Source organism: Lissotriton helveticus, chromosome 4_1, assembly GCF_964261635.1.
Source record: "Lissotriton helveticus chromosome 4_1, aLisHel1.1, whole genome shotgun sequence".
Classification (NCBI taxonomy): domain Eukaryota; kingdom Metazoa; phylum Chordata; class Amphibia; order Caudata; family Salamandridae; genus Lissotriton; species Lissotriton helveticus.
In genome coordinates this window covers 482,380,386-482,452,474 of record NC_136063.1, presented here as the reverse complement: position 1 = coordinate 482,452,474, position 72,089 = coordinate 482,380,386, and the positions used below count along the sequence as shown (strand labels likewise).

The 72,089-nt window shown below is 44.7% G+C and overlaps 1 pseudogene; it reads right to left on the bottom strand.

The window, feature by feature from the left end:
- Positions 1-26,183: 26,183 nt before the first annotated feature.
- Positions 26,184-67,972, bottom strand: LOC144828010 (endonuclease/exonuclease/phosphatase family domain-containing protein 1 pseudogene; annotated as a pseudogene).
- Between the last annotated feature and the right edge of the window lie 4,117 nt (positions 67,973-72,089).

Sequence of the window (72,089 nt, the reverse complement as noted above, 5' to 3'; positions counted from 1 at the left end):
ATTTTCAAATTGTACTTCACTGTTTTTACTGCTGTACATCTGTGATATCCCAGCGAGAAATACTGGGTCTGGCTGTGTTGCTGCCATTTCATAGTAATATTCTGAAGTAAATAGTTTATCTGAAATAACCCGACAGCTGCAGCATCTCTAGAGAAGGAACAGGCGGTTGCCTCGCCAGGTGGCGAGCAATGAGTTATGAAGATCATGTGACCGGCCTTCCAAAGTGCTGCATATCAAACCTGATTTCAACTCAAAAATAAAATTAATTTGCAATGCAATAAGTCTCGCATTTGCGAGGGTATCAGCTATTGGCATTGTAAATGACAATGCCTTTTTTATGTGTTCTTTGTTAAAACAGATCAATTAAAGGCATTGTCATTCACAATACCAATAGCTTTAACTCTTGCAAATGCAATACCGATAGTATTGCAAATGCTGGGTCTGCACCCCATGCAGCCTGTGTGTGACATTTTTAAAATTTCAGTGTAATTATAAGTGACATTTCAATGACTATGAGTGACACTTTCTCCCGATCAAAATCAAGCACTGAAGATGAGGGAAGCACATAAATATCAGAAATTACACCTAATTGATCAACAAGAAACTCCAGTCTTCTGGATCTGCTGCACAGCACTAGAAATGAAAGGGCACTAACATAGCATCCAGTAACTCACAGCTATCCTCATGAACAGTTTTGCGATTTGCATAGTAGAGTGACATTCTTTGCAGCAGAGATATTAACCTTCTGAGATAGAACTTGCCAAGTGAACTGCCAGTAGACAAATCTCCGACCTTCCAACAGGAACATTTAACTACAGCAGCCTTAGTTTTTGACTTACCAAAGTCTCTGAGTTACAAAAATCTTACTGCTGCTGATGTGTTGTTGCTGAAGTGTCTCTGTGAGTCTCGGTCACACTCACTGGCTGCAGACAGAGCTGCTGCAGTGTAGATGAGATTGAAGTCTGTATCACATGACGGATGGTGAGAAGAGCTGATTATAGAAGGAGTCAAGTCTGTGATGGCACCGCTGTTTTGAGAGCTGTGTTGTTAAAAGACATTCTACCAGCACCTGCTCTCTGGTAGATGTGCATGAGCAGTGGTGATTCCAGTCCGTGTTTTGCGAGGAGCTGTTGAACTGTTGAGTTGAGCTGAGCTGCTGAGCGAGCAAGGAGCAAGCGAGGAAGGCTGCGGCAGGCTGCAACAGCGGCGGAGAGGCTACAGAGGCGGGTAGCGTCAGCGTGCGGAGAGCGGAGAGCAGCCGGAGTTGCTGGAGTCGCTGGGTCACTGGAGTCACTGGAGCTTGTGTACTTTGTGTACTTCACCATCGACATCTCTCTCGACACACTTTCGGAGCCGCCAGGCCGCCGAGCCCACAGAGCCCACAGAGCACGCCACCACCCCCCCTCCATTCATCCGCCATCCGCAACCGCGGTCCCTCAGACGGTGAGCAGTGAGTGGGGGGGAGCAGGCAAGCAGGTCGGTTGGGGCTGCTTCTGTTCTGTTGCTCCATTGTCCCGTTGCCCATTGTCCGGTGCTCCTGGTTCCAGTGGACGGCGGCGGACGGCTGCAAGCCCCAGGGACCAGCGTGCGAGCGCGGGGGGCTGATAGCTTTTAGCCCTAACACTGACATACTATCCACACGTCCCCCCTCCGCACCCTAACTGCAGGTGCGGTACAGGGTACAGTGTACAGGAGAGGAGAGGAGGGGGACGGGGAAGGTGAGGGGGCCAAGCTCAGCCTACCGCTGCCTCCCATTTATCTACAAGAGCCCACGGAAGTCCCCTCCACAAAGGAAAGTAATAGGAGGAGGAGGATCAAACTTTGGGGGCCTGTACAGCACCCCACTCTTACATCGCTGCACTAAGGGGACAGGGGGATAAGGAGGCACAGGGAAGAGCACAAGGAGGCAACACCAGCACATTACCTTCACCAGAATTAGCACCAGCGGAGAAAGGAAACCGCAAGAGACCCCCGCTAACACATAGAGGGAATCAGCATTGCCTTAGGCCCGGAATAGCTTACGGACCCTCACAGGGGTGTCAGGAAACACCCAGGAGGCAAGAGGCAGAGGGAGTCAATAGGTAATAGGCAGCGGCAACGGCAGACTGCTAGTTGAAGCAATCATAGTCACCACATACACCTTGGCATCATTACGTCTACTTATTGACGCACCTCCGCCTCAGCATCCATACTCCTAACTCTTCTTCAACGCAACACTGACATGAGGTTTGGAAGAGTAAGAAGACCCCTCACAAGGCCTTCCCTTAAATCAAAAAAGAAGGCAGCCGATCAGCCACCTGACGGGAGAAAAGAAGCTTTAGAAACAGATGACCCCACTGGGCGAAACACCGAGGACAATGGTACCCTCAGTAAAGGCGATATCAAAGAAACAAATGTCAGTCTAAAGGCCGGCCCGACAGACAACCGAGCAAAGAATTCGCGACTTGTAATGGATTTAAGAGGTGGAAACCAGCTAAACGGAACCCCCCAAAAGAGTCAACGGAGCCAAAAGGAAAAAGCAGGACGAGATTGTGGAAATAAACACAGACATGGATGGACTGTCATCCAAAAAGCACAAGACTCTCTACCAGCCAAAAATATACACAAAATTTACTTTTCTCAAAAATCCTGGCAATGCAATCTACTCAAACAACGACATCATAACGGGCCTACAATCCTCACTGCGACCGGAGGTAGCGGAAAGCCAATTAGTAACAGAATGCCAGTCACTCCAAACAACTGGTACAACAATCGCTGAAATCCATATCCCCCAAACTGAAATGGAGATAACAGCCCACAGGGATACCAAAACGGGGGACGGAGTACAAGGGAGACAAAATAGTGACAGCGCAGATGCATCTGATGAGGATAGCGGCCAGTCCACTCCCCACACCAATTCCTCACCAATTGCAGGGTACCTGGCACAGAGTTTTGGGGAACTTACGTCTGTGAGAGATAATGACCTAGAGAATAAGTGGGCCATACAACCTAAAGACCTTCCTGGGAAACAGCAGGCCAATGACCTGTGAGAATACTCCCCTTCTTCTCCAAACTCTGAACCTCATCAGAATCCTCAGGGCAAATACGAAGGTGCATTTACAACAAGCCAAGAAAAATACAGCACCTCAAATAAACAACCAGCCACGCATCATGATAACTCTACAGCCGAGGAACAGCAAAGGAGCACCACTCCATTAACTCACCCTTCACAACTGCCACCTGTGGACCTAAGTAATCCAGACAGTGACATGACCTTTCTGGCAACACAAGAATGGGAGGAACTAGTAGCTTCATACAACGTAAGGCCTACCCATAACAGTTCCACAGAAGAGCTTGCCTCCCTGCCCATCGTAGGGAGCAACGGTCCCACTAACATATTTTGGGCAAACTTACTGAACACAATACAACTGTCAGCCACAGCATTTCAGTATCAATCAGATAAACTGGACTTGCAGCTAGCCCTCCTCCAGGCGCTAGCAGATGCCACAACAGGGATAGAAAACAAACTATCACATCTTAATGGCCTTATAAAAAGAGGGCAAGAAGCAGCAAAACATTCGCAAATAATAAGAACTGAATGCACCTGCTCCCCTATAATTGACAAACTATCAACATTACCAGCAACTCTGGGGAACCTCCTGGTGGACTTGAAAGAAAACATAACAATGCACCTAGCTACAGAGGTAAAGACCAGGAGCATAGGTCCCAGCCAAAAAGTACCAGGTGGCAACACCAACCATATCACCAGTAACCAAGGGGACCTATCCCCAAAATCCAAAAACACGAGAAATGACTCCTCCCTGAACACTTCCACAAACGGTAAGGACGGCGAAGAGACATTTACAAACGCACGCGCCCGCCGGAAACAAAAAAGGAAGGGTAGGAACAGAAAGACAATAGATGCTTGTTGCACCAATGAGATCAAGGTAATAACAACGGCAGAGGATAAAGAACAAAAACTCGAGAAACTCACGGAGGATAAAAATCCACTTCCCGCGGAAATCCAACCAACCGATATAACAACCCTGAAAATAGCAGAGTTCTCATTACTGAAACAAGTAAAAGAGGGAGCAGGCAAACAGACTGAGCAGGAAGTCACTTGATACACGGAGCACTGTAAGTAGAACGGAAGCTATAAAGTCAACAGCACCGTCACAACAAACGCAATGCGTAATCCATGACAAAGATCAGGCCCAAGGGACTTTGACCCAATTCAGTAAAGAAAAAGTAAACATCAATGAGACAACAAACAACGCTGATCTTCGCAAGGACACCACCACCTGGAATCAACATGGCACCATCACTACCTACAACGACATGCCACTTAGTGCCGAACCCCTAAACAAAGTCAACCAACACACGTTAACTACTTACCCGTGCAGACAGTCCTTAGGAATAATAGAGACAGAGATCATTCTGTTTATCCCCAAATTTAAATCAAGAGGAAGAGTGGACACCTTAAACAGGGGCAATATACTACGACTCATCCACTCAATTGAAAGCCTATCACACATTAATACAGCAGACCTGCTAGCAATCGATATTTCAATCCCTGTCTAACCAACGAGATAGTGAAACAACAAAGTCAGTATGGAAAACAAAAGAACTAGCAGGACAAATTTTAGGGGAAACGCTCAGATTCTCCAAATGGGGAATAAAATTGGAAACAGGAAAGAGACCCGCTTATCCCACCCCACTCCTAGAAGAAAGAAAAAAAGACAACCCAAAACAAGTCAACTCGATCCTAAAAGGAGCACGTAGTAACTCCCCAGGACCGAATGACGTCCCAACATCTGTGACAACTTATCAACTTAACCCAAGCTGGGCAAACTTACGTCGGACAATAACCGCAGGTGCCACAAAGTGACAAAGGTCACCAAGCCGCTCTTCAATTAAAGCCGATATCCCAAACATAAAAATATGCATCTGGAACATAAACGGTCTGACTAATAAACTAGATGACCCAGACACATTAAACCACCTAAAATCATTCGACCTGATTCTGCTCCAAGAAACCTGGGAGGAGGAAGTATTCTCTCTTCAAGGATACTCAACTCAAATTCATCCAGCCACAAAAAACTCGTCCTACGGTCACAGCTAAGGATATATAAAATGCTGGCGCAAAAATCAAAGGCACGGAACAAGGAACTCTGAACGCTCATCTATGGACAGAACTGTCAATACGATCAACCTCACCTGCTAAGAAATACCTTTTAAACTCTTTGGAATATCTGGACTTAACTAGCCTTTGGGAGTCATCAGCTGACAACAACAGTTTTAAAAAGGTGGTAACAAAAGTTACTAAACTAATATCATCTATAGAAGATAAAGAAACCCTGGCCAAGAGGGCACATGGATGGGCCGTGCTGAAAGATTACAATGCCCTGAAACCACATGAATATTTGAAAACGGCCCTCACGTGGAAGACAAAAGATAAATTCTTAAACCTGCGATTCGGAATTCTACCAGTACTACCTCACTTGGCACCATGGAAAAGGAGGCCAGACGAACATCTTTGCCGTCTTTGCAAATCAGGGAATGAGGATTTAATCCACATAATCTGTATCTGCCCTAACCTGTTAGATACAAGGCGTGCCCTATTTCGATCACTTTGGAATCAAAAAGGTGTAACAAGCTGCAGGCAAGCAGTGATGCTATGCTTCAAACCTGATGAGGTCCAGTTAAATTGCAGACTGACGAAGTTTTTTGACATTGTATCCACAAGACTTACCCAATCACAAAGTCCAATGACCAACAGCAAGTAACAACTTGCCAACCATGGAACAGTCTGGCGAGGTCCTGCCAAGTTAAAGTACGCAGAGTACATTAACTTAAACTCTCAATTTTATAAACAGGGTAGAGTCATTGTAATCGAGAATGATAATTTAATATGGTTTTAAACACCATTTTCCTTTAACAAAACCAGCGTTTTTAAGTTTATAATGATTTTAATGATGTACGTTTTATATTGTGAGTTTTAATTAACTGTACAATAAAGTAATAATAATACCTTAGCGCCTGGTCTCGGACTCATCATGACAGGACAGAACCCCACCCACCACCCCACGACAGGGCAGAAGAATTTGTTAAGGCCAGATAAGTGTTGTCCTAATGAAACTTCGGCTTGAGGCAGCAGCAACAATTCCTGGGAGCCTGGGTAGGCAGGAAATTGAAATCATCCTGCCACAACCTGCGCATTCATGGGCCTAGTCGGTCCTCCCTGGTATCATTGATGAATTGTTGACAGAGTGTAGAGAATATAGAAAAAACTGCACACAGAGCTGCTAAATGAAATAAACATTATTAATCAAGAAGAATATGTCAGCCATGAATAATACTCACAGACCGGAGAGCAGCCGATGAGTCTTGCAGCAGGGCACAGTGAGGCACCAAACTGACAGTACATGCAGTGGTGCGTAAAGAAACATAACTGCCACTCACCGCCTCACTCAGACAGTGACTACTTCCTGTACGATAATCGCATGGACCCCACTGTGTGATTATTGTTGCAGCCATCAGGTGATGCCACCTCAGCCTGCCTAGGCTTAATCTCACAGCAGTAGCTGTGATCAGGTAATGCACCCACAGTTGCAACCCAGGGGCCGACCTGTGAGCCTCAGGATGCTAAAGGAAAGATGTCACTGACTGGTGGTGGCACCAGTTCAAGTTGCCACAAAACAGCAACACTTGAGTGCCAACCCCAGATAACTGTGCCTTCTCATTTCCATGGTCTTCTGCAGGCTGGTTACATCACAGAGTCAGGCTTAAAGTCAAGGAGCTAGGTCAGCAGGGCCTCAGCTGCTGCTAATGCAGTCAGTTGAGCCACAACAAGAAGAGCCCGAGAGAGAATGCACTTCTACAATTAAGACGTTAGTTGTGAACATCTTAATTATATCATTGCATTATTATAGCTTTCTTTTCTCCTAACTTTCACAATGCCTTCAAATGCTAAACAAAAGCAGACTGCTGCCACATTTATGCTTGGACAGGGTGGAGAGATAATGAGCCCAGCATTGCAGCATGTCCGGAGCCCTCGGGCCATGCTGACTGCTGTTAAAATAAAAACTTAAGTAAAGCACTTAAACTTTAAGCATGAACAACATGGGCAGGATGGAGATGAGAGGCTGAGACTGGCAAGCACCATTAGTGAGTTTGTGTTAATTTCGGCAGCCGCGCATAACAAAAGAAATGAGCGGCTGCCAATCTCGAACCTAAAGGTGCCTCACACAGGAAAGCATGACGTGTCTGCAGTAGGACAAAATAATTAGAGAAAAGAGTGCTCACAGACTAAAGATACAGTGTAGGGGGGGGCGCTAGAGGGCGCACAGCGGAATGGCTGCTTCATAAGGCAGCTCCACCGGCCAGGTTGTACAAGCGGCAAAAAATAGCGTTTCCTGCGTACCAAAACGGCAACAAAGGCACTGCGCGATGATCGGAAGCTGACGGGAGCAGTCGGAGAATACTTTGGAGAGTTTTTATGCCCCAGAATAGGGAAAAAATATACTAGAACGATCCGTTACCCAAACGGTCCTGAGCAATCAAAGATGGCGGCGCCCAGTGGACGATGAAATCGGACGCGGGTGACTCATCATAATCGCCTGCAAATTGCCGGTAGAAAGTGCTTAGACCCGAGAACACTGGGGATGATCACTGGAGGCCGGTAAGATCATATGTACAGTGCGTTGAAGGAAAAGCGACCGTAAATGCGGACAGCTAGCAACTGAGCCGACTGCTGACAAATACAAATGGCGCCAATTTACAAATCACTAGCCTGAACGATTGACATAATATACCCCCGAACTCACATTATACTGCGATAACTACTCGGTATAGAAACCTGGTCCTGTGTTACTCATACCTGGCAAATTGGAACATAACATCAGATCACATACCCGGACTGGTGGCTGCAAATGATGATGAAGAGACGCCATTTGGGGATCTAAAATGGCGGCGTCGCGGACACTGTACCAGGGACTGCGAAATCATGAATGTTACGGGAGCTTACCATTACCTCCAGAGGCACTCTAGTATGTTGCCTTATAGCGGCGATCATAAACACTATTGAAATAAGCACAAAGTAATGCAGTGTCTGGATCAGTGACGGTGAGCAGCAAGGTCCTCATCATACAAGCGCAACACGGCGTAAAGCTGTCTGCCATATACGAAAGAGCACGGCATTGAACTACATGACAGCGAAGCCTGCCGCTTTCACTGCAATCGCACTTCTGTCGCTTGGCACGTGAAAAGAACTGAAGAACCCAGCAGGAAGTGAGTGTAGCAGGACAGATATCACGGTAAAGACGCCCTGCAAAGCATTGCATTTAAAAAAAAAAAAAAAAACGCCAAGCACTGCATATACTGACTAGGAGCTGTGAATGTGTGCTCTAACTGCTCGGAAGTGCACGCGAGGGACTACCCCACCTGAGCACACAGGGCAGACGCCTACTACCACTGATCGCGCGCGAGCGCCTAATCATATATTAACGATGGGCAAGCTAGAAAAAGTTCAAACCAAAATAGTGTTTGACGGGGCCAAAAAATCTACGAAAGGGTCCACTGCTCAAACGGACCATGACATGGGAGACGACGCAATGCAAACCACTGGCCTGGGGCTGGTGCTAAAGGATATACAAAAGAGTCTGCTGGATGTACATGGGAAATTGGACACTATCACGCTAAGAGTGGATAACATGGCAGCAAAGCTGGATAAGCATGGCGAATGACTTGTGGAGGCCGAAACGCGATTATCATCGGTGGAAGATGAATCCCATTCCCCCACGCAAAGATGCACTGAAATGGAAAAACTTCTTGAGGTCATCAAATCCAAGTCTGAGGATATGGAAGCGCAGTCCCGAAGAAACAACGTTCGCATAGCGGGACTAGCAGAGACCACCAACACTGGGAAAATGGAGACCTATGTAGAAGAACTAATCAGAAACATCTTCGGAATGGAGCACTTATCCTCGGTATTCATAGTCGAGCGAGCACACCGCTCTCTTGCCCCAAGCCAAAACCAGGGGCACCGCCACGACCCATAGTGGCCCGGCTATTGAACTACCGAGACAGAGATCTTATCTTGAAGATGGCGAGAGAGAAGAAAAACATTGAATACCAGGGTAATAAATTAGAATTCTGCCCGGATTTCACAATGAACGTGCAGCTGGCCCGTAGAGAATTCGCACCCATTAAACAAAAACTACGAGAGATGGGGCTGGAATATGCAAGGTTATACCCAGCACGACTGAAGATCGCGAAAGATGGCAAATCTACCATCTGCCACACCCCAGAGGAAGTCCAAGAATTCATCAAGCGGCTACATCAGCGAAGGCGGGAGCAGAAACGTGCCGAACAGCAACAAGACTCGAATGATTAGTACCAGCCTGGAGTCCAGACTTTGCGAGGATGTTGAGAGATGATGCTAAGACCACAAATTGTGAGATTAGGGGCCCTGCGCACACGGAACTGATCATGCAGCGGAGGCGCTCAGTAATGGATCTGATCCACTCACAAGGTAACAAAGATGGACGATATGAACGGTAAGGTGACGATGAATACGTCTGCATTTCGTGAGTGTAGGTAGGGTAGGTGATGTGCAATTTGTCATCCCGATTGCCGTCCCTGAACTCATAAACCTGCACGGCATATATAAGAAAGGCAGAGACCTGCTGCACAGCCGCAAAACTGACGACTGCTCTAGCCTGAGCTAGACTCACTAATGCTATGGCGTTATATTAGACACTAATATAGCACTAGCATGTTGAAATAGATCAGTAATGATAGTACTAGATCACGGACTAAATGCAAAGTATGTGCTAGCTGCCATAATAATATTGTTCATGCTTGAAATTAATCACAAATATGTACGTTTGGATATAATTGATAACCTGGCCACATCCACACATGTTGGATGCAGATGTGTGACCTAGATAGGATAGACCTCCCCAACAGGGTGTACCCCTACCAAAGTTACAAATTGTTATCTGTTGTAATCAGGGTATGTCTTTGGCATAATTGGGTTGCCAAAGTGGGAGGGGGGGATGGGAAGTTCTGAAGATCCTTGTTTTAATTCACTGCATTTGAGAAGCACTGCAGAACTTCAATATGGACGTTGTCACGACATGCTCACAGTTTCGTTATTCTACTCGGAAATAGGAGAAAACACAGGGTACCACATGAAACAAGGAAATAACCAGGTTGGTCGAGTGTGACCGATAGAACGATGACAGATAAGCTAACATTTATGACATGGAATGTACGGGGTCTTAAAAACCCGAAGAAAATCCGACAAGTATTGGCATACTTCACTAGACTCCATGTGGATATAGCATTCATACAGGAGACACACATAGATCCGCGCATGCCGCACCGTATAGGCCTCCGATGGGCGGAATGGAGCCATGGGGCTGCATACTCATCTTACTCACGTGGAGTGCTTATATTAATTCGGAAAGGGCTGAATTTTAAAGTGGAAAAAGTACAGGCAGACACAACAGGGCGTTTTGTGGCCATTGCAGGATCATTGAGGGGACAGAGACTTAACCTGCTCAACATCTATGCACCAAACACGGATGACCCTGAGTTCTTTCATACCCTCTGGCAAACCATAAATACATTACCAGATGCACCACTGATATGGGGAGGGGACTTTAATATTGCACTTAATGAAGAGATTGACAGGTCTGCCACATCCACTGAAACACACAGACGTGCACTAGCGCAACTGCACAGCATTATGCGAGAAAACTACTTATACGATCTTTGGAGACTACGACACCCTACCCAATTAGAAGCCACACATACCGCCGCAGCACATGGTAGTTGGTCCAGAATAGATTACTGGTTGGGCTCAGCTGAAATACCACTGTGGATAGAGGAGGTGTCACACCAGCCCCGTACCCTCTCGGACCATAACCCGGTGATCTTAAGCTCCCTCATTATGTACCCCCTCCATTTACTTGGAGATTCAACGGGAGAGCGCTCATGGATCCATTGTATGCGGACACCATAAGGAAAACTATAATGGAATACTTTGAAATAAACGCTCCTACCACAGATGATCCCGGGCTCTTATGGGAAGCATTTAAGGCAACCATTAGAGGTGTCTGTATTAGTACTCAAGTGGGTATTCTGAAAGACTTGCGCCACCAACTAGAGCGACGTGAGGGTAGGATCCGTGAATTGGAAAAAGAATACGCACAAACGCTAAACCCAGCCCTTTTAGGACAGATTAGAACCGAAATAACGGAATATCAAAAAAGTGCAGACGACGAACAGAAATATGTCACTAAATGTCATATAGCAAGAAGTTTTGGAGAGGGGGGACGACCAGGGGCAGTATTAGCAGCAATGATTTGTTCTAGAAGGCCGCCGCCGGTGATCCAAGTGGTCTGTGACAATGAGGGTGTCCCACCGCATACACCACAGGGCATTTTAAAAGCGTTTATGCACACATACGGTGCTCTGTATGCACAAGAGACCACGGCCACTGCTACCGAAATAGATCAATATTGCGACGATGTGGCTCTTGCCTAGCTCTCGGATGCACATAGAGCATATCTCTTATTACCTGTCACGGTTGAGGAGGTGACAGAGATTATGAAAGCACTCCCTAATGGTAAAGCACCCGGACCAGACGGATTCACTGGGGAATTTTATAAAACGTATGCGGATCTACTAGCCCCTCACATGGTGGCAATGCTTGGAGATGCACATGAGAAAATGCTATTGCCACAGACGTTGCGAGAAGCAACGATTCTGGCCCTACTGAAACCGGATAAAGCTCCGGAGAGCTGTGAATCATATAGACCGTTATGAATGTGGATACCAAAATTCTGTCATCAATATTGGCTACAAGACTTAAGTACCTGATGACAAAGTTGGTCCTTCCCGACCAATCAGGGTTTATACCCACACGCTCTACGTCCCACAACACAAGAACCCTATTTGCGCTAGCACATTACCTAACGCCCCAGACCAAAGCGGCTGCGGTAGTTCTAGATGCGGCTAAAGCCTTTGATACCATAGCTTGGACCTATCTACACACTATACTCAAACGAATGGGGTACCTGACGATATTCCTGCAATGGATACAACTACTTTACACGGCCCCCACTGCCCGTATACGGGTAAATAATTACATATCAGAACCTACACCCATAGCACGCGGCACCCGCCAGGGGTGCGCGCGTTGCCTTTGCTTTTTGCCTTAGCTCTCGAGCCACTGGCCTGTAAACTTCGACAGGGACATCACTATTCGGCATTACAATTTCCAAATCGCCCCCTTCACGTATCATTATATGCTGATGATATGTTACTATATGTTCGAGAACCGGCATTCAACTTGAATCCCCTACTGAGAGAATATGTTAAATTTGGAAGACAGTCAGGACTCCGGATTAATTGGGCCAAATCGGTGATACTACCATTAACAGATAATACACATTGCTTCCCCACTGACTTCCCACTAGTGTGGCAGACAGACCCTGAACGCTACTTAGGAGTTTGGTTTCATAGAGACCCTGAAATAGTCATTCGAACGATTTATGGCAGGGTGATATTGGCACTGGAGGACAAAATAGAACGGTGGATCCAGCTTCCTTTATCACTTGCAGACAGACTTGCTATTTTCAAAATGGTAGTACTACCAAAACTGCTCTACCTCTTTAACAATATCCCCATAACGCCACCGGCACCGCTGTTCCACAGACTAAACACTATGACATTAAAATTGATTTGGGCGGGCAAATCTGCTCGGATTGACTTGCACTCACTGACATTGCCTTACTCACGAGGGGGGTTCAAGGCTCCAGACCTATTCCTGTATTATCTATGTGCGCAAGCCCAATATGCACATTATTGGTACCATCCAATCCCATATCTTCCACATGTGGCAATAGAAGAGGGCGATGCATTGCCAGTTCCGCTAGATGCAGTTGTAACTCATAAACGAGCTCCATTGCATAAACAAGATATAAACACAATAGATACAACAGCTACAGCATGGCGACGAATAGGTCAAAAGACTAATAAACTCCCACTCTATTCACCAGAGTTGCCACTGCACTTCCATCCAGACATCTCGGTAATGCAAGAAAAGGTGGGAATGGAATTGCTCCAGCGAGTGGGGGTGGCCAAAATGGGAGACTTGTATCAGGATGGGATGTTCAAGACCTTGGGGGACCACGAATATGTTCAAAATCAAACACTGCTTTTTTAAGTTTACATACTATAGACTACAGAAGGCGATACAGGCACTATACCCGACCTACCCCGCCGAACTACCAATACTATTGACACTGCAAATGCTCCTTACATCACCTGAACCCAAGCACCTGGTCTCCAGAGTATACACATCATTGCAGGAAGAGATAGGGGCCACAACGGACAAAGCATTACAGAAATGGAACAAATGTCTAATTGATCCACTCACGGCAGATGAGTGGACTACAGCTGGGTCCATAACGGGTTCACTGTCACCAAATGGTAACCTGCGCTTGATACATGTCAAATATTTGCATCAAACCTATCACACACCGGCTAGATTGCACAGATTTGGGCTTCGCCAGCACTCTAGATGCCAAAGGTGTGGGACTGAGGGAGCAGATTTTATACCTCTTGCATGGTATTGTAGAAGGGTAGCAGAATATTGGGAGCAAGTGGTGCATAAGTTGGGAGAATTGGTAGGTTCCCGCATAGAATGTAATATACGTACTTGTTTATTGGGATTGTTGCCGGAAGTCTGTGCAATGAAGCGTACATTTTGCGTAATGGCATTGCTTGTGGCAAAGCGCAGAGTCTCAATGGGATGGAGAAGTAGACAGAGTCCTAAGGTGAAAGAATGGATAACAGACATGATTTATTGTAAAGACACTCTGATAACATATGAAGAAGAATTGCCTATAAGAACACGACCCAGGAACTACTGGAATTGGCTAATTGAATATCTCAATAACCCTGATGTGCAACTGTAATGTAATACATCTGTGAAGATACATGTAGTAATGTAATGAACTGTGTCTATGAATTGTGGAGATAGGAGAGCTGTAATGCAGGGACATTTTAAGATGTTGAGCCATCCTGTTATGGCAAAGTTTGTCCTGGTTCTAGTTTTGACGTCTGGGGATGACAGACATTACCCAAGGAGCACCCACTAAATAATAATAAGAACTTTTGAACAAATCCGATAATAACAGTGTTGTGCACTAATCTCAAATCCTGAGTTTCAAAGTTTGTCCTGCAACACTTTATGAAATGCCAATAAAAAGGAAAAAAAAGATACAGTGTAACCACACAAATATAAAGTCTAGTCCTCAAGGCAGTAACAGGAGCTACTTGAAAAGATGAGCATAGATTGGGCAGAGCTTCATGTCCATACCTGAGTATAGCATGCCTCGCAGAGCAGTGCATACGCTTCCCAGGCTCGGCCTAAAAAGAAGTACTACATCTCAGTAGCTTGTGTCTCTTAACAATCTGATTCATTAGACAGAACTATATCTCAAACAAATGTATTATTCTTACATGTTATGTATACACCCATGGTTTGTTCAGCTAAGTTGCATCAGGTGTCTGCAGTTCTCTCTAGTCTTAAAAGGAAACACTTAGAGGAACATATATGTCATCAGAAACATTCTGAATCTAAGAAAGCTTTATCTACGGTCTCTTATCTACGGAGATGGAGCATGCTTCGCTAAAACATTTCAAATGAAATCAAATAAATTCCGTGCAGTCAACATTTAAATAGTTACCAGAATCTAGCTTTGCCCAGCTCATGACATTTCCATTTGTAAGGAGATCTCGCCCAGAAAGAGCACAAGAAAGTTCTAATAAGACTGGTGAAAGCAGTCAGTGAAATAAGAGGTGTCACATGTGCATGTATCAAGGCTCACCTGAAGTTACCACAGGAACGAGATGCAAGAAGAGCCGGTCCCCCCGTTCCCTTACCACTGAGGATGCCCAACATGGCCAAAGCAAGACCAGTGTACACGGCGAAGAGGGGAAACAAGGGAATGAAAACTGAAGAGGATCCCTTGGAGTGACCAGTGTAGCAGGGAGTCGCCAATGGAATAATTGTGTGTGCCTGTAATAAAGATCAAGAGTGAGACCTTATAACGGCAAGAGTGTAGTATCAATGAGGTAAGTAACTATCTTCACTCCCTGTTTTACTCCCTTCTTCCACTATAACCCATAAGTATTCCCTCAGGAGTCAGAATAGTTCTATAGCCAAAAGAGGAGATGCACAGATAAAGATAAGATAGGGTATACGTTCCTCTATTCAATTAGGAATGTATGATAACATTCTTACCTTTTATGTAGGAAAAGGAAAAAAATATATATAGCCCTAAAATTAATCTATCATACATACAACCAGTAATCAGAACAACATATGTATATATTCAAATTTGTGTAAAATCAAAAAATGCAAAACAGATGCAGGCTAATATGTTGTCTCCTTGACTTCAGTAAATTAACCACCGACTGCAAGCATCACACACAGTCTTCTCATGGAGTAAAAAAGAATACAGATGCCCTCATGAACAAACGAGGGGAACTTCAGTCAGAAAAATAGGTATTATTTTACTTTCTAGTATATCAAGACACATAGCAGCGCAAGCGTGTTACGACAATTCTGGTCATGTGAGTCTTTAAATGTGTTTGACTTCAGTTGATTCTTTTCTCATAGGATTTACTGAAGCAGGAAAATCCATGACGCGTGGTTATGACATGAGCAGCTCCTCGGAAAATGCTTTTCCCGACACCAGAAATGTTCCAGGGGATTTAGGACATTGAGGCTGACAACCGCTGTGTGGACTATGCGGTTCCCGCAACTAAGAACGACTTCGGGACAACAAGATGAACCGGAAGTGGTGAGTTGACCTGGGCTGAAAGGGAGACGCCCGTGGACTAGAAAACAAACCTCTCCTTCCGTGTTTGTGGGTCATTTTGTCTCTGCGTTACTCCACCCTTACTGCAACCTGCTGTGGGTGCAGAACAACCTCAAGAGCATGGCTGTGACAGTGACCAAGATGGCTGCATGCTAGCGTAGCTCCAGCGGTCATGGCCAGCGAAACATGCAAGGTTCACCTCTTCTTGGCATCCACACATATTCATAGCCCAGGATTGTGCCCTCTTAAACTGCGGGGCACTGACAACTGTGGTTGTTGCTGCTTGGGAAGCCCCCATGCCTGATAATTACTATGGAGACCCACGCTGACCGGCACCACCTCAGAGACCCTGCGGTGACAGGGACCACGGGTGAGCCCAAGGTCAGGACTACTGAGTCCCATGTGGCCTCAGGTCCCAAACACCCTTGAGTTGAGGACCCTGGGCTGGCTTGTCCGGGGCACTTGACATCGCCTCCCGCGCCATTCCTGATTGGCGTCACGTCCCGCTTGTGCAAGTCTGCTGCCTGTAATGCCCAGTCAGTAAACAATACTCCTATTTGGGCTAGGCCATCAGTGGAAGCCTCACCTACGAGGTCCAGGCTCCTATCCCTATGCCTGCCCTCCAGTGTGGCCAGATTTTGAGACCCATCCCAAGCCCAAAGTGGCTGAAGTATAAGCCCAAATTTAGCCCAATGCAGACCAGTATCAGCCAAAAACCAGCCCAAAGTAGCAACTCTTAAATTATGCAGAAATAGTCATCAGAGACCACTGTAAGTGTATCAATTCTATTCAATATACAGATAGTGAGGGGGGTTAACTGGGCACCTGTCTTAATGCCACTGGTTAGAGTATATGTACTGATTAAAGAAAAACAACACATTTAATATTAGTAGTGACTTATCTCAATGCAAAAATCTATACATGAAAGAGTCAAAATATATGAAGTAAATACAAAATCAGATACTTTGTCCTTCCATACACCTTGATTTCTAGGAATAAAAGAAATTGTCAGAGCTTTCAGTCTACTAATCATAGCCTTGAACAATAATACACTACAAAGTCTGAAAGGTGATGTAAATTCATGTTGCCAGAAGTACTACTCAGGATAATGTACAGATAGATATTCGTTTCTTAATCAGCGTTTCAGACTATCTGTTACATTAGCAGATGTGCCAGTAAATGTCTAGGTCAGTTTCTATTTGTAAATTGACAGGACTCGGACTGAAACAACCATGCAGCCACTGGAAGATACCAACAAGGGCACAAGTCCGGGGTAGAGGCGGATACATTTTGTACACCCACTATTCTCACAGCATGAACGCCACCACCCTGCTAAGAAGGTTGGCCCCACAGAAATATGCTCAACTTGTCCAGGTGTCATTTTCAAACACCATGACACCTTCAGCAGTACCTGCACATTGTTTGCTTTTCATTCCAATCAGCAACGTGCAGACGGGTGGGAGCTTTGTTATTTTCACCTCCAGCTGGACCAGAGCTTAGGGCCAAGTTAGGGGGCCATCAGGCCTCGTTTCGATTGAGTATCCTAGCTGGATGTGGCCCGGAAACTCACACTTAAATGCAAATGCGACGGAGGGGAAACAAAGACACACAACTTGTTATCTTTTCACAGGTACTTAAGAGAGGCAAGCTTTTGACTTTGTTCAGTCACTTTATGTAACTGCATGCACAGTAAGAATGTGCGATGTGTCGGTCTGTCCCAGTATTTACAGACATTATTCAAATAGCACTGTTTTGTTTCTTTTATAGTGCCACTCATCCCAATGCAGGGTGTCAGAGTGCTTTACATAACATATAGATTGACAATAAATCATGGAAGCGTGTATGTCAATGCACAAGATGCATTGCTAGAGTCAGTGAGGGTTAAAATGTTTTGCAGGTCGCATAGCTCACTGTGCTATTTAGACGGCTTACAATTTTTGAACTGCAAGTAACAAAATGGTCTCTGTTTTCAAAGCGGTAACCCACTTACCTAGCTACATTAAAAAAAACTGTCATCTGCATATTACATGATGCGCTTTGCAGGAGGCACATTAAGCTTCAATACTACTTTGATTCATATCTGGGACTACACAAAACACACTACACTACACTACACAAATCCCTCTGCAAACAGCAGAGGGATTTTCTTTTTCTTGGGCCTTGGGAGGAGAGGAAGAGATTTCCCAACCTCCCAAGCCTTATTTCTTTATTTTCATTTTAATGACGATTGTGCACATGGAATTGAACCTTAATTTAATTTCAATGTTTCGGTACTTGTGGGGCTATCTCAACCCCCTGTGCACCGAAACACATGGAAGAAGTATAGTTGGAAATGGGAGTATCTCATCTTTCCAATGGTAACATTCTCTTGTAGATCCCAGCTTGGAGATCGCCCCAGGAGACTAATCTCCAAGCAGGGATTCACCCACTAGGCACTAGGGTGGGGGGCCCCTTTGCAAGGACCTTTGCTCCGCTGAAAAAAGGCATAATAAATCAGTGTTTCTGCCCCCCAGGGGGCAGAAAGCACCCTAGACACCAAATATATATATTTTATAGGCCAGGGGTGTGGCCTGCCCATGATGGGCATGCAAATAACCCCACCCTTTCCCCTAATAATGGCAAAAGTCTTTCTGCCCCCCAGGAGGCAGATGGGGACAATAGCCCCTGATATGCCCCCAGGGGGCCAGAAAGCACACTAGGCACCAGGATTTTGTTTTTGTACGTAGGGATAGGGGCTGCCCAGAATGGGCATGTCACTGCCTTCAACCCAAACTAATTTTCTACAGTCTTTCTTCCCCCTGGAGGCAGATGGGGGCAATAGTCGCTTATCTGTTCCCAAGGGGGTTGAAAGACCACTAGGCACCATGGAATATAATTTGTTCAAAGTTCATAGGTGGGAGCTGCCCAGAATGGGCATGCCATTTCCCCCATCCCTCAAAAATTGCAAAGTGTTTGTGCCCCCCCCAGGAGGCAGTAGCATCCTGATCTGCCCCACGGGTGGAAAGAAAACCCACTAGGCAGCAGGGATTCATATTTTTTTTTATACATAGGGCAGGTGTCTCCACAAAATGGGCATGCCAATGCACCCACTCCAAAAAATATAGCCTCAGTCTTTCTGCCCCTGCTGGGAGGCAGATGGGGTAATAGCCCCTTATCTGCCCCCGGGGGGGCTGTAAGCCCACTAGGCACAAGGGAATATTTATTTTCAATGTTCAGGGGTTGGGGCTGCCCAGAATGGGCATGCCATTGCCCGCACCCCCCTCAAAAAATTCCACAGAACGTCTTTTCCCCCCAGTAGGTAGTTGGGGGCAATATCCCCTAATCTGCCCCTGGGGGGGTTTAGAGCCCACTAGGCACCAGGTATTACGCTGGCTTTCTTGTACATAGTGGTGGGGGTTGCCCAGAACGGGCATGCCAATGCCTCAACCCCCTCAAAAAATTCCACAGAATGTCTGTCCCCCAGGAGGCAGTTGGGGACAATAGCCACTAATCTGCCCCCGGGGGGCAGAGAGCCCACTAGGCACCAGGGATTACGCTGGCTTTCTTGTACATAGGGGTGGGGGCTGCCCAGAATGGTCATGCCAATGCCATAAACCCCCTAAAAAAATCCCACAGAATGTCTGTCCCCTAGGAGGCAGTTGGGGGCATTAGCCCCTATTCTGCCTTGGGGGGAAGAGAGCCCACTAGGTACCAGGGATTATGCTGGCTTTTTTGTACATAGCGGTGGGGGCTGCCCAGAATAGGCATACTAATAAGCCCATCCCCCCCAAAATAAATAGCCATAGTCTTTCTGCACCCCTTGGGGGCATATCGGGACAATAGCCCCCGATCTGCCTCCCCCCAGGGTGGCGAAAAGCCCACTAGGCAGCAGGGATTCATATTTTTTTTATACATAGGGCTGGTGCTCCCACAAAATGGGCATGCCAATGCACCCACTCCAAAAAATATAGCCTCAGTCTTTCTGCCCCTGCTGGGAGGCAGATGGGGTAAAAGCCCCTTATCTGCCCCGGGGGGGTGGGGTGGGCTGTAAGCCCACTAGGCACCAGGGAATATTTATTTTCAATGTTCAGGGGTTAGGGCTGCCCAGAATGGGCATGCCATTGACCGCACCCCCCACAAAAAATTCCACAGAATGTCTGTCCAACCAGTAGGCTGTTGGGGGCAATAGCCCCTAATCTGCCCCCGGGGGTTTTAGAGCCCACAATGTACCAGGTATTACGCTGGTTTTCTTGTACATAGCGGTGGGGGTTGCCCAGAATGGGCATGACAATGCCCCCACCCCCTCAAAAAATTCCACAGAGTGTCTGTCCCCCAGGAGGCAGTTGGGGGCAATAGCCACTAATCTGCCCCCAGGGGTAGAGATTATGCTGTTTTTCTTGTAAATAGGGGTGGGGGCTGCCCAGAATAGTCATGCAAATGCCCCCAACCCCCTAAAAAAATCCCACAGAATGTCTTTCCCTTAGGAGGCAGTTGGGGGCAATACCCCCTAATCTGTCCTGGGGGGAAGAGATCCCACTAGGTACCAGGGATTATGCTGGCTTTTTTGTACATAGCGGTGGGGGCTGCCCAGAATAGGCATACTAATGAGCCCATCCCCCCAAAATAAATAGCCATAGTCTTTCTGCACCCCTTGGGGGCATATCAGGACAATAGCCCCCGATCTGCCTCCCCCCAGGGTGGCGAAAAGCCCACTAGGCAGCAGGGATTCATATTTTTTTATACATAGGGCTGGTGCCTCCACAAAATGGGCATGCCAATGCACCCACTCCAAAAAATATAGCCTCAGTCTTTCTGCCCCTGCTGGGAGGCAGATGGGGTAATAGCCCCTTATCTGCCCCCGGGGGGGGGGGCTGTAAGCCCACTAGGCACCCGGGAATATTTGTTTTCAATGTTCAGGGGTTGGGGCTGCCCAGAATGGGCATGCCAATGCCTGCACCCCTTCAAAAAATTCCACAGAATGTCTGTCCCCCCAGGAGGCAGTTGGGGGCAATTTCCCCTAATCTGCCCCCCGGGGGGGCTTAAAGCCCACTAGGCACCAGGTATTACGCTGGCTTTCTTGTACATAGGGGTGGGGGCTGCCCAGAATGGGCATGCCAATGCCCCTAACCCCCTAAAAAATCCCACAGAATGTCTGTCCCCCAGGAGGCAGTTGGGGGCAATAGCCCCTAATCTATCCCCGGGGGGGAAGAGAGCCCACTAGGTACCAGGGATTATGCTGGCTTTTTTGTACATAGCAGTGGGGGCTGCCCAGAATAGGCATGCCAATGCCCACAACCCCCTAAAAAATTCCACCGAATGTCTGTCCCACCAGGAGGCAGTTGGGGGCAATTGCCCCTAATCTGCCCCCCTGGGGGGCTTAAAGCCCACTAGGCACCAGGTTATATGCTGGCTTTCTTGTACATAGGGGTGGGGGCTGCCCAGAATGGGCATGCCAATGCCCCTAACCCCCTAAAAAATCCCACAGAATGTCTGTCCCCCATTAGGCAGTTGGGGGCAATACCCCCTAATCTGCCCCGGGGGAAAGAGAGCCCACTAGGTACCAGGGATTATGCTGGCTTTTCTGTACATAGCGGTGGGGGCTGCCCAGAATTGGCATACTTTTGACCACACCCCCCAAAATAAATAGCCATAGTCTTTCTGCACGCCTTGGGGGCATATCGGGACAATAGCCCCCGATCTGCCTCCCCCCAGGGTGGCAAAAAGCCCACTGGACACTGACATATTTTTTTGTGAGCCCCATAGCATCCAGCACCTTGAAAACATAGCAAACCTGTACATTTGTGAAAACTAAGTGAAATCCAGAATGGGATGACTTGTGTGCTTCTACCAGGTTTTATTATCCAGAATCCCTTGCAAACCTCAAACTCTCAAAAATAAACACATTTTCCTTACAATTCTGTGATGGAAAGTTCTGGAATCTGCATGGATCCACAAACTTCTACACACCCTGAATTCCTCAAAGTCTCCTGATGAAAATGGTACCACACTTGTGTTGGTGGGCATAGTCCCCGTGACAGGAAACAGGCCAAATCGCAACCTGGATACACCACATTTTTTCTGTGAAAATTGATCTTTTTTTAGCAAAGTGCCTAGCTGTGGATTGTGAACCCTTGGCAGGAAATAGCCCAAAACGCAAATTCGACACATCACATGTTTCCAGTGGAAATGACCCTTTTTTCCTAATGTGCCAAGCTGTGGATTGTGGAACTGAGCTCTGCTGGCTCCTAAGGAAACCTTTCAAACCTATACATTTTTAAAAGCAAGATAGCCAGGGAAATCCAGGATGGGGCGACTGGTGTGGCTCTCACCAGGTTCTGTTATCCTAAATCCCAAGCAAACCTCAAACTTTGTTAAAAAAACAAATTTTACTCATCGTTCTGTGATGGAAAGTTTTGGAATCTAAGGGAAGCAACAAACTTCCACCAACCCAGCATTCCCCCAAGCCTCCCAATAAAAATGGTACCTCACTTGTGTGGGTAGGCCTTTTGCCAGTGACAGGAAACAGCCCACAATATACTGTGGAGACTTCAAAATTCTCGATTACAAAAAGACCTTGTTTTGCAAGGGAGTCACATGCGTTTTTGATCTCGTGCTCGATGGCCATCCAGGGAGACCTATCAATCCCAGACATTTATGAAAACTAGACACCCGGGGGAGACTAGAGAGGTGTGACTTGCAAGGATTCCCCAACATTTTTCTACCCAAAATCCCATGCAAACCTTAAATTTACCAAAAGTTTCCAGGTGGTAAAGTGGTAGGCTCACCGGACTGACACAAATGTCCTACCACCCCAAGTACCCCCAGGTCTCCTAATAAAAATGGTACCTCACTTGTGTGGGTAGGCCAAGTACCTGGGACCAGTGGTGGCTGGTGACATTTGAAAGTGGGAGGGCATAAACTTTCTACAGGCCTGATTCACAGAACTAACTTAAGAGAAAATCCTAAACTTATTACCATTTTGATATTCACAGAAGGCACTTACTCATTTTGGTATTCACAGAAAACACTTACTCATCAATGAGTAAGTGCCTTCTGTGAATACCAAAATGAGTAAGTGCACTCACTCATTTTGGTATTCACAGAAGGCATTAACTCATCAATGAGTAAGTGCCTTCTGTGAATACCAACATAAGCAAGGGCCTTCTGTGAATACTAAAAGTAGTAAATGGTAGTAAGTTTAGGATTTTGTCTTAAGTTAGTTCTGTGAATCGGGCCCTATGTGAGTGCACCGTAGCGAGCGAGCGCAGGGAGTGAGCCCGATCATCTTATGGGGGTCTCCCCCAAGAAATCTTTGAAAAAAGAGAGGGTAAATGGTGCATTTTCAAGTAAATTTGAGAAGCAGGAAGGTTAAATAAAACAATTGTGAAAGTGTAGATATGACATCCATTTCGAGATTTCATATGATATTGACATAGGTAGCTGCTTATGCAATATAGCCAGAGAACTTCACAACCCCCAAATACACAACGCACGACTCACCTGTAAGCATTGTATTTTTATTTACTTTTGCCTTTTCAATATTTTGGCAAGCATGTACCTCCTTCACACACAGTTGCACAGAATCACGGTTGCATCTGGAATAAGTGACCATTGCACAGTATGTTCAGCAGAGAGGATAAGGATTAGATGACCAACTATTCTGAGAACCTTTTTGTCCCACTGACAGACACTGGGAGAAATTTGCCCTGCCTTCAGCCTCTAAAGCTCTCAATGGTCTCCCATTAAAAAGACCTGAAGGTGATTATGTTAAAAGTATGAACTGTACAGGAGAAATATGCTACACAAAAAAATGCACAACTACAACATCATGGAATTGGATGCTCATGTTATAACAATTCAGCAGTCAGTTGCTGTTTTATGTAGACTCTTTCAGATCAGGGCTCGGTTTCCTTTGAAAGAGCCTTTGATCCTGTAAAGTGCATTGCTCTGGAGGATATGACATTTAAACACAGCTTTATGGTGCGTACATCATGACACACTGAGCCCTAAATATTGCAGCTCACAGTATCATAAAATGGTTGATGCCTTTAGGCAGTTAAAGAGTAATCTTTTGACTCTAAGCCCCTCTCCTCTATCCTCTGCTCCCTGTGCTTAATTAGTAAATATAAATTGCCAGGGACATCAGGAGGCCACTGCAGCCTACACCACCCATTGCCTCTGATAACGCTACCAGTGACAGTACCAAACCAGCTGCTTACCATCTCACTCCTACAAGTGTGACAGTTCAGACTATTCCAGGTCCCCAGAGTTTAACAAGGGTGGCAGGTATTAGCAATTTTTACTGTGTAATACATCAGTAAACAACTGTTCTTTTGCTCACTCTAAATCAGGCAAACAACCCACTATGTAGCGGACTGTCATAAGTGCCTGTGCTGCGAATTAAGTGCTGGTGTGGAGCCGCAGAATCCATTGGCTCAAATTAAGCACTGTCTGCCTCTAAGCATTCAACCAGTCCAAAGATCACATGTCACTTGTTTCTGGAAACAGTCATTACTGTATCCAGCTTTGCAGTTCTGCACTCATTTGTCACTGCTGCAGCGGTTTCTGTGGTCTTGTACAATTTTATCACCATTATTAGGCAGTTTCACTTAGGTAAACTCTTCGCGTTCCACCAACCAAACCTTATTTTCAGAAACACATGAAGAACATCAAGGTCAGCCTCAGACTGTCTGGAACACAAAATACGCTCTAGCATGGGCACCAAAATAAAAGCAGACTCTAGACAGCTACAAACCGGCCCAAGTGATGACATTTGCAAATCAGGGCAAATTTGAACTTGTGAAGACATGGTGGTGGTGTATAGTTATCTTACAGTACCTTAGAAAGCATGCATTTGTGTTTTGGCTGTAGTGAATGTCTGCGCCAATATGATCAGTGAAAGCAACAGTAAACATGAACCCAGGTAGCAGCAAAACACAAAACAAGTCAAAATACAGCCCCAAAAACACAGGCCCACACACAGCTGTCAGACCAGCCCAACGAGCACTGGCAGATTGCCCTTTGTGTTAGGCTAGTCCGACCCTGCAGAAAGAACACCGAGCAGATCCAGTCTTACCCAGAAATCAAACTCACACACGCACACACTCTAAGACATCTGAGCACTTCGACATCTGGACAGGCCCAGTCTCACCCAGAAATCAAATTCACACATACACTCTGAAACATCTAAGCACCTTGATGCCTCGTCAGGGCTAATACGTGCTATATAAATAAAACTACAATTACAATCTAAACTGTTGCTGTGCCTCACCTCCGCTCCCTTAAAAGAGTTTGGCGAGCATCTTCTAACATGCATTGCCATCGAAAAACTATATGTAACCTGGAATCATTTCCTGCAGCAGCAAAGCACTTTAACGTTCACAGAGCCTAACTGGATGAAAGGCACCTGTTTCCTTAATAAGGCAACGGTTAATTTTAAAGCAATCTCTTGTTATAACAGCGGAATTGGTCTGCAAGATTTGTTCTGGATTCAAACCAACCCTTGGGCACTGCCTGATTGCCCTGTTGGCCAGTCCAACCCTGGCCCTGAATATGACTTCCATGCCATCAAGCTGTAGGAAGCTCAGAGACAAGCATCATAGCCGCTTTGAGACACCAACCTTTCCCCTACACTGCAACACTCACAAAAATTCTGCATTCATTTGAATTTCCAAAACAAAACTCAATGAAAATAGAACATGAAAAGGAAAACAAACTAGCCAACAGACTGATTTTAATTTCATCAAAATTCATCCCATGGGTATAGCCACAACCATGTTGTTAGCAGCACCTTGAGCCTCTTTTCTTGTCTTGTGGAATTCACTCCAACCACCCATTTCAGTTGAAGTACCGACATGCTTAGATGCAAATTCAGAATAACTACCTCTTCAAATGACATTTCAGACACACAACGCACGTGAAGACTCAACAACCAAATCTTCTGGAGGACTGGCTACTTCCCTATAACAAGGCCAAACTAAAATGCTGGACTTTGCATCTGAAAAAAATATATGAACTGCTATTTGCTTACTTTGGACCTATTTTAGTCTGCACACTATAATAATACACCTATTTTTTGTTTTAAATAAAACCACCAACGCACAAATGCATCGCAAAATGTGAGGTAGGCGTGTGCTTCACAAACATTGTGCACCTTGCAAATTTGATATTTGAACATATATATCATGCGCTCAAAAGTCTAAAAAGTAAACAGGCACATAATCGGAAGCCTACATTCCAACACTCCCTGTTGCACATCACCACCAAAGTCAAAACTGTCAGTTAAAAAGGCAAATAGAACATCACTACTTCAGCTGAATCCTCTTACCTGTACTCCAGCAGAGTCATGCACACCACCTCTCGCACTGAGTCGCACCCCGGGGTTAGTGGCCTGCTCCAAGGAGCAGTTCTGCAGTTTCCAGGTGGCCACCCTGACCACAGGCTGGCCGTTCCACACCCCAGCGAACACTTCCACTGGGGGACGGGTGGAGATGAGCGAAGTGGGGCCCCAGGATGGAAATCCAAGTCCTCACTTAGCAAGCTGAGCGAAGTGTGGTGGTGTGGGGCTTGGTGGTGTAGTGCAGCCCTCCGTTATTGTTGGCCGTGGCGGTGGAGGGTGGCCTGGACTTCTCTGCCGACATGTGGTGCCTGATTCTTTTCAGGAACGAGGTGCTGACAGACCCCACCTTCACCAGGTTTTCCACACTGCGGAAAGGTCCGTGCTCAGTGCGATAATGCACGATGCCGCGCGCCATGGCCTCCATGACGCCCCGGAGGCTCATCAGCTGCACGGAGGTGGCCATGTTGATGTTGAGTTTGGTGGCATTTGCAGAAGAAACAGAGGACAAGTGTTGGTGACCCAGAGGGTGCTTACCTCTGTCCTTCCTCAGAGAGGTACAGGGGGATTGCTGCCTGGAGCCTCCCCTGCCGGTACTGCCCACGTAGATCTCAAACTTCACTTGCTCCAGCTTGGCGGCCCGCACCCCGCTCACCTGAGCCAGGTGTCCTCCACCTTTTTAAACCCCCTATGTACTCGCTGTACTCCACGATGCTCTGGGCCACTGAGCGCATGACCCCGGGTAGCGTCATGAGCTCCTCCTCGGTGGCTGCATTGATGTTCAGCTGCTCCACGAGGATGTTGCTGGAGTTGCAGGCCGCGCTGATCTTGCGGCTGCTCTGGCAGTAGTCCGACGTGACGGGTCCTTGGGGACGGAGCTATGGCATCCCAGATTACCTCCTATGGTCCTTACCAGGGGCGAGTACAGTCATGTGCTCGAGGCGGCTCACATGCGGTAACGCTCACATCTAGTTGGCAGGTTTTCCCCATCCAAAATCAACATTATAAACCACCCACTTTTACTTTATGCCGGAGTACGGACCTGTACAACACCGCGTGTTCTCACACATCCAGCCATCTGCTGTGCTGTATGGTCTAACGTCTCGGATAGCACCTCGCGCTTGTTCCTGGTTGGCTGGCTGGAGCAGTAGTGCGCATGTTCCGTTTAGGGCTTAAAGATTTTTGCATCAAGCCCGAACATGCGCACTAGGCTGCTCATTAGAAGAGCGGCATGGAACAACCCTAGCTCTTCCAATGAACAGCCTAATGCGCATGTTCGGGCTGGTCGCAAAAATATTCAGCCCCTTCGATGCTGATGACGGAGCGGTTCCGTCATCAGCATCGGTTGGGCTGTGCTGATGATGGAACCACTCCGTCATAGGCACAGCCCTCGAGGGGAGCGCTGGCGCTCCCCCCCCCCCCGGGGCATGGATCTGTGTTTTGGATGCAGGGGTGGCAGCGGAAGACTTTCCGCTGCCACCCCCGGGCCCCCCCACGCTTCCTGGTGACGTCAGCGCGCTCATCACGCACCGACGTCATCAGGAAGTGCTGGACCGCGGGAAGCCATTTCTTTCCAGCGCGTCCAGCGAGCATGTAAGGTTTCTGCTCTCCGGTGGGGCGGGGGGGCCGTTTCTTGTTGCCTTGAGGCATCGGGGGGAGGAAACACTGGATTGATTATTGGCTACTCTCAGTAAATGCCTCACTTTGGACATCAGATGTGTGACACCTTCTGTGCACCCTGCCCAATCATTACCCTGTTGCACTGGAATTGCATATACCATATTAGGGTGGCCAGACATATTCATGGAGATTTCCCAGTGGTGCCCTACGTGATCAGATATTTTTATGGAGCTACATCACACCGTCATTGAATATTGTTCCTTAAATGAAGGTATAGTGGCAACCCAGGCAACCCTCTGAGAGGCCTTCAAAGTTTCTATTTGTGTTACCTATATGTCAAAGCATGTGGGCATCTTGAGAGATATTTATTCCCAATTGTTCAGTATTGAATTGGAACTGCAGGATGTTGATTAAGCTGCTTGTTTCCTGTGCGGCTCCCCCCAACTCCATAGATGATCTGTTTTAATGACTGAGTTCCTGAATTTGGCGAACAGGGAAATAGTGCGCATGGGGAAACATGCACTGCTAAGCATTACGGGAGGATACATCACTTTACTTCATCTCCATACTAGTGCCAGAACTGCTATAATAAATAACAAGGGCATATTGATGACAGAGTATCAAGGGTATTACACACACTTACATACTTCTCGCTCCTAAAGTCTTGAATCTACGATTGTGGGCGATCTCACTGAGGTTGTTATGGTGTGTATTACTGACAAGCGGTACAGCTTCCTGGAGGAACCGATAACGGCCAAAGAAATAGTGCAGGCAACAGACTCCTTAGACCGATCTAAGGCCCCAGGCCTCAATGGTCTTACAGGAGCATTTTATAAGGCATATGAACACCTGCTAGCCCCACGTTTTCTTGCATTTGTATGCAGAATACCTAGATACAGGTTCCCTGCCACTTTTGCCGTCTCTTGGGGGGTGTACTCTCCAACTCTTCAACTTGGCTCCCCCTCACAATCGAGAAACTCGTCAAACACACCCTACTACATCATGGCCTATATAATATCGGAGATATGTTTCCTGATGGCCATGTTCTTGCACATGCCAATGACACTCGTTTCCATCATGCCTCGTATATGGACCATTGGATTCTACAACTCCATAACATATTGCGTTCACACATGCCCTTGGCTCCCCTTGCCACTGAAGATTTACCCCCAATGCAACTTATTATATCTGACACAGATAGAGATAGGCTTAACTGTAGATTATATCGTACATGTTTATTCATGAAACCTAACTCCACCAAATGTGCCAGGAAGGCCTGGAGTGAGGATTTGGGGCATCCACTGACCGATAACGAGTGGTCTTATTGCTGTTCTCAAAAGAAACTCATCTCTGTTAATCACAGACTGAAACTCCTGTTATGTCTACCGAAGTCCCCCCAAGGAAACACACGCCAATCAGGTACGGTGCACAGATGCCTTTATTGTATCTTCTTGCAGCCTTGCATCTACACGTCCTTACTCGTTCCCCGCTCCTGGCTTTCTGCCCTCCGCCCCCTTGACAGGATGTGGTGTCCGGTGTCTGGCTCCCCAAGTCACTTGACCCCGTGGGTCCTAGTGCCCCGCTGTCGGGTCACGACATCGCCCCCTTTGTTACAAACAAAATGCTTTCATGACGTGTTCTGTGACCGCCACTGGTGAGTGCTGAATGTGATAGTTAGAGATAGGTAGTTAGAGAGAGATAGAGAGAGAGATGTGGGGAGAGAGAGAAAAGAGAAAAAGAGATGGGGAGAGAGAGAGGGAGAGAGAGAGATCTGGTCAGTCTACATCTCTTCAATTAGTCTCTGCGGTTTCTGGCATGTTCTTCTTGGTCACAAAATGTGATGCAGTGCGCGCAACGAAATTCGTTTTATTTATTTAAATGTTTACTTACCTGTAAAACTCTGTAATCCATACATTACTACCCCCACCCTGCCCCTCCCCCTGCCCGCGTCACCGCCCTATAGAAACACCTACTGCCGACCGCTACTGCTCAGATTGATCTATTGCGCTCCTTCTTGAAAAACACGTATTGGCATTACACTGGGTCAGTGGAAGGATCCACACAGTCGGCCTGGCTCCACAGTATGTCACATTGTGGCAAGATTAGTGAGGACTACGCACAGTTTCAGCCACATCCCTCAAAGCATAAAGCTTTGAGAGATGCTTGTTTTCGCTACAATCTGATAATCCAACTGAACAGCTATTCGTTATTTTAATGAATATCTTTCTGTTTTAAGTTATCTCCTTCCTTATGTCTAAGTCACCCTCCATTTGTATCATTTTATGAGACCTTCCTTTCCTCGTTGTCATTATCTAACTTATTGATATTGTCTCAATATTCATTGTTGCTTTGTATAATTTTCTCTACCTTGCCCTCTGCTTGTACCTTGCATATTGCAATGTTTTTCTTTTTTATTATTTCTCTTCTTTTTTGTATATTTTGTTTCATTATAAAAATTAAATAAATACGGTTTAATGATAAACAAGATGCTTGTCATTAGTAAGATGAGGGCAGAGATGACCTCTAGGAGACTCTGCAACTTAATTCTGGGAGAAAGAGTGCATCCCACAGTTGACTATATGCATAGGAAAGGCATTGTGTCCATGCTAGTACCACTTGTTAATGTCAGCACCTACCAACCTATTCAGCAGAACGGCAATGGTGACAGTGTCTAAAAAAGGCCCTCTAAGGATGCAAAAGGATACGAACAATGATAGCTCTGATTTCTGTTTCCTGCCTATAGCCATGAAGAGGCAAAACTAGAATGGACTCCATGACATGATATGGTTGAACCTATCTGGAAAGAATTTAAATAATTCAGACTTTCATCAGATTTCCACTAAGTCCTCAAAGTGATATGATGCAGTCGATGTGAAAGAGTGTGTAATGGATGATATTTCCATGGTAGTCATAATCTACAGATGATTCCTTAAAAAGCCATTGCTTCCACCAATTAAAAGCAGTTAAGAGCATTGATCTGCCACACACCCCTGCAAGGATGCGGGGGCAGAGTCACTTTCCTGCAGGCTGGTGCTATCAAATGCTTCCAATTGTTTCTGCAGCTCGGCAAGGAGACTTAAGCCATTGATTCAAAACTCTCTGCCCCTGCTTTTTGTTACAGCCAACACTCCCAATTCCTACTTGATTATGTCTTCCTGGTTGCTTCTAAAGTTTCCAGATAGGTCGTGGACCTGCTAGCATAAGTAGTCAAAGTCAGCACTGTGGGGCAGGAGCAACATATGTTTTCAGGCATAAATGCCAGCACAGGTCCTAATTCCATCTGGTCATCTGGTACTTCTTCTAAGATGGCCTTCCTTTGTTATTTACCTCTCTGAGGCTAGAGGAAGCCAGAGCACCTTCCCCTGAGATTGCTTCAAAACGTCTTTGCAAGGAGAAGCAGGATTCAAGGATTCAGTGCTTCCAAAAGCAGATACAGGAATATATTCTTCTTCTACTATTCTTCTTCCAAGTCCAGTTATGTTCTGTGGTGGTGACCCTGAGCAGTTTTTCCTACAAAGGTTGCTAAACATCTGGTGATTACTCCTAGACCAGTCCGCGGAAAACATTCACACCCGTCATTTGAAGCATTTTCTGTAGTTGTAATAGAAACATTCTCAAAAAACCTTGTTGTTTCAAATTGGTGGATGCTGACGTCAGCATTTGGAGCACTTTGCCCACAGTAGCTGTCTTACTGAAATGGGTAAACCACTATTCTATGTCCAGTATCCTCTCCGGTTGAGTGGGGAGAGAGGTTCCCTGAGGCCACCTAATACCTTCTTAACACCAAAATCATGCTTACTAGCACATTTTCCACTATTCTACCTCTGATCTTGTCTTTGCAGTGCCACCTGTTGTCCCTGCCCACTTTCTCTCTTCAATCACATTCCACCCAAGCAGGAAAAATATTGCACACTTCCATTAAAGCTAAATATTACCACTGGAGAAGGAAGGGACTGATCAAAAATGAATTCAATGATTTGCGTGCTCTAAGGTAGAGCAAAACATATTATAATGCAATCATTCTGGCGGAATTTGAAAAAAATGTCTGCATTTAACAATGAATTGTATTTCTCATAGGCACTGCAACAGTGTGCAGATGAGTTCTTGTGACCTTCAATCACATCTGCAGTTTTCCTATAGAAAAGAGCTGTCACAGCCTAATGTAGAGAAAGGGAGGGCCTTATTCATGGACTCGTAAAGATATGAGTGCAGAGTCTCCACTATCATTCTTTTGCACACCATTCCACCTCAGTTAGGAACCAGCCATATGCAATCATCCCAGAGTGATTACCAGTGGCGGAAATTAATTCAAGCATCCCATCCATCAAATGTTTGTATACGTTAGTGTATCACCATAAGTAGGATAGGTATGCTCAGATGTGCATGCCATACACACTAGAATTAAACTATTCCTATATGATAAGCTCTAAGGGGAAACCAGTCCTGGGTTGCTTATGTTCAGATTCAGGAAGGGCCAGACTTGGCAGTTTGGGCTGAGTGGTTCCCAATAGAGCAGGGTCAAATCGGATAGGAATATGGCCAGGTCGAATCTGAGGTGGCATGGTGTGCAAAATAGCTCTAAATTAGGAGCGGCACAAGTGATTAACAGCGACTGAGATGAATTCAAGCAGTCCACCCATCACTTTTTAGTATAAGTTAGTGTGTTGTCCTAAGTGGGATGGGTATGCCCAGATGTGGGTTCTGTGCACACTGAGTCACTGAAACCAAGCTATACATGGCTGATGAGCTCCTAGATGAGCTGATGAGCTCTTACTAAGGGGAAACCGGTCATGGGTTGCTAGTGTTTGGGTTCTGGGAAGTCCTAGCCTGGCAATTCGGGCCGAACTGTTCCCACTGGAGCAGGGTAAAGGCTGATTTTCCAAATAGCTGGTTCCAAAATGAGGCAGCCTGATGTGCAAAATAACGATGGACTGGGATACAGCCCAAGTGATTGCCAGTGGCTGAAATTAATTAGAGCATTCCATCATTCATTTATTTTTTATACATTCATTGAAGTATTGTTTGCAGATGATGCACCCAATCAATGTGGGCCTCAAGTCACCACTAATGAGTGCTGTAGCTAATGTCAAAAGTAGGCTTTTTTAAATTTTATTTTGACATTTGCCTGTTGTAACTTTGTGACAAGCCTGAAATAATGCTTTAAAAGTCACTTATGCATATGGTTTAAATCTACCCCACAGCCTACTTTTGAAATATAACATATTGCAATTAGTTCACCATTTTACTTAGGTTCTACGTAAAAGTTACAAATGCCAGTTATTGTTAGCTGATCGTTCATCATGTGGAAGGGGTCATTGCCCAACACTGAAAATTGTTTCCCAGTATCGACACGCACAATTAGTCCACATCCAGTCTAAAAAAAGAAACAAAAATATAAAGAATTGCACATAAAGATAAATTCCCTGCAGCACTATAAAACCAGTTTACGTATTTTCTTGGAGTAGACGATCAAGCATTTCCAGGGATTATCCCATAGAAACTGGCATGATGAAACCAAAAAACTTTGGGAAGTCTACCAAGAAGCAGAAGTAAATAAATCATTAAAATTATGTGGGCAGTTACACATCCAACCATGTATTATGCTCTCAGAAGAGAATCCATGACGGGCAGAATAGTATACGAATGTACATTGTTGATATTTACATATAAACCAGTTAAAAGACAACTGTCTAATTATAGGAAGTACAACAATTATACTTACCAGAGTATTAGCTTTATTCTTTTTAAATGGCAAGCCCAGTTTTAAAATGTATAAGCAAAAAAAAAACGAAAAACTAAAGTTTGATGAAATAAACTGAAAATAAAATCCTACACAAACCAACTCTGTGGAATACAGACCTTCCTTTTAAATTGTCTACTGCAAACATTCAGACTTTTTTGAAAAGGTAAAGCTCTTATAAGTAAAACACTGACACTATGTAGAGGAGCTAGAATGTAACCTGGCAAGGTTTCTACAGCATTCCAGACTTGATCTTAAGCACCAAGTCCTTTTCCTGACACAAAGAGGTTGACTAATTCAATATACTCTCAACCTTGGCAATGTGAACTATCTGCTATGATTATTCAAGTGTAGTTCCTAAAGAACTCTCAATAATTGATTTCTGTACACACCTTATCCACCTTTATATGTGCCTTGAAAAACATAAATGGGATGGATAATGCTTCAATTCTTCTCAGTAACTGGTAATTGGGCCATATTCCAGTCCATTGTATTTTGCCCACTGTGCCTCTCTAGACAAAGACCAGCCATATGTAAACCAGTTTTGATCCTGCTCCCACAGGAAGAACCATCCAGCCAATCTTACAAGCCCAGGATCACTCCAGTCTTTAGCACAAGCACTTTCTATGTTTAGCATACGTTTGTGTCTCAGCAGGGGCACTCAACATCTGGGTAAGTCATTTAATCTCCCCATGCCTAACAAAAAAAGAAAATGAATGTGTCCGTCTATAATGCAACTGGTGCTCATGTAAAGCACTCTGATACCTTTGGGTCTCGTTCGAGATAAATAAAGCTCCAAAATAACACTCATGAGGAAACTCCAGGCGATCCAGAACACTGCGGCCAGGCTCATCTTTGACCTCCGTAGACGGACTCGGGAAACTCCAAAGGCTACCCAGCATGAAGAGATCCCAGTATAAACTACTTTCCCATGCATACAAGGCATTACACAATGAAGGACATGCGTACTTCAACCAACGCATAACCTTTCACCAGCCCACCAGGAAACTCTGATCCAGATCTTTCGCCCTAGTTTCCACCTGTCGCATCAGCTGAACTTACAGATGTTCAACCAATAAGAGAACAGGCAGCACTATCAGACAGCGCCTCGAGACCCTCACGGGTGAAGTAGCAAGGCTCTTCTACAAATCCCGATTGATTGATTGATTGATGACACCCGCTATACATTTTTTTAAATAAATTAAAGGTGCCTATTTGATGATCTTCTTTGACCTACACTTATGAATTTGGGAGTATACATTAGGGCCAAGTATCTCGAAGAATGTGTAGCAGAGGAATGTGAGAACCTGGACTGCATGATAGTTAAAAGGAGCTCCAGACTGCGACTTCTAATAAGAACTGCAATCTCACTAGAAAAGATTTTGGAGGGAGCAAGGTACATAAGCATGTACTTTAAAGAGACAATGGGGTCAACTCACAAACTGTATTTTTGAGTACATTTTGCAGTACTACTGTAGTAATATAAACAGATTACAAATTGCTCTTCACCAAAATAATGCCTCTAACTATCCTATCTTTTTCTGTGCATTGATCTTTGGACTGCTCATAAATATATGTTTTAGAAGTAAATGAGAGAGAGAGAGAGAGAGAGAGAGAGAGAGAGTAAGTGGCTGGAAAACATGGACTACTTATTACTAAAAGGGAGGGGAATAGGGAGGAGTATGGAGGTGTTGAGGGAGTGATAGGGAGGGGTTCAGGGAAAGTCATGTACCCACCCATAAAAGAGTGAGCCAATTTGCTATTCACAAACTCCCCTTTAAAAGTTACTATAACCAGAAATGGATTAAAAAATTACTCCAACTTATAGTTAAATTAAGTCCAACACCCCACATGGCAAGCCATTGATACTGCAACACACTCCTATAGAAATCAATTGAGTTAGGGACTTAAATAAAACCCCTTAGGGAATAATGTTAGCCCCTACAATGTGGAGGATGGCCCAGTGATATCCTCTGCACTACCTCCCCAGTGCGGAGGATGTCAATGGGTCACAAATGTCTGTGATATGTCAGACCCTCAATTTATCCCTATCTTCAGCGAAGGTTCCATCCATGTGGAAACACGCAATGGTCTCGCCACTGTTAAAAAAACCTTCTGCAGACCCCAAAATCATGGCCAACTTCCGTCCGATATCACTGCTACCTGCCTTCTCCAAAATCCTGGAGACCCATGTCCATGGGCACCTTGTTAAATACTCGGAGAAAAATGGCCTATTACACTCTTCACAATCGGGTTCCCGCCCTGGCTTCTCGACCGAGACTACATTGCTCGGGGTGACGGAAAATCTTCGCCTTTTGGTCGACAGAGGGGAGTCTGCTGCGCTGATCCTTCTGGATCTCAGCGCAGCATTTGACACCATCTCCCATCCCATTTTGTTAAAATCTCTCTCGGCCATGGGCATTAGAGGAACTGCATTGGATTGGATTGCATCGTTCCTTACTCTTAGGACTTTTCAGATTGCCTCCAATACCTCGACTTCAAAAATCCATCATTCCCCCTATGGGGTTCCCCAGGGATCAGTCGTGAGTCCCCTACTTTTTAATCTGTACGTAACCCCTCTTGCCCAGATTGCGGAAGATACAGGTCTAAATATGTATACATACGCAGACGATTCCCAGATTATTTTCTCCCTTTCAAAGGGTGAACAGGACGCTCCCTCTTGCCTTCAAAATGGCCTCAGAAAGATTGCAACTTGGATGAGTAACAACCTACTCAAGTTAAATGGCAACAAGACGGAGGTCCTAGTAGTGGGTCCAGATCACTACTTGTGGAACCCTAGGCACTGGCCCTCTGAAATGGGCCTTCTCCCTACTCCGTCTAACCAAGTACGTAATCTGGGTATCATCATCGACAATAAATTAACCATGGAGCCACAAGTCAACAATGTCGCAGCCATCTGTTTCACCATACTGAGATGGCTTAGAAAATCATCTGGATGTTGCCAGAAGACATGCAGAAGTCAGTAGTAAATGCTCTGATCACCTCCCGATTAGACTACGGGAACGTCCTATACCTGGGATCAACACAAGCAGTCAAGAGACGTCTCCAACTTGCCCAAAATGCTGCGGCCAGATTACTCTGCAAGTGCCCCAGAAGCGACAGAATATCTGGACACATCAAGGCGCTCCATTGGTTAAAAATGGAAAACCGCGTGATATTTAAGACTCTGTGCCTCATGCACAAAATCATATGGGGTAATGCCCCCAGATATCTACAATCCCTTGTGCAGGCTTATATGCCGGCCCGCTGTCTCAGGTCGGCATCTCAAGGCCTCTTTTGCGTACCGAAAGTGCGCAGAGCTACGATCGGAGGAAGGTCTTTCTCACTGCTGGGCCCCAAGCTATGGAACACTCTCCCACTGAACTTACGTCTGGAAACTCGCTATGACCACTTTCGCAAAGCAACCAAAACGTGGCTTTTTAACCAGTAAATTGTTCTAGCCTCCCTCTCAGAGTTTAACATCCTGCTCTGCAATTTAGTGTCTCTCAGCGCCGGGAAACCCTTTGTTGGGTAGCTGTCGCGCTTTAGAAAATTAATAAATAAATAAATACAATCCTCCTGGAGGGCGGTGGGGGAAGCTCTGATGCTCTGAGTGGAGGATCCCCCAGCATGGTAGCTTCAGTGGAGGCTGACAAGTAATCCCTTTACAGTGATGCATTTTTCAAATTGATCCTGCTCATGGATCGCAGATAGACCATGCTCTATGGGTAGGGAACACTAGCCACCAGGGAGAATATTTTAGAATTGGGAGCCATGGTCAACCATCACGTCCGCCTGACACTATTGCGGAATCGGGACAGACCGACCTCCAAGGCCTGAAGTGCAAATGACCACAAACAGTCCAAAGGAGCCTACGTGAGGGCGTTAAATTAAATTACATTGTTTAAAATAGTCACAAACCAAAATAAATATCATTTAATGGTAAAAAATATTTTAAATTTGTATATATTTTTCTTTTTATAATATATTGCAGTCAGTTTTTGTATTAAAAATTAATGTAATACATGTAATTTAATTATATAGTATTTTAATATTATGTGTTGTATTTAAAAATGAATGCAGCAATACATTTTATTAAATATGATGACATTATTTTTATTAATTATTTACATGTTTAATGATAATTAAAGCATATTAAAACAATTTCATTATTTAAATTTTACATTTTGTTGGAATCTATTTTTAATTCAAACTTATAAAAAGTAATTTTAATGTAATTTAATTTATTTTCATTAATGATAGATTTATATTTAAATTAAGTTAATAGTGCAGGAGCATTTTTTCTGTCTACATTCAAAAATAATATATACAATTAATTTACAATGACGTTTAACATTATAAATATTTTGTTTAACGTTTTACAAGTTGATGAGATTTTTTCAATTTCCTGTACTTTCCCATAGGGAGAACTCCACGGTCAGTCTCCACACTGGCAATCTATAGAAAAAAGGCCACCTGTCTCCACTTTAGTGGAGCAGATCTCTACATGGCAAAGTATAGGTAAAAATGATAAAAGTTTGTTAAACTTGCACCTGCTTCCATTATTTTCAATGGCAGACTGTTGCAGTACGAGTGGTTGGCCATGTGCTATTGCTACAGGGATTTTTTGTAGTCTTACTAACAAATGTAGCTTCACCCCACCCCCTGTTTTTTTAGGGGTGAAGAAGAATAAATCTACACTTTTGAGTAACTTTACACTTTGTGAATAGCCCACAGTAGTAAAATGACTCAAACCTTTAAGAGTAAAGTTACATAAATAAATTACTCACACGTGTAAATCACCTTTGTGAACATCTCCAAAGTAGTATTTAAGGTTAGCTCTTCGGGTTCTATTGCAAAACAAACCCATGTCATGTTTTCTTGTAAATGTATTGATGCTTGCAGCGTAGCCTGAAAAGGTTGGAGATAGCATTGCTTCAGCGATCAATATTTAGAGAAATGGAATGAGATTGATGTCAGGTGCCAGCTATAGGGTACAGAGATAAAGTCCAAGGCGAAAGAAAACCTAATGAGCCAAAGCAACTGGTGTTGTATTCATAAACAATCATTAAAAAATGATGAGTTGCAACTTCTGTGTGAGCTGAATAAAGCAGCACACATAGAAGTTACAAATCTCATTACTGATTGTTTATGTGCAGGAAGGGACCACTTCCTACGTATGAACAATCATTCCCCGCAACGCAGGTGCCTTTGCACTATGCTGCAAGGGTGCCTGCGTTGGTGCTAGGCAGCATTTAGCACCCGTGCTAGGGGAAATGCCAGGGTGTGCCGCATTCTTGTAAATATGGCGCATCCCTGCATTTTCAGATTGTTGGAGTGTGGCATTAGCAATTTTAGCTTACCAGTGCACTTTGGCATTCTCTAGTAAATAAGCCCCTTAGTGTTTTGGTTACTAATAAATGGAGAATGCTATTTATACAAAATTCTAATATTGATTGTACTCTAATGTCCTAGCGTTTGTTATTTTCCCTAGACCTGAGGAAATTGGCTAGAAAATAACTATCCAGCGGCAAAATAAGTGTTGACTAAGTTTCTGGAGAAGTTTCACATGAAGTTTATGATAGTTCTGTTTGTGAATAAAGTACACAAAAGGCATTTTCATAAACGATTGGAACTTTTTGTTGGTGGAGTGCTCGGGGATCAATTTCTCTTGTATGTTAAGTGTCTGCTCTGAAGAAAATTTGGTGGCTTTCCTTTGCCCTGGAGCTGCCGACTTTAATTCTCAGTAATATTATTTACTTCATTGTTTAGTTCTATTAATACTTGGTTTGTGTGCACCCATCTCACCCAGCCACCACTTTAATATTTTGCAACACAATGTGTGAATTTATTTGAGTCAAATGACAGGAGGGGGAGCAGAAAATACAAATGGGAATTCTTCAATTATTTAACTATTACATTGCTTCCCTCAACCTCGTGCAGGTCCAGGTATTCATATCACTCCTTTAGGGGAAGTCTTAACCTCTTCTATCTCTGAAGGATTTTGCTTATCTCATTAGTACCAAACCTTCATATCCAGCCAATCTCATCATTTCTTTCTTGAAGCCGACTACAAATGGGCTTCTTATTGTTCTCCATCTCATGGTTATCTGCTTCTTGGCAATTGACAAGGCCAAGTCAATGAATCTATTTGTAATCATCTTCTTCACAGGTGCAGGGAAGATTCCCAAAATGCATTACCAGGGTCTATCACTAAGTGTCCTTTAACCAACCTGACCACTTCCTCCCATTAATTAAATAGAGAGGGGTGGTCCAATCATATGGAACAACTCAGCTCTCCCAATATTGTATCTAGTTCACGTAGCTTGTGCTCTAAGTAAATATTCATTGATTTTTGCTCAGGGTGAAGTAGACTCTCTGCATATGAAACAATGTAATGCATTTAAGCCAAGCGATGTAAGACACCCTCATGGGCATTCCTAAGAAGGTCCCCTCAGTTCTCCACATTAATCAGCCTACCAATGTCTTCTTCCTATTAGTCTCTCAGCTTGTCATGTGTCACACCAGATGGCTCAATCATTGCGTGGTGCAATAATGTAATTGCTTTGTGTCTACCATTTCTATCATATATTAGCTGTGTACATTGGTGTTTTTAAGTACTGACAAAATGTTCCTATGTGCAAAAAAATGCCCTTTGGGTATTTCAAATGATTCCATTACTTCCCTGAAGGTCAACAATGTGCCTTTTCTATGTATATGTCCTATTTACTTCATGTGGTTATCCATTCAAAACTATAATCGACTTGTGTTGATCACTTGATGTGTACATAGGAGATGATTTCAAGGGATTTTGGTTGCATAACAAACTTTTATGTAGGTCTTGTGTAGATATCTAGCCCAACAATATCTTATCACCCTTAATATCTCCTTTGAGTCCCCAAATCATTGTTGCGCCACAGTACAATTTTGCTTATTTCAAATATTGGGATGAATCCTGCCGTGCCAAACACTTCAGAAAGACATTTCATTCACCACCCATCTTATCATACATTGTAATTAAGGAGCTAAATTATAAGCCTCCATATAAGGGTTAGGTATTCCTCCCTTGTGGGTTTGTAGTTTAAGTTTGGGAAGGACCACCTAAGAACTTCCTGTTCCCCATATGAGGATGAGGTCCCACTCATTGAACCAATACATGCTAATATTATAAATAGCGTAGCTGTTAGACCTGTAAGCCTTATGGTGGTCCTCCTCCAAACTTGCCTACTTAAGTCCAATGTTTGTTTATTTTGATTTTGTTGACCTTAGGACTCTATGCACTTTACCACTGCTAACCAGTGGTAAAGTGCTTGTGCTCACTCCCATAAACATGGTTTGATTAGCATACAACTGACTGGCATATTTAATTTACATATAAGTCCCTTGTAGAGTGGTATACCATACACCCAGGGCCTGTAAATCAAAGAGCTAGATGTAGGGCTGCAGGACTTATTGTGCAACCATCTTAAGTAGCCCTCTAAATCATGTCCCAGCATGCCATTGCAGCCTAAAAGCAGAGTCACACTGCCATTTTTACCTGGCATTTAAGCCCCCTTGCCAAGACATAACCCTCCTTTTTATTACATATTCGTCACCCCTAAGGTAGCCCTAAGTGGCCGATAGGGCAACGTGCTGTGCAATTCAAAGATTGGACATGTACATTTACGTTTTACATCTTCTGTGAGTGAAAAACTCCCAAATTAATTTTTCACTGCTGTGAGGCCTACCCCTCCTATATAATACCATTATCGATTCCTTATTACATCTAATAAGCTGTAATTCCTAATTGGAAGCCAATAGATTTATCATGTCTGGCACCTATGAAATTGTAATGATAATCCCTCTTTAATAGTAGAGTCGGATTTGTTATTACAATTTTGAAAATGCCACTTTTAGAAGGTTGCAAAAAGAACAATTGATGTACCGAATGCTGATGTCAAACGTTCACCCACATTGCAGAGATCTGGTCCTAAATCTATAATTTTTCTGCTTGCTATGCCATTCCAGTTTGGACCCAGCCATATGCAAATCAGTCTTGACCCTGCTGCCCATGGGAACAGTCCAGCCCTAACTGCCAGGCTAAGCCCTTCATGGACTGGAAGCAAGCACACCTGGACCTGTTTCTGGGTATCATCCAACATCAGCCAGGCTAGCGTGACTCCAGTGGCATGGAGAGCGCGGGACCCACATCTGGGCATACCGATCCCACTTAGGGCAACAAATGCAAAAATAACGATTGATGAACTAAATGTTGAACAATGTTAAACCTTTACCCCCAGTACAGAGATCTTAGCCTAAATGTATCTTTTTTTTTACTAATAATGCCATTTCAGTCTGGTCCCAGACATATGGAAATCAGTATGGACCCTGCTCCCCATTGGGAACAACGCAGATAGAACTGCCAGGCCAGGTCCTCCCTGGACTGTAAAAAGCATCCTGTCACCGGTTTCGGGGTAGCACCCCTCATCAGCCAGGCCAGCTTGACTCCGGTGGCATAGAAAGCATGGAACTCCGTCTAGGCATACCCGTCCCACTTAGAGCAACAAATGCAAAAAACGTTTGTGACTGGGATAAATGTTTACATTGTTCAGCATTAAGTCCATGATTTGTTCTTTTTGCTTTTAGAAAGTTGCCATTTTCCTACGCTTAGCTCTTTGTGCCTGCAGCCTGTCTTGGGTCACATGACTGGGAGCAGCTGACAGACTTTGTGAATTCCTCCCACAAAGTCACACAATGGAGGGATTAGGTGTGCTTGAATGGGCCATCTGCTGTCAGGATAGGGGGCAGAGCTCAGTGCAGCCCCATGCACCTGAATAGCTTGTACTGTTGTAGGGCTTCCACTTTCTATGCGGGAATTGTGGTTTGTGGGACAACATAAACATTTGGATGGTGCTAAACAGATTTTATGCACCCACTCAGTATATGTTGGACTGTAGTCCGGATAGCTCACAGAGCCTCCACAAGTACTCTTAAACCTAAGAGGTAATGAAGGGATGTGGCAACCTCACAACATGACAACCCTGACTCCCCAAGGAATTATGGTAACAGATCTAGAACCTTTTCGCTCAGTCACTTGTGCATACCCAGAGAGACGCACAAGAAATACAAACAGAGCTGTTTCAATATTTATTGAACAGTTGTGATTCTTGTGCAATTATTAATAGACAGAAGCATATGACAGTGATTTGCATCATGAGAACAGTTACAAGAAATAGCAAGTATACCATTGAGCTAAATAAGTATATATATATATATATGCTGGCATATAAGTTCTGTGTATAGTGTACACATTTTATGCGCTCCCTAACCTAGTTACTGGGGGAGGCAGATCTACCAAAATACCTTACTGGATGATCTAACTCCCCCTTGCCTGTGATTGAATGTGTTAAGGTCTCCGTCTTGGTCACAAGTTGGACATCCCTCCGTGTAGAGGGAATAAAGGAATCAGCTGGACTGAGACTCCGAGAGTGACCTCGCAGTGACAGCAGATTGCTCCTCTGATTTATGCACGAAATTGCGTAGGCATACATAACAACCGCATCCATGCTTCCATGCCGGGGCCTCAGCCAGGCTGTCATTGTTTATCCTCTTGTTATAGTGCCTCCTTAATGGATGAACAACAAATAACAGTAATTTCACAAGGGAAGTTAAGGCTTTGTACTAAATGTTCATGGTGTTGTGATAATGTGCCTATGAAGTGGAAATGTAAGCAATAGTGTTTCAGAAAACTAACCCTGCGCTGTCATGCAAGTACATGTGTATCAAAAGTCACTGTGTGTAAAAGAGGGAAAGTTAAAAAAATATGTGCATGTAAAATGACAGTGTTTCTTCCAGGGCCTAACTTAGCCATGAGACACACATTACTTGATGCAAATTCAGCTTAAACTATCCAACACAAATAAAAGCATTCCCAACCAGCACTATATAATAAATATATCCATATAAAGGCTTCAATTTTTTTATCTAAGAAAGGCAATCATATTGTTTGCTGCCAAAACATTAAGAAAGCTAAAAGTAAATAAGCAAATAAAAAACAGATTTTCAAGGGAATGGGATTGAAAATGAATTTGGAATATAAAAATGTGTCTAATTAAAGGTTCCCACCAATCAAAACTTCCAAATTGTTTATGAGTTCTGAGAGGTAGACAAAACATTTCTGTTCTAAGCAACTGCAGACAATGATCCCAAAGGCACACCCGGAGCAAGTATGTGGAGCAAACGTTTTCCATTCAGCCCCCACTACAGGTGCTGAAGGAGTAGTCACAGCCAGTAGGAAATCGCAGAGCCAAGATCCAATTTAACAGGAGCAGAAGCATCCCAGCAAGACTTATGGAATGTGTTCAGAAGCAACGGCAAACGCAAAGGGGAACGAATACAAATGGGCCTTTAAGGGGTACACCAGTACTTCTACATCCAGAGGATGAGCTGCTTGTGTTCCCAGACACAAGTCCAAGTCACACTCGAAAGTGCACAGCAGACAGAGCACTACAGGTTGCATGCAGTATAGCCACTCAGGCCGAAAGGAAAAGAACCAGTACTCATTCAGTTCCTAAAGCAAGGGAGCGCAGAAACATTGTACCATGCATTCATAGCACAGGAGTGTATGTGGTAGTGCCAGTTCCATTTGATCTTGAAATAGGACATCCATTGTGGAGTAGAAAAAATAAAAACTCAGTCCTGACAATCAGGAGTAGGACAAGCGGAAGTCCTCCAAAGCCGCTTCCAAGCACACAGTGTATAAATGAAGAAATGACTCCTTAGACTGTCTGAAAGGTGCTCACCAAACCAGACCCCAGGCTTTCAAAAAAGTGTGCTATCCCCACAGTGTCCAAAATTAATTTATCGAAGGCCAAATCGTCACCTCCTTAACTGTATGGTCAGGTGGAAACAGTACTAGCGTACAACAAGCCACAATGGCAATAATCATGACATGATAGGCTATCTCAGTCTCATTCTGCAGCAACCTTGATCTTTCAACATCAAATAATTCCCATTAGAGAGCAATCTGAAAGCTGGACGGATCACAGATGCTGGGAAACCTTTCAAGTAGCACAATAAGTTTGCCATTGACACATTACAAGCCCCGTGAAGCAAAACTCCCTTGTGCACTAAGGATTGACTTAAAGCCCTTTCCCAGACTGACCCACTATGAAAAATTTCCATCCCGCTATTTCGACAATGGAATCTAAATTGTAAAACACAAGACACATGACCATACCCTTCCCCCAATGCTTCCTATCTACCCACTTGATGGTATTGTAGATAGTATTGGAAGTGGAATGTCGAAATCAGTAATGAACACTTGAATTATTCAATCCACGGAAGGTATTTCAGCAACAGTGAAAGGTAACTTATCTAACTGCTCTATGTGTAAAATAGTGTAAGTTGCATTTTGCGTGCCATGAGTATTTGCTGTTATGTGAGGTGGCATTGTGAAAACAGACTTGTGGCAGTAATATGTCGCCATGGTACATGACCAGAACGAAGTGTCTGAAGTGTCCAACTCAATAGCATCATTTATTTAAGTTGAGACTGCCTGTGTTGTAGTGCGGACATATCATGTTGTATTATGTCTATTGTAGATGACACTATGTTACCCAGAGAGTACATTCTGGAAAATAAGGTGGTCATACCATTATCAACCACTTCTAAAGCCTTTTCTATATTAAACCTGTCAGTCTTTCAGCAGCTAATTTTTGAGGACCTAGTAGAATGTCATTAAAAAGAAGGGACAAGTGTTGTTACACCTGTGAAATTGTTGACACTGTAAGTTGTTAACACCCTGAGGGTTCTGTCTGCACATAATTCAGGTAGGGCCTGGAGCGACCCTTGACCCTTCCAGGTAGGTCGCTCCCCCTCCGCACAGCACCGCCTGCGCCTCCCTGCCCAGTTGCTGCTGCTGAGGAAGTTCGAGGCCCTCCTCCACCCGCAGGCTATCACCTGCGCCTCATCCCTGGAGGCCAGTGATAGGCCGTAGGTTTGCTCATCCTCCATTGTATTGCCTATATTTTCTTTCATTGCTCCAGTTGTAGTGACTACATTTTCATTGTTGTGTCTGTGACTGCTGTGTTCTGTCTCTCCCGCTGCCTGTACGTGGTCTGTGCCCGTTCTCTCCCTCTGTTCCACCCGCTGCCCCGTGTCTCTCTGCCCGGTTTCCCTTCCGCTCCCCTCGCTGCCCTCGCGTCTCTCTGCCCGGTTTTTCCTTCTGCTCCCCTCGCTACCCCGTGTCTCTCTGCCCGTTTTTGCCTTCTGTTGCTTAGCTGCCCCTGCATTTCTGTGACCTTTCTGCCTACTATGCCACTGTTTCCCCCCGTTATTTGTGACCTTTGTGCCCTTTCTTGTGACCTTTTGCCTTCTGTGCCACTCGTTTCCCCTGTTTTTCTGTGACCTTTTTGCCCTTCTTGTGATCTTTTGCCTTTTGTGCCACTCGTTTCCCCCTGTACTCTTGTGACCTTTTTGCCCTTTATTACCTTTCTGCCCTCTGTGTCACTTGTTTCCCCCTCATTTGTTGGGCCCTTTTGCCATCTGTTTCCTTCGTCGCCCCTCACGCCCCCGCTGCGGCGTCCCCTGCGGCTCCGCCTCCGACTGCCCATTGGCTGCCCCCGCCTCCCGTCTCCCAGCTGCTCCTCATTCCCACCTCTCCATACATGCTGGACGCTGAGCGGTCGTGCTGCTGGCGCGCGGCAAGCCTGTCTGCGCCCGTCCATACCTGGACCGCACCCAGCACCAGAACCCCTGGCCCCCGCACCGGCCATGACGACCGCCGCCACTACGACGCCATTACTCTGCACGCTCTCAACCCCGGACGGACCCACAACTGCTTCAAGGCCACCCCAAACGCACACACGGTCCCTTCACCTGCCGGAACTGCAGCTACACCAGCCACAGAGCCGACGAACCACCCACCAAGAAAGACCTCAACCACCTCCGATGCATACTACTGAACACCCGCTCCGCACGCAAACATGCCGTCGAGCTCTGGGATCTGCTCAACACAACCTCCCGGACGTCGTTTTCCTGACAGAGACCTGCTTGAACAACTCTTCTGCACCCAACATCGCCATAGCCATCCTAGACAGCTAAAAGATCACCCGCAGAGACTACACCAACGGAGTCAAAGGAGGAATCGCCATCATCCACAAGGACAGCATCAGGGTCTCGACTAGCAAAAACGATGCGCTCAGCACCGCCGAACACATGCATTTCTATATCCACACAGACCCCAACTCCACCCTCAGAGGCATATAAGGATGCGCTAAACAAAGGCTTGTTCCCCTGAACCTACAAATCCTGTGAGGGTTATCAAACAAAACAGTATTGCACCCCAGCAAGCAATTAAAGTAGGAAAACACCTTTATTGAGAGAATAGTGCCCGTTAGTACAGTGCAACCTGGTGGGATACTTTTGAGTGTGTGAATATATAGTCAGGAGGACGTATCCCTCCATTTTTCTTCCAGCGCAGTGGAAGACCCTCTCTACCCTTCAGGCTTTGAGCCATATATTTTTAGTCTAATGTTTCTAAATAAGAAAACTGTCTTGCAAATGTTGCATGTAGTATGCAAATGTTACATGAAGTGTGCAACTCCCATGCCCCCAAAAGAATAAAGAAAAATAACACTTACTGTACCCCAGTGCAAGACACTGTCCCCAGGACCCTCTAGTGAGGCAGGAGCCCCCAAAACCACTGCCATCATCAACCTGCTCCCTTCTAGCCGCCAAACTACAGCGTCTTGCCCTTTGTCTCCTCCTATTGATGTGAATAATATTGGCTCCGCATGGGGATTGGACAGACCCGTAGGTAGTCAATTCTGTTGTTCACTCATTTATTTTGTCTATACATATTGTTCCTCACTCATTGGGTGGTAAGGTTGCTCTGTGCTCACTCAATGCCCAGCACCTCCTGCAGACTATCGGAACTATCTTGGAAGTCCAATCATTGAATAATGTAAATTTTTGGGGCAAGTTCGTCTGCAAACTTCACTCTGCTGGCGGTTGGAAAGTTTTGTCCGAGCTCTACGCTATGTCGGGTCAGTGAGTGGTGAAACTCCACGAGCACCACTGGCAGAACGGAGACTGCCACCCACCCTTACTGAGAAGTACAGAGGTTCTGGGACAGCCACAAACTCCAAACAAGTACTGGGAGGACTTCTTAGACTATTCCAGCAAGGCAATGTAGGGCTTGGTGAGGGACAGAAAGATATATGATTTCATTGGGCAGTACAACCTGGTTTTGAAGGAGCACATGCTCAATATGTGTTTTATAGATGTTCACCAACACCTGGTAGATAGCAAGCTGACTGACCCTAGGAAGCTTGCTGAGGAGGGTGAACTCCGGGTCAGCGCCAGTATCCAAAAATACATCTGGAGTGACTCCCAAAGGGTGGTCATTATTCCCACCAGATGAAAGAGGGGGAGATAAAAAGAAGGAGTTCTCTCAAGGCCACCAAAATAGTTCTCAAGGGAAAGTGTCTCAGTCACCATCCAGCCATTCACAACAAATTTGCCTCCAAGTTCTAGGAGTATTGGCACTACAAGGGTGATCCCCAGTGCCCCTGGAGGGCAAAGCCTCCCAGGGGAGGGAATCCCCAGGGGTAGGATGGCATAGTTCTTGGGATGGTGTGACCACCAGGTCCATGGCTGTGCAGGATAGGAGTCAAAGAGGTCTGAAGTCTGTGTAAAAGGCCCAGACAGATGCCAAGACCGGGAGGGCAAGGGGCATGGGGATCCAGCCCCTACATTTCCTACACTGGAGGTGGATGGGGTGCCGGAGGAGGACAATCTGGAGCCTACTGGGGAGGACATTGCCTTCCTCAGTGACCTGACTGAGCTTGCAGGATAGCAAGCTGAAAGAGAACCCACCAGGGAGGAGTTCTGTAAGGCATGGAGAGAATGCCAATCCTGGAGAGCATGAGGCAGCAAGCTGAAGCCCTGGCAGCTGATGGTACCTCTGGAGATCACTGCATATATTGGGAGAATGACCTCCTATATAAAGAGCCTAAGGTACCTGTGCATGGGGCAAACCATGGGTTGGAAGTTCCCCAGAGGTGCAGAGCCTTCCTACTGGAATGGCTTATGAGACACCCCTGGCAGGACATCTGGGGCATGACACAACTTTTGCAAAGTTTGTTCCCCACTTTTACTGACCTAGGATGAAGATTTCCTCAGATGCACTCGGTAGGACTTGCTTAGTCTGCCAGGCCGATGAGAAGACAGGGAAAAAGATGACAGCTCCTCGTAATCAAGAACCTGTCATTAGCACCCCATTTGAAAAGGTGGACATTGACATTGTAGGGGCCTTGTAATCCAAGACAGTCTCAGGTAACATGGGTGAGGGAGTGGGTGTAAGTGACTGTATGAGTGAAAATGAGAGAGGTTGTATGGGAAAGTATGTGCTTGTCTCAATGACTTTATAGTTGAGTGAGTGCAGGTGTTGTATAAATGAGTGGATGTGTGAGTAACTGTATGGATGAGTGGTTATGTGAGTGACTATATGGCTGAGTGCATAGGTGTGTGAGTAGCTGTATGGGTAACTGATTTGCTGTGTGAGAGATTCTAAGGTGGTATGAGTGGATATGTTAGTGTCTGTATGACTCGATGTGTGAATGAGCGTATTGGTCAGGGAGTCAGTGCATGAGTGCCTGTATATGTGAGTTAGTGGATGTATTAGTGGCTGTATGGGTGAATGGATGTGTGAGTGGCTCCATCAAGTAGTCAGTAGATGTAAAAGTGTTTGTTTGGGTCTGTGAATGGATATGTCAGTGGTTGTGTGGGAGTGGGTGTATGAGATATTGTATGGGGTGTTCGTGGATGTGTCAGTGGGTCTGTGGATGATGTCATCAGTGATGTCATTTGAGGTGTCATCAGTGATGTCACTGACCATGCCATGAGTGATGTAATATATGAGGTCCTAAGCAGTGCATTGCGGTGCACAAGTTATAGTTAGTACAGCTAACTATAACTGCTGAATTTCACTGGTTTTGTAAGAGTAAAACCTGAGCCTAACTATAACGTCACAGTAACCTTTCGCAGATGGTAAATAAAAGATTCACAGAATGCGGAGGACTCATCAATAACCAAGGTATATATACCAACCATGTGGTAACACTATTCTGTTGAAAATTATTACAAAGCAGCACATATGTAGCAGGAACAAATACAAGAAATGGGTGAGGATGAACTATTAAAAACGGCACAATTTACAATGCACTGCAGTGACAAGACATGAGAAAAGTGAAACAATAGATATTGAAAAATGCTCATAAAGTGCATGAGTAGCAATAGAGTGCGTAGACGGTAAGGATAGCCAGCTAAATATGATTTCAATATGTCAATCGCTCTTTGGTCTTTACTGGCACACATCAGTCAGTAGTGAGTATCACTCAGCCACAGATCTGCAAACTCACACAATGCCACTGTGTCACAAAATGTCAGCCCTTGCCACATGATGTTCTAGTGAAGAGACAATATGTAATAGTGTGCTGGAAATCTCCTCAGAGGGTGAGCTTCCAACCTGTGTATGAAGTCTCTGAGTAGCTGACACCTATCATGGGTTTTGCAACCTCCTGACTATGTTGGCAGCCACCTCAGGAACCTTTGTTTATTACTTTTTGGGGGCAGGGTGCTAGCGTTTGCTCAGGCAGTGCGGGGCTATAAACCCCTCTCTTTTGCCTATCCCTGTGGCAGGCCAGATGCTGATGGTTTCAAAGTCCCACTCCCTGCTGTAAAGCTCACCCTTCCAATGCTCATCCCCCTCCTTTCACTATGATAAAAATATTGTATGGTTGTCAGGTCTGCATTTAGTAAAGGTGTCCAGCATCAGTGTGCTCTCAACAGTGTTGATTTAGAAAGGAGAGAAGAGAAGGGGACACAATGTCTATTAAGGATAAGGAAAAGGTTTGGCAGAACTCGTACAATAGACATAGTAGACAAGAATTAATGCAATGTTTTCAAATTCGTACAACTTTTACAAACTGCTCTCGTTACACAACATCCAAACACTTGCCAATGATAGTATGAAGGTTTGCATTGTCCTTTTTCATGTTTTACATTATGGCAGTTAGCCTTTACTTGTGAAGAAGCTTCCACTGAAAGATGCCAGCGAGGTGCTATAGGGGCGCCTCTAAGTGTATAAGGTTTTTGTCTCCCTGTCAACCTTTGCATGCACACATTTCACAGTGTAGGTATTTACTGTCAAATGCATATTTTGCTTACATAGAGGTGCAATGACATGTATGCTTACTTTATAAATTAAATTAACACTTGTTGAGAAAAGAACTGTAGTAAATTGCAGTTCATTACACAACTAAAAACTGAATAAGGTTTTTTTTTCTCACACATTTTCAATCGGGTTTTCTCAGACATTTTCGATCGTTTTGTCCACAACAGTATACACTGAATTGTCCTCTCTCCCTTAACCCTGGAGGTTCATATTTCTGGCAGTAAATACATGTTTCTCTCAACAGAGCCAATGGTCCCAATAATATCTTCATGGGGTCCCACATTGTTTGTCTGGAACATATCCACTAATTCAATTCAAATGGCTATGAATGCAATCAGGCTTCCTGCCAAGTTAAATTCAAAATAATCTTTATTCGGTTACTATTTCAACAACCATAAACGATTGCTAATGTCAAATAACCATGGCTTGCCCAAATCTCTCCACAATATTATTGTCTCTTGCAAACTCAATTCAATATTCCAATTGTGATTTATTCAATTTGTGGTCCACTGCATATCCCTACACTGGTCTTTGTTTTGCAATAGGGTTATTTTTTGGAAGGTACGTATTATTTTTCCTTCCATACAGAATATTAGCATTTCAAATCAAGCAGACCGTTACATTACTTTAACTGTTACATATTCAACTCAATTAATATACCCAAAAAAGGTCGCTTTTGGGTTGTGATTCTTTACACAAGTACAGGCTGCTTATATCAAGTAAAAAACACGTTTTCTCATTCAAAATCAATTCAGTCATTGTACTTAAAAATGTTCACTCTCGAGTTGGTTCTTTACATAACTATGGCCCTCCTATCTGTGAGACGAGCATCTCTTTATGTTCAATTATTGTTCCGAAAAGTTCTCTCCAGTGATGTTTCCCCACATAACCCTAAAGTGCTTTTGTTAGTTAAAAATGTATTTTTCTTTTGAGAATTAAGGGCCATATGTATCATTCCAAATTGCGCTCGCAAACGCCGAAATTCGCAGATCGCAATTGAGCTTAGTGGTATGTATTAATGAAAAACTGCCTTGCAAAATAAGGAATTGCAAAATTTGTGATTCCCTATTTTGCGATTGCATTTAAGAAGCACAGAAAAAGTGCAATTTGACCTTAAGGAATCGTAAATTACCACCAACTTCAAGTTGGTGTCAATTTGCGATTTCTTTGAAAATTTCATTTTTTGTGTGGATTTTTCAAAGTGCAATGTGGCGCACATACATGCCCTTAGGGCATGTATGTGCGCCACATGTGCACCCATGCTTATTTCTGGGGAGCAACAGGGTGTCCTTTTGACACCCTTGCAACCTTGAAATTGCATTCTCAATTTGCGTTTCTCTAATTGCTAATCGTAAATTGAGAATGTCTTTCCGTTCATTCCGATGAGCCTAAAGGCCCATAGGAATGAATGGGGAGGGTTTCCTTAATTGCAAATCGCACTTTGCGATTCAGAATTAAGGACTATGTAGGATTTGCAAATCTTTTTGCAAATCCTACATACATCTTGTTTTGCGATTCTCAAATAGCGATTCTCTAAAATTCACTATTTGAGAATCGCAAAACCAAACTTTCATACATATGGCCCTAAGTCTAGTCAATATTCTCAATTCTTGAAATGAGTTGTCTTTCATGATTTCTCTCATACAAAATCAGTGTACTCAGAGTTCCCAAATCTGTTTTCCTCAAATCGGACTCTGGCACAGAGGCAGGGCTTTCCTTTCATGTAAAAAAAATGATTTCCTTCCAAATTCTAATTAATCTTTCATCCAATCCTCATTTTCATTTATGCGATGGAAGTGCTGCAGAGGCAGTGCTTTCCTTTCATGTAAAATTTTTTTATTTCCTTCCAAATTCTAATTAATCTTTCATTCAATCCTCATTTTCATTTATGCGATGGAAGTGCCACTTTTCCTCTACATTGAATTCAAAGGGACCCATTCATAAACTGCATTTTGTAGAATGTTAAGTAATACTACAGCCTACAGAAAATGGGGCTTGACCCTATTAAGTCATTTAGTATAACATAGAAACATTACCTTCATTCACCATCTTTAATGTCAATGTGATTCAAAATCAGCTAAGATTTTTCATCTAATCTGTATTAAATTTATTTTCAATACATTCAAAGCCTTTCTTTAATTATTGAACACAGGATTTTGTTTAGTGCTTCTATTACATGAGTAGATAAAACACATCAATTGGCAATTAGTTTAAGACCTCTCACAAAAAAGTGCCTAATCAATAAAGACAATGAATAGAATCTAATTAGTAATAAATTAACACAATAGTACAAAGTAATCCAGAGACACAAAAAGGAAAAGAGTGTTCAAACAACCTGACCGAGCAGTGATCAATCAACATGAACTTCTTTTAAATGTATCCTCCTTGAGTGGGTGTTAATAATTATCCATCAGTCCGAAATTAAGGTACTCAATCCCTTTTGATAGTTGCACCCCAAAACTCCAATGCCATGCCTATGTGATTTGGTCTTCTTTGGGAACTACATTTGACGGGATCTTCCTCTGGGCCATGCATTTATGGACAAAGATTGTACAGTATTCTCCAACAGTTAGGTAAGTTAAGGTAAAATTTATTGTGCAGTAAATTAAAACCATTACAAACAATCCCCGTTTTACACAGTTTCAAACTAAAAAAGAGAGGACAACAAATTACAATAATAGTTCCACGCTAAAAGGCTATTTGTTCAGAATACAAAATAAAAACTATAAAACATGCGGTTAATAATTTATAAGCCTCAAATAAACATAAAGGCTAGCCCAGAAATTCCCCTATCAGAACCATTTCTACTACAGGGGATGTCGGGAAGGGAATAGAGTACCATTCGTACGGATTATTAAGAGCGTTAATAAGGTGACCAGGGGGACGTTGGACCGATTTCATTACTCAGTGCCCATATGAGGCTGTTCTGGTCTTAAGACCAGTTAGCCATATCTCTATGTGCGAGGTTGCCTTGCAGATATATTAGAAAAAAAGCCAGGGCATGATTTAAGTGTGTGTTTAGATGCTTGATTTACATATATTTCCGAGTTTAGTCGTCTTGACAATCTCGGCCCTGCATGAGGTAAGAGACAGAGGGTATTTAATTCCCAAATTATCCTTAAAAGAGGATGCAGTGCCTCAAAAAAATGGCATTTGGAGCTCAGAAACAGAGCTCCTTGCCAGAAGAGGCCTGGCAAAGGACTAAGAAGTGAGGAGGACTTATTACGGGAAAGGGCATTGACAGTTGTTGCAGAGGAGCTAGGGTTAGCCCCCCGGAGTAAATTAAGTTTGCTCAATCTCCCTTTCCGCCCGGCTAGTTATTAGAACCTTTGGTACAAGGGGGCGGCATGAGATAATCCACCACATGATCTTAAGCTATCCTAGTTTCGAACTGACAAAAGTTTAAAACATGTGATACCAAAAATTATTCATTAACAGAGTGATTTTAAAATCACGACCGTCGCCCCTTCAGATGTAGTGTCTTGGATCAAAAAGCTTCAAATGGCGATGCTGTTCTTTCTGTTTCTTCGCTGGGGTATTCAGGAGCTTTTCTTCGAATGGGTCATGAAACTGTGTTCTCCCCTGCAACCGTACTCCTGTCTCCATGAGTTTCTGTTTGTTTTTTGAGTCAAGCTTCGGTCCCTGCTAAGAATTTTACCATCTGGCAGCTCAATTGGATATCATTGCCGCTAAAGCATGCCAGCACCGCTTGCCTGTAAGACAAAATCCGTTTTCTGTTAAAGAGCTGTCTCAGGAGGTCCCGTCGATCTTGTAGTAGTTCCCTGCAAATGGTTATCAGATGCACTATGTTTTCTTCACCTTCGCCGCAAAGACGACAATTTACTGGTGTCTCAGCCCGTAACCACATTTGACAAGATCTTCCTCTGGGCCATGCATTTATGGACAAAGGTTGTACAGTATTCTCTAACAGTTAGTTCTGTTTTAGAGAAATATTTACAAAATCTGAATTAGTAAAATACTCAATGATATGGCACAGAAACCTTTACCTTGCACCCTGTTAGTGCCAATGTTCCAAACATACATGATTAGAACACGAAACATTCAGCTTTATAGACCTGAACGTTCCTTCACATAATCATGTATATTTGAAAAATGTGCACTAACAGGGTATTGTAATATTTCACCAACACAGAATTACCTGGTGGCACTTACTTCTCTGACAGCGGAGGCTCTTGGTCTTAACCAGCGAGGCACAGCAGCACTTTCTTCAGCGCATCAGCGCATCAGCGCACCATCTCTACCTCTCGCCGCACCCGCTTCGCGGGTGCCGCTTCGCCCTGTGGGTGACGGGATAACTTCTCCTGGGACCATCTTCTGTGGCGGTAAGGCGGAACCGGGCGTGAGGCTACAGCGGGGCTGCGAGCGTGCGGGGACTTCAATACCCAGAAGTCCCTGCAAGACCGACGGCTAGCTTCCGGTCCGCTCTCCCTGCTGGCCCGCCCCCCGCCCATCACGCCCCCTATATCACAATCCCTAATTCCCGCAGCGCGGGATGCAGCCCGGGCGAAGACTGGGCAAAGACTGGGCCGTTTGAGGCCGTTCGAGGACCTTCGAGACTGGACTGGGCCATTTCCCTTAATTTGACACCCATAAATTAATCTATTTATCTATTTTAATCTTCATAATCATGGTAGTTACAGGAGGGAACAAATCCAAATCCAAGGCCCCAGGTAGTGTCAGTACATTGCTTGGTCCTATGGACGAGTTCATAACTAAAGCTAACACGTTCATAGACCAAAGCATTTCATTGATAGAAGAGAGAGTGTCTTTAGATCTTGCATTTGCCAAGAGATCTTCCTTGGGTAACCTGGCCGACGCAAGAACACCAGTTGCGGTAGGGAAAAACAAGGAGGGAGAGAGGGAGCGTCGTGGGAGGCAAAGTCTCCCAAATAATGTGGATCTATCTGTGTCCCAACTTGCTGATTCGCAACTAAGCACTGACTTGGAGAGATCCCCAGACCTCCCACAACAATCCCCCACGCAAACGTCCCCATTAGAGAAATCCAGCGAAAGAGGAAGGAGGGAGGGCGCGGTAAGCGAGAAAAATGACGATTTAGCCAATTCTAGCCTGAACATGTCACATCACATACCAAGCGCCGCGCAGAAGTCACTACCCAGAGCAGACCACTTAGTAGTCACTGCTCTAATACATCATAACGAGCACGACACCCCTACTCTTATCGACCTAGATTCCCCAACTCCACCACCTATAAATAGGGGCCCAGGAAACGCTGAAGAAACTCAATTTCTAATGAAGATTGCAGACCTATTCAAAACATCCCTCCAACCAATAGCAAATAGATTAATTCAGTTGGAGATTCAGATAGGCAAGCTTGCGAAACTTCACCAACAAATCCAACCAGCAGGGGCACAAAATATACGGGGAATCACCCAGATAAACCATCCCCCCATACAGCCAGTAAACCTTCCCCAGAAACCCGCATTAGCACAGAATAAGGCAACCCAACTGTGGAAAAGTAAATTTTGCCATGTTATATGTGCCTACGTGTTCCCCATCTTATGCTATATGTGCATGATCGATATGCATGTATTCCCCTCTGATCGATTAAAGACGCAATTACAGTTGTGTCCATCTCTAGTATGCCAGTTTCCAGTCTTCGTGAAAACAACGAATATCAGGCCTATGTAAACCTGCGTTGCCACATTTTACAGTGTGCACGTTAATTCATTGAATTGTCCCCGTTTCTAGGCCTCAAAAGGGCCCGGACTCAGATTCAGCTCCTGTCTCCTGAACCCTCTCCGAGGAGCGATACAGCCCCCACCTGTATCCCTGACCCTTAGCTTACTTCTTGCCATGCAGTGCCCGGCCCGGCCTGGCTCTGCCTCCCAGTCTGCCAAGAATATGTTATGTTTCTAGTTATCAGTTCAGCCCTCCTTCTCTGCATTCCTAAGCTACTAAATCGCATCAATAGTTTCCGTCATAGTCTAGCCTTTACGTCTCCATGCAAGAGAAATACTGTATTAATATTCATAGAATATTCCTCGCACACACAATACATATAGAATTATGCACGCACCAGTCTTAGTGTCCATTAGCCTTTGCCCTGATAACTTTTGGATTCTATCAACATGTACTCTAAACACCAGATACTAGATATGCCTTGGGTACATGTCGCTCTGACACTCCAGACTTTAGTCTCCTCTTCTAGCGTAGAAGTCATAGCCCCCAGTTCTCCCTGGTAACACGTCATTGCCCATTTGCGCGCACCACTAGGTTAGAGGTCCCAGCTGCTTAGGTAGCCCCCTCCATGTTTCCGCCCCGTTTATGACATATTCTGTTACGTTTACATCACATGTCTATGTATACGCCCTGTACACGCCTTCTTGTTACTTCATTTTGTCCTTATCTTTCGCGACTGTTACGAGTCACGCCTACTTCTACGCCTACTGTATTGAATGTAATGCAATTGTTTTGATATATATACTGTGAACTGTTACTAAAAGTTGCCCAAGCCTAGCGCATTTATTCCCAGATCCTGCCCCCGGCAGCTGCCATCCTATTCCCGTACAGGCTGTCCTGTTCCTGTCCTTTATGCCTATTAAAGCCTGTAAACTCCAGCTACCTCGAATCTTGACTCTTATTTATTGAGCTACCTGTTTATTGATTATTCTGAAAAATAGATCCGGTAATAAATTATTTATTTACCACATAATGGCGCCCGAATAGGGACTTGCCCTTTCCCCACGCGCCGGAGAAGCCACGCAGGCCTCCTGATCCTCTGCAGCCGTGACGGAACCATACCGTGCACGTGCAGATATTTCTGCTTCAAGTATCCCTCAGGCCCACGGAGGAGACGGAGGTTGCGGTCCAGCGTCCAGACGAGGCGGTGAGGAACGCGGCGAGTCCCGACCAGAGCCCAAGCCAAGAGTCCAAGGTCCGAGGTATCCAGAGGCCCACCTGTAACTGAAGTCCGAAGTTCGTCCGTCCGTCGTCGTAGCAGTCCAGTCCAGTCCGAGGCCTTCCGTTCTTGCTGCCCGGTGAGTACCGTTGCTGGGGTAGTATCTATACAGGGTCAATTAATTGTCTCTGGTCCGTGGGTTTGGGTACACAGATCCAACACGAAGTGTTCACCTAGGTGGATGTGGGTCCTGACGTGTCTCTTTATGGGACCGGTAAGTTTCGTACTGTTTTAGCAGTACATCTAGTCATTCTAGTAAGTTCTGTTCTCGAGAAATTCATGTGTTCTGTTCTCAGTATACCAGGTAATATTCTGTCCGAACTGTTATTTTAAATGTTATTTCATGTGTTTTCAATGTCGTGGTATGAGTGATTCGTTTTTCAGTTATTATTGTGTTTATCGTGTATTGTATTGTGTCCAGACTCCAGCCTAAATTATGCCTCTATTTTCGAGGTTACGTCAGTTAAAAACTAGAAAAGGTCTGCTCGAGGAAGCAGTTCCTGTCCCGCCGAGGGACAGTCCAGGTCATTTTATGTATCATAAACATGGCATAAGTGCCATATTATATCTAGACTTATGGGTGGAGTACACCAAGGAATTAGAAGAGAAATATAGATGGCCCGTGTCAGGTACATGGGATGCCGAGTGCATCATGCGAGTAAAAGAAGTATTATGGAAAAAGAAATCTAGACAGTCCCAGAAAGATGCCATCGAGTTATGGCGCAAAGAATCTCACAGAAGAACCGAAAAAGAAATCAGAAAGACAGAATTAAGTAGGGAATCCTCAGAAAGAGCCCAAGAAAGGGAATTAATCGAAGTAGGTGAACGAGTTAAAGCCGAACAGTCCGACAGACAGAGAAATGCCCTTATTAAGGGTATGTATCCTCTTCTTGCCGAGGGCTTGCCGAAAGCAACCCCGGAAGCACCATGTAATTTCCCGCCGCCATTAGTTCCGATTAAGCTACGTCACAAACCGACCGCAGCTGATATTTGGACGACACAGTCCCAGAATATGCAAATCCTGTTCCGCCAGCTCCCGTAAATAATGTAATTCCTGTTCCTCCAGCCACCGGGGCACCCGTTGCAGCACCTGTTACGGTACCCCCGGTCCAGCCCACAGTACAAGTACCCGCTACATCAGTCACTCTACCAGCACGTACAGTACCCACCGACGATTCTAGTTTAGGGGCCTCGGGGGGAAGTCCTCCTGGAACCCCGCCTCAACACAAACGTGTGACATTACTCGAGCTACATGCCCGAGCGTTACAGCGTTCGCCCAAACATCAGTCAGTTGCAGATATCAAGCGAGCTCTTACCGAATGCCGTTATGATCCAGTCCCAGGCGATGATGATATGGTCCTGTATTCATTGCGTGTAAGACGGGTGACCGAATATTTGGACACCCTACCGAATATGAAAGAATATCTAGACAGAATATATCGTTTCATCCGTACAGGAGTAGATCCAGAAAGTATTGGCGAAGCCATGTCTCAAAGAAAAGTCGAGATCCAGCTCATGCTATTAAAGTTTCTAATTAATTGTTTAATAAGGGAACAAGATTATCCAACTAAAGATTCGACCGAAATGAAAGTCCTGACAAGATGGAGTGATCATATAGCCGAGGGAAGACACAAGACACAGAACTGTATAGACAGTATGTATAGGAAGATCCGTAGGGAAATAATAAAGTTACACGAGAAACGAAAAGCAGCACAAGTAAGTGAGAAAGAAGACAACTCTTCTACTGAAGAGGTAGACGACGAGAATCCCACCAGAATAGCGTATGTAGGTAGTACTAGACTTCCCGACCGACATTCACGCCTAGATCACAAGAAAGTTTTTCCTCTTCCAGCACCAGAACAAGGTTCTCTTGAGCAAGTATTTCAAGCTACCGATCACATTCTGAAATCACGAATCGGTTACAGTGAACTTAGTACCATGCATGAACAAGAACTAGCCCGATCAGCAGTCCGATGGATTACTGATTCTACCACTTTTCCAGACGAAATAGTGGCACAAATGTTTCTGAAACTGCCCCCAGCCGAGCAGCGACTGGTGGGTATGTATATGATCCAGCACCTCATTACACTGTATGAGGGACAACATTCGGATCCAGGTCCGTTACATGATGTTCTGAACGAGTTACTCCAGTATAGATGGAGAGGTCTAGGTACCGATTTAATTAGTGTCATTTTAGAACAGCGCCACAAATATAGGACGTTTTTGAATCCGCATTTTGCTCACGTCTCACCTCCAGAAAGTAAACCATTTTACATAGATAGACAGCATCCGTTACGAGAAGTACACCCAGTTAGGACAGCGGGTGGTGAAATGCAACGAGTATTTGTTTACACCCCTATCACCAAGATGGAACTCCTAGAGATGAAGAAATTAATTCCCTGTCACGACAAAGATCCAGCAGGGTTCCATCGAGAATTAAAAGACATGCTCCGTATGGGAGAATACACGTATCCAGATATCATTAAAATGTTAAAGGTCCTGTTGCCCGCAGGGGTATATGAAAAACTCAAGGAAAAAGAATGGGAGGTGGGAGAGAAAAAGATTGATTGGACAGCTCTAGAAGCTGAAGATAATATACGAGTACCAGGTACTGGTCTTGGGGACAAATGTAAAGAATTGCCCGAGTTATTGATACAAGTTTTGCCAAGGTTACTAGCCACGAAAAAGGAAGATTGGGATGCAATCTCAGCATGTAAACAGAAACAGGATGAAGACACTAGTGATTTTTATTCTAGATTTGAAAAATGTTTTATTATTAACAGTGGTTTGAAGACGAGTAGCGAGTCGTACCCTCATCTTTTTGTTACTAAATTAGTCGAGAATTCAAGTCCACAAGTTAAAAATCGAGTTTTGAAAGTCGAAAGTACCTGGCAAGCTAATACCCCGTCACAAATGCTCCAGATGCTCCAGTATCACCAGAACAGAATCAGGGAAGAGCAAGAACATGAAAGGAGACGTATGAAAGATACGAAAATGAAAGTATTAGTTGCACAATCTGTTCCACAAGACAGTCAGAAGAGGGGTCCGAGTCAAGCCAGTCATCCTGCAGCTCCCGTTAAAGGGACTTGCAATTACTGTAAACAGCCAGGTCATTTTATAAACGAGTGTGCAGTTCTGAAACACAACATAGTTACTGGTAAGACTAAAGAAAGACCACGTCCGCCTAGACAAGAACAAGTTCCACAGACTTCTCAGTCACCCCAGAATGCACAACAGACAGTTCCAGCACCGCAGCCAATCGCTGCAACACAGCATGTTACACAGCAAATGTACCAGTATGCTCAGTCAGAGTATCCAGAGTATCAACAGTATTCATGAAACAGCCTAGAGAGGGAGGTAGGCTTGCCTCTCATCGAGATACCTGTAGATCAAGAGGGTCCCTATGTACACAGTCAAGTATTAGGGAAAGACAGAAAGTTTCTGATTGATACAGGGGCAAGTAGGACTACTATCAGTCATGACGAGGTTCCAGGGGCTCCGCTCTCAGGCTCTAAAAATATTTCCCTTGGATTTTCAGGAAAGCCTATTGTTAATGTAATTTCGAAACCAGTTTCCCTAGAAGTTGGTCCATTGTCCCGAACTACTGATTTGTTACTTACGAAGTCATGTCCAGAAAATTTGTTAGGCATTAAAACACTGAAAGAATTAGGTGCAGTAATTTGCTGCTCCCCAGAAGGGGTCCGTTTGTTTTTGAGAGATTTTAAAGGTCACTATGTATTACGTGATTTTGATCCAAGATTACTGAATGTCCCGCAGCATTTATGGGCGCAAGGTCCAACTGATGTAGGATGTATGCACATCACACCCCATCGTGTGACTCTCAAACAAGGAATAGTCTTGCCACGAATCAGACAGTACAGATTGCCACCTGAGGCTGTAGCAGCCTTATCCAAAATTATTGACGAGCTTATTGTTCAAGGAGTGGTTGTAGAAACTGACTCCAATGTATGTAATTCTCCTATCATTCCAGTCATGAAACGTACTGATCCAAATGCACCTCCAGTATATCGATTAGTGATTGACCTTCGAGAGCTTAATAAATGTATCATACCCCAGTATCCAGTAGTCCCAGATATTTCTTCTCTATTGACAGCCATTGATTCTGAAGCTACATTTTTCACAGTTATCGATCTCAAGAATGCATTTTTCAGTGTCCCGATTCATCCAGACAGCCAGTACCTTTTCGGTTTTTGTTTAAATGGAAGGAGCTATAAATTCACACGAGCTCCTCAAGGTTTCACAGAAAGTCCTAGTATTTACAGTCAAGCACTTAAGAGACAACTAGACAATATTCACATGCCAACTGACACTGCCCTGCTCCAGTATGTCGATGATCTACTGATCACGGCCCGTTCTGAACGTGACTGCGAGCGTGCGTCGCTTACAGTTCTGTATTTCCTGGCCGAGCAGGGGCACAAGGTGTCCCCTTCTAAATTACAATTCTGTGTCCAGCAAGTGATCTACTTAGGCCACTTACTGTCCAAGTGGGGTAGGCAGTTGACACCAGACCGTATCCAGTTAATAGCGAGTCTTCCACAGCCCAAGACACAGAAGGAGGTACGAGCTTTTATTGGCCTCACTTCTTATTGCAGACAATGGATTCCTCAGTATGCATTTCTAGCCAAGCCACTGATGCAGTTAACGACACAGGAGGCAGCCGTATCGACTGTCCTCCCTTGGACCCAGGAACATACACTTGTTTTTAATGAATTAAAGAAAGCCTTATGCCAAGCACCCGTTCTAGCCACACCGAACTACAGTAAGCCTTTTACACTTTTTGTCACAGAACGTGATGGTACTGCATTATCTGTTCTCACACAAGATCAAGCAGGACAGTACAAGCCCTGTGCTTATTTCTCGAGCACATTAGATCCAGTAGCCCAGGCTCTGCCTGCGTGCCTCAAGTCAGTTGCAGCCACAGCTCTAGCAATCAGACAAAGTGATTCCATAGTGTTAGGACACTCCCTGACAGTACAAGTTCCACACTCCGTGGAAGTTCTTTTAAACCGAACACAGACTCAGAACTTGACAATTGCACGTTTAACAGGTTATGAACTGACACTGTTCCAGCAACACATAGAAATCAGACGCTGCAACGTTCTAAATCCTGCTACACTGTTACCGTCAGTTACTTCAAATCCTGCCACACATGACTGTGTGGAAGTTGTTAACACTATGACCAAGCCAAGACAAGACCTGACAGACATTGCATTACCTAATCCCGACCTGACACTTTATGTGGATGGTTCATGTATGAGAACAAGTACAGGAGAACTAGTAGCCGCGTATGCAGTGACTACTGAAACTGAAGTTATAGAAACACACCGTATTGACATCCTGTCTGCTCAAGCAGCAGAGCTAGTCGCTCTGACCCAAGCCTGCATACGTGCCAAGAACCTGAAAGTAAACATATATACAGATTCATGTTATGCATTCGGAGTCGTACATGACTTTGGAGTGCTCTGGCAGGAGAGAGGTTTCATGACTTCTCATGGAACCAAGATTCAGCATGGTCTCCTCATTCAAGCTCTGTTAGATGCAATACATTTACCGACAGCTATCGCTATCATGAAGTGCAAAGCACATACGAAAGTTACTGACATTATTTCCCAAGGTAACGATCTAGCAGATCGAACAGCTAAGCTTACAGCTCAGACCCCAGACATTCCGACACAGACACTCACTCCAGATCCGACTACTTGTATGACAGTTAAAGACCCTACACAAGATGTCATAGACATACAGTTACATGCTACTCCCGAAGAAATCAAGAAATGGTCCGAACAAGGAGGGGTCCAGACAGATCAAGGATGGTTGACGAAGGGAAAAGCCACATGGTTTCTCCCCGACTCTATGGTTCAAGTCATTATTAATACCGCACATAGTCCAGCACATCTAGGAGAAAAAGCTATGTTAGACAGTATTCAGAACCTTTGGTTCAACAAGCACTTACGAGCTGCAGCCAAGCAGAAAGTCCGTACCTGTATGATATGTTGTCAGTTCAATCCAGGTAAAAGTGTCCCGGTGGAACAAGGTGGATTCCAACCTCCTGACCACCCTTTTGAAGTCCTCCAGATGGATTATATTCAGATGGAGCGATGTCGAGGTTTCAAGTATGTCCTCGTAGTTGTATGCGCTTTGTCCAGGTGGACAGAAGCATATCCAGTTCCAGATTACACAGCAGCGACCACTGCCAGGCAGTTGGTCCGTGAATTCTTTCCCCGCTATGGACTCCCTAGGGTCGTGTATTCTGATAACGGCCAGCCATTCTCATCTGAGCTTATGAAACATGTTTCCCTTCTGTTAGGGTACCAGTGGAAGTTCCATTGTGTGCGCCATCCTGAAGCAGCCGGTCTCGTAGAGAGACATAATCAGACCCTGAAAATTCGCATTGCCAAAATATGTAAAGAGAAAGGTGTAGACTGGCTAGTTGCCCTGCCAGTTGCTCTATTCTACATGAGGATGGTTGCACATTCCAGATCAGGTCTGTCCCCGTATGAGGTCGTATTCGGCCGCCCCCCAAACATGTGGGGTACACCTAGACCCCGCAGTATTACAGATGTTTCCAGTAATATGCTGACAGATTACCTAGCTTCCTTGATGTCTGCCCTACACTCTTGTCGTTCACAGGTTGCCGCCGCATTTCCAGACAACACCGAGGTGAAACCGCATGAAGTCATTCCAGGCAACCTCGTGTTGGTGCGGAATTTTGATCGTTCAAGTCCGCTGGAGCCCCGCTGGAAGGAGCCTCGGATGGTCTTATTAACTACAAGGACAGCAGTGAAGTTGGAGGGCAGGAAAGGATGGGTCCACCTGTCCCACGTCAAAAAATTCCATGGACTTCGTGAAAAATCTTTTGCTAAGGACTGTCCTATTACTAAAGACTGCCTAAAACCAGACTCCGAACTTGATTCTGAACATAAAGTTCCTCTGTTAGAGAAAACTCCGCAGCAGGAGTATAAAGAGAAACTCCGGTCTAGTAAAATAAGTCAGCCAGTTTAATTGTCTAAGTCCCTCTCGGGTGAAACGGTTAGACAGGTCTCTGACATGTATGAGATAGACCCCCATAGTGAGAGAGTTAGTCAAAACTCTATACGATGTATTATCATTCTAAGTTTTTGCTATTTTTGAGTCTTATGGTTACCTGCACAAGTTATGCTTTACATTTATGTTTTCCAGTCTCACATGTAAATAAGTTTCCTAATGCTACAGTAGAGCACACATTTAGTGATCTGCCTCCTCACGAGCTATCCTATCGTCTTGCTATGCGAAATAATACATTTATCAGAATGTTACACTATTCACACCAGACCAGCAATGCTACTAATTGTTGGGTGTGTGGTCGACTCCCCCCTTTCCAGACACCGAAGGGAGTTCTGCCATTCTTTCCTTATCCATTTTCACATAATGGTTCGTGTGGAGCATGGTCCACGTTAACGTCATCCTCCAATGATATGTCCCTTCTGAATAAAACATGTTTTCCAGACAAGCAAGGTTTCCCCCATAGAACAGGGTTAGATCTAGAAAATGAAGTATATGATTTAGGTAATTATTCTTCGAATTTTATGGTCCTGAATGTTCAGTCTGAGACTACTCCAGATTTGCCTGCTATTTCAGTACTACCAGTCAAAGGCGAATTATGTGTCAGAAAGAATGGTTCCGCACATGTAGGACATAGTGATTGTACTACTATTGTCGAGTATAGTGACAGTGGGAAATCTATTTTCAAAACCTCACGTCATTCTTATTTTGTTTGTGGTCAGACCGCATATGTTCGTCTGCCCCTCGATTGGGATGGAACATGTTACATTGCCTTCCTACTGCCACCAGTTTTTCTAGCCCCATCCGATTATCACAGAAACACACATCTAGTACACGTCAGACATAGAAGGGAGATTGAGTCCCCAATTGTCGATCAAACTGAAACTACTCTAGAACAGTATCAAGACTTTAATAAAGGTTTCTTCTTCTTTATAGGCCCTGTCCAGAATAGTAAGTTAATACGTAGACTAACCAGAACCCTCGAAGCAGTAGTGAATGAGACTACTTCTGCTCTAGGTAACTTAACCGAAGAACAATCTGCTATGAGATTTGTCGTGCTCCAAAATCGTCTCGTTCTTGACGTCATACTGGCCGATAGAGGAGGAGCATGTAGAGTCATCGGGTCTAGTTGCTGCATTTTCATTCCTAATAACGCGCCGTCTGTTTATTCAGCTATAACCAGACTTCATAAAATTGCCCATCAGTTACACCAGAATCCAGGCACCTGGACATGGTCCGGTTGGTTCTGGAGTATTATATCTGCCTGGGGATGGAAAGTATTGTCATTCCTAGGTATTGCAGTAATGATCATATTCAGTTGCTGCCTCTGTATACAATGTGGCCCTGCGATTTGCGGCATGTGTGCTACCTCTTGTATTCCTAGTCCTAGATCCCGTTCCAAGACAATTCGAGACGAGCAAATGATGCTATATGAAATGATAGATGGTATCATGAATATAGATGTTTCCTGATGGAAACGTAGGGCACAAGGAGGGAATGTGGAAAAGTAAATTTTGCCATGTTATATGTGCCTACGTGTTCCCCATCTTATGCTATATGTGCATGATCGATATGCATGTATTCCCCTCTGATCGATTAAAGACGCAATTACAGTTGTGTCCATCTCTAGTATGCCAGTTTCCAGTCTTCGTGAAAACAACGAATATCAGGCCTATGTAAACCTGCGTTGCCACATTTTACAGTGTGCACGTTAATTCATTGAATTGTCCCCGTTTCTAGGCCTCAAAAGGGCCCGGACTCAGATTCAGCTCCTGTCTCCTGAACCCTCTCCGAGGAGCGATACAGCCCCCACCTGTATCCCTGACCCTTAGCTTACTTCTTGCCACGCAGTGCCCGGCCCGGCCTGGCTCTGCCTCCCAGTCTGCCAAGAATATGTTATGTTTCTAGTTATCAGTTCAGCCCTCCTTCTCTGCATTCCTAAGCTACTGAATCGCATCAATAGTTTCCGTCATAGTCTAGCCTTTACGTCTCCATGCAAGAGAAATACTGTATTAATATTCATAGAATATTCCTCGCACACACAATACATATAGAATTATGCACGCACCAGTCTTAGTGTCCATTAGCCTTTGCCCTGATAACTTTTGGATTCTATCAACATGTACTCTAAACACCAGATACTAGATATGCCTTGGGTACATGTCGCTCTGACACTCCAGACTTTAGTCTCCTCTTCTAGCGTAGAAGTCATAGCCCCCAGTTCTCCCTGGTAACACGTCATTGCCCATTTGCGCGCACCACTAGGTTAGAGGTCCCAGCTGCTTAGGTAGCCCCCTCCATGTTTCCGCCCCGTTTATGACATATTCTGTTACGTTTACATCACATGTCTATGTATACGCCCTGTACACGCCTTCTTGTTACTTCATTTTGTCCTTATCTTTCACGACTGCTACGAGTCACGCCTACTGCTACGCCTACTGTATTGAATGTAATGCAATTGTTTTGATATATATACTGTGAACTGTTACTAAAAGTTGCCCAAGCCTAGCGCATTTATTCCCAGATCCTGCCCCCGGCAGCTGCCATCCTATTCCCGTACAGGCTGTCCTGTTCCTGTCCTTTATGCCTATTAAAGCCTGTAAACTCCAGCTACCTCGAATCTTGACTCTTATTTATTGAGCTACCTGTTTATTGATTATTCTGAAAAATAGATCCGGTAATAAATTATTTATTTACCACACAACCTGCAAAACTTTCTCGCTCGATCCCCAAGAGCACCTTGAACACAGTGGCGAATGCTGCTTCCCCCCTGATACAAGATAACTCTCAACCTTTAATCTCACCTGCACCAAATCCAGTGGACGCAAATAAGGCTACCCCCAAGATAACATCAAAACCCCTGGCCCCTTCAGTACCTGCTCCTGTTTCTCCACCCTCCAAAGCCCATAGAAACACCCCCAGAGGGGCCGGGGAGGGTAGACCCCCAGTGGACTTACCACCCGAGGCTTCGCCCCACGTTGCGGTCATGATTGGAGTTCCAGCAACCACAGACCGCAACGCGGAACCGGCCTGGTCCCTTAAAAATAAGGTACAGCACTGGCTACAAAATAATCGTCCCCTCCCATCAAACTGGAACGGAAGAATCCTGTCTGTTCGGAGGGTCCCATGGGTTGGCAAAACAAGGAAATCGATTCCTGGGGACTGTATCCTGGTTACCTTCGAGGACATCCGCATCGCAGAGTATATTTGCTCTGGGGAAGATACGGGTGTAAGCGGAGGCATTAGCCTTAAACGTTTATCTTTTTTTTACCCTGCAAGGCAACCAAAAGGCTTCTTCCAGGATTATGATCCCTCATGGTCCGCTCCTGCTCCTCGATATACCGATTTCCATAACACAGAATATCAAGGGCCCCCTAGACAATATGATCAAGATTACCCATGGCAATTAGTGGGATCTCGTCAGCAGAGTGGCGGATGGGGCGACTGGAGGCCCCCCGTACAAAGGATGACTTATAGAGAACGGCCCCGTTGGGAACCTTGGTTTAACATCCCGACGACAAATAGATTTAGTGGGCTTGAGATGGTCGATTGACCACCAACTGACATCGAATCCACCTGTTTAAGCCCCCCTCAACAAAGCCCCATACCAAATCTCTCTCCGCTACCCACAGATCAAATAGACCTAAAAGTTGATACCTTGTCTATATCCATTCTTTTTTGGAATGTAGCAGGCTTACGCAACAAGATAGAGGATGGGTCGGCACAAAAATTCTTGGATAAATATAAATGAATCTGTTTGCAGGAGACATGGTCCACCATTGAGCTTCACCTTCAAGGCTTTAAAACATTCTTTGTCCCTGCGACCCGAAGTATAATTGGCAGGCCTAAAGGGGGCTTAATAACGTACATCGCAAATACCCTGCACCAACTAAAAGTGACCACTATCCATAATGACTCAAATTGCCAAATTCTTTTACTTACCTTAGGGAAAAAGGAGACTATTCGCCTTATTAATTTCTATAACAACTTAGATGAAGACCATTTTGTGTTTCTTCTTAATGACACTTGTGAGAGACTAGCTCAACTCTCCCTGAGGAATGATACTCACGGGGCAAACCATGTTTTATGGGGAGGGGATTTCAACCTTCACCCGTGTGCACGGGCGAATCCATATTCTTGTGGAATCATGGACGAATTCGACCTCCCGTCAGTACACCTTACTCATAGTAAGGCGGGAAACGCCCTAAATAGCATTCTATGTGAACTAGACCTGCAATTTGCCAACTGCCAAACCTCTGATCCAGGTTACCTAGCTCCGACATACGTGGGCAGAGGCCACCAAACCACTGTGGACTATATCTTCTTGTCACCTGGACTGGTAAAAATGGCTCACAACTTTCAGGTCGTTGACAACAATCTGAGTGACCACTCCGCACTGAGCCTGGATCTTCACCTATCTAATTATAAACCACAAAATATAGAAATAGCAAACACACTTGCTCAGAACAATTTACAATTAGGCAATGTGAACGGATTCACAATAAAGTGGGAAAAAATTAACCCGAGCGAAATCACCAAAAAGTTGGTTAAACGGGCGTACCCCAACATCATTAAATGTCTGGACCTCTCGGTGGACCACGAGGAGGTTCTCGAAAATTTTAACCAAATTCTGATTATTATCAAGGGACTACTCTCGTCCAAAAATATGTCCAAGCATTCTGTTAACAAAGGGTGGTTTAATCATAACTGCACATCAGCCCTTACCAATCTAAAAATCGCCCTACACAAGAAACCCAGAGATAAAGCACAAATCCAATCTCTTAGGCGAAACTATAACAGGGAACGAAAGCAAAGAATCAAAGATCTTAAGCAGAAACTGTGGGAAGACCTCCACAAAAGTGCCACACTAAAAAATAGTGAGGCCTTCTGGCGCACAGTTAGAGCACCTTTTTTTACAGTCAATAACACCCCCAAGATTGAAGTAGCTATCGATGAAGAAACTTGGGTGGCTCACTTCTCAAAGATTTTTAAAAATAGCTCTCCCACTGAGGGCTCTGAGAAGATCCCTCCAAAGCCACATTATCCAATCTCAATCCTCTTCGATATACCAGACTTGCTTCTAGCATTGGAGGCAAGTAAAACGGGGAAAGCACCAGGACCCGATGGGGTCCCAGTAGATCTATTTAAACATTCTCTCGACCTCTGGGCTCCCATCCTGACAAGAGTATGCACAGCAGCGGCAAATGAGGGGGTACTGAATTCCTGGACTAGGTCCATAATGGTCCCAATATTTAAAAAGGGGGACCGCAGTGATGTGAAGTGTTATCGCCCCATCTCATTGCTGGACTCGCTTGGTAAGGTTGTGGGAAGAGTAGTCCTGGAGCGCCTTCAGCAATGGGCCGGGGAGAGAGGTATCATTTCTGACCTCCAATTCGGCTTCCGGGAGGGGCTCGGAACTGTGGAGCAGGCCCTAAACCTTAGCCTGATAGTGGGCAAATACACGCAGGCTAAGGAGAACATGATCTACATGGTCTATGTAGACCTTTCCGCAGCTTTTGACTGCGTTTCGCATTCAAAGCTGTGGATGGTCTTAACCCAAATGGGTGTGGAACCCTCTCTAGTGGACTTTGTAAGGGAACTCTATTCAGGAGCCTCGGCAAGAGTGCGCTTTGGGAAGAGCGGCGAGCTGACGGCTTCGTTCGGAGTGGAGCGTGGAGTCAGGCAAGGTTGTGTCCTGGCCCCCTTTCTCTTCTCACTCTATACAAATGGGCTGGAGGGGGAGATGCTGAGAGGGGCTCAGGACCTTCCTCGAATAAACCAACGCCTGATCCCCGCCCTGCTCTACGCGGACGACGCCGTCATCCTCGCCCGCACACCCCGTGAGCTCCAGCATTCGCTGAAGAGATACACGACTTTCATGGGGGGTCTAGACCTACAAGTCAACGTCAAGAAAACGTTTGTCATGATAGCAGGTAGAAAGAAAAAAGGAGTAAAAGAGATCTTCCTCGATAAACAAAAGCTGGAGGTGACTCCCCAGTATCCCTACCTGGGTATCATGATAGACTGTCGATTGACCTGGAAGCCAGCAGTAGAGTCAAGATGCCTCTTATTTAAAAGATCAATAGCGGCCCTGACGAGTTTTTCCCGGAGACTGGGGAGAAGGGCTCCAGTGGAGCTTTTGAAGATATATAGTGCCAAATGCCAGGCGATCGCTCTTTACGGTGCGGGTGTTTGGGGACACACGGATACTAGCTCCATTCAAGTAGCGGAAAACACTTTTTTGAGATTTCTCCTAGCCACCCCCAGAGGCACCTCGATCTATGCCACACATTTAGAACTAGGAATTCCCTACCTGGAGGATGTGATCAAGATCCAACCGCTGATGTTGTGGCGGCGTATCTGGACATCTGTGAACAATGCCTTATCTCACTCCATCATCACAGATACAATGGCCCTTGACAAATCTTCCAGGATAAGATGGTTATCGTACATTAGGAATTTTCTAAAAGATCTTGGCTTAGAGAAATATTATGTCCATCCAGAATCCATTGCTAATCTTCCAAAGAAAGTACTAAAACAACAAGCTCTCCGACATCTGGAGATTGGCTTCGGATCCACTGAAACGAGCAACCATTCACGCGAATCTGGTTCAAACAACATACGGCATCCAGTTATATCTAACTCTTCCGCTAACGATATACGACAGAATGCTGCTGACCAGATTCAGATTAGACTCTTTTTTTAGACTGGTCGCGTTTCCTATGAACAATGGATGGGCTACAACTCTCTCTCCTTGCCCCTGTGATGAGAAGTCGATTCAATCTGACTTACATTTTATCTTGTTCTGCAAATACCACCAAGCACACAGGAAAATCTGGATTATGCCGACACTGAGGAGCTGGCACCTAAGACAATGCAGGCCGGCATTACTCAGACTCCAAATGCTCGAATCCGAGACTGTCTGTTACTTTGTGCTTAACTTCCTAAAATGCATCAAAAGGCATAGGAAAAATCTATAGCAACCATTGCTTATACTGTAGTGCATAATTATCCCTTCAGGAAATGAAACAGACTGAATACCCTACCCTTTCTTCTTTTAAGTATTCGTATGAAATTTTTAGCTATGTTTATAAAATGTATACTGTATCTTTTTTACCTTGTTTCTTTTATGGTTTTCACTTGTGATAAAACCGAATAAAGAAGTTAAAAAAAAAAAATAAATTACCTGGTGGATAATAAACCAAACTATAAAAAAAGATAAATGTTGTAAAACTAATCAAACATGTAAGAGTATGTTTACTTGTAGTAAATCTACACATTTAGATTAACCCTTGTGACTAGCCCCCAAAAC